Genomic DNA, 72,089 nt, shown 5'->3' on the forward strand with positions numbered 1-72,089 from the left:
ATGGGGTAGAGAGAGGACCGGTTCACACAGCTAACGCAGCCTGCCGGCTGTAGGCTTCCACAGCCTTTCCTCCCCGCCTGGACCCACGGTTTCCAGGCTGGGGCCTTTTTTTGTGGAACAGATATTCTCAAACTCCGCTTGGACTACACTAAGGATTACTCATTGTGTTCTGAGGGATTTTAGGATACCTATTGAAGCCTGAAAAATATATCCCTCCGGTGTTTGGGATAAGAGAAAAGAAAAAACTAACTTCGGTGTGATTCTTCTTGACCATTTTCGGTTTCTGTTTAGTGGAGTTCATAAATGGATTACAAGATGCATGCCAAGTCAAACGATTTGCTGGATTTTCAAAAACTGGACGCCCTTCTGGAAAAAATTGCACATTCAGTCTCTGTGAAAAGGTAATGTTATCTAGCGAAGTTGACTCTCCTACAAAGATGTCAGACATTTAACTGAGTCACTAAAGATTTTACAACCATACATACGAAATATAATCGGTTTAAATTCATGGTTTAAAAACTGGCATGGTTAAATAAAAAACAGTCTTGGGTAACGGCTCTTAGGACTATCATGTGGTTGGCCAGCACAACAATCCAGTTTAGAATTGTTGTGTTGAGAATAGTATTGTTATCCAGATTTCAGCCAGAAGCCATGAACCTACCACCTGGTGTGAGAGGGGGGTGTGGAGGAAGGGTTAGTTCAGAGGAAGAAGGGGGTTGTGTGTATGGCAGTAAAAATGTCTCCGGATTCTTGGTAGGGTTTGGCTTACTCATCCCAACCAGCTGGAAGTTAAACCTGAAAGGGCTGGCATGATTCCTGCCTTTTCCTGTTCATGGTGTGTCTGACTCATTGTTAGTCTATTTGAGTCACTTGTGCTCATGCACTGACTCAGGAAGTGCTTATAATCAATACTAGAGGAAAGTATTGAGATATGCAACATTGTGATGAACACCCATAAGACAGATGTAAACAAAGCTGTCCAGATCGTTCTGTGTGTAACTGCCATGTGTCTATAAACACTGAAGTCACACAGGCCATGGGTGGTTGCTATTGAATTGGCTAGCTTCCAAAAGTAGGAATCATCGAGAATAAAATACAGTACACTTGCCAAGATGTGTGGTGTGTTACCATAGAAATGTGTTTTTCTTGAAGCCAAGTTTCAGAGGTACTCATAAGGAAGCAACAGACCGATAGCACAAGGTGGAGAAAGGTAGAATAGTAATCCATGTTACATACCTAAAATGCCATGGATATTATTGGTGTATAGTTATTATTACTTTGCCAGTACTCAGCCTGACACTGTACAATTTTGAGAAATGTTTAGAGCTTGTTATGCTGCGGTGTTCATCACCTTAATACTGTTTATTATTTCTCTACAGTTGTGTATAATGGCACTTTTTTGTGCAGCTGACATATTTAGATTGAATTATAACATTACTGGTATTACTATTACGAGGCTAATTGTAATAGATTGGTACTCGGTATATGCAATATTGATTTTGAATGGAGAAAGAAAGACATTTCACTGTGACATCCTTAATTAGGTATGCAGATTTTAAGCTTAACCTTTTCCTAACAAATCATCAGATGAGTTGAATGATGAATAAACACATTAAAAGCTTTCATAAATACATCCATGTATTGCCTTCATTAAAGCTTTTTTTTTTTTACACAGTTGCTTATAGCAGCACAATATTTAAATGATCAATGGGATTAACGTGGTCTTATTTTGGTTATAAAACGCATCGTATTTAATATTCCTGCTCCGGTTTTGTAGTTTAAGGTCCTTTAGTGCAGTTTCTTTTTATCTTTCACGTGCCCCTTATTTCTTTTGTACATAAGTTAGAAGACTCCAGACTGACAATACACTGCAAAGCAAAAACGGCACCTTTTACCTTTTGTCATATGGAGGCCTTGTGCCCTCATCGGAGGTTCCGATCACACTTTGTTATACTAACTGATTTCCAAGAGATGCATGACAAGTATTGCACCAACCTGACACAATGAATCCTAGATCACTCATATTCCTAATGGGGATCAATCCGTCAACATTTAACATGGTCTAGGGCTTGTCTTATATTTCATTTTTGTACATCTCCTTCATCTTTGTTATTCGGGAGGGTTAATAGCCTGTATTCATCTCATTGGTGTACATCAAGATAAAGTGTCCATTATTTACATTCAAAAGCATTAGAGCGTAGAAGTGTTGATGGTGGTTTTATGAAAGAGAAAAAGGCCAGTGAATAAGAGTGTTGTTGTACGCTTTGTCACTGTGGTCGTATTAATTATTTAGTCTTTTACTTTCAGGCAAAGCACAGGCCATCATTCTGACACTTAGTAAGGACCTCAGGTGGAATCTGCAGGCCTACATTTTTGTCTGAAATCGCCCCCAATCTCCCCCTACATGAATGATTAATAGTTTACTTTCATTGGGAATGCAGACATCTTGCTGCCCATGTTTTTCCTCCCCTTTCCAAGTGGGACAGTCACTATGAGGCTGTACACAGGACCAGGTTTCCTGGTGAGAAATGTGAATCCCCCACCCCGGTATTCAGAGCCACTTCCTCCCCAGAAAACATTCCACAGCCGTCTACAGTGATGTATGTCCAGGTCAAAGATCAACGGCTATTCCAGAGCTGAAAGCGATGTAGTACTTGCTGCAACAGGAAGTGGACCCTTTGATTGACCCCTGTTGGGGGCTTCTGTAGACTTGATTAGTCGTGCATGCCAACATTGGTCTTACATGAGGAAAGCAGGTATTTGAGAGCTGTTTACACAAATGTAACATATAGATTAGATGAATGTGATGCCACTTTTGACATCAACTTTACTCGGTAAAAAAAAATTAAACAGAAATTCTCTTACATAACGTGCAAAACTTGGTGGTAGTAGTAGTTTAATCTGAATGGAAGTGGAGATCTAACTATGTACGTAATATATATTCTTTTTAAATATAGTTAATTTACCTTGTATGTGACAAATTCTTCTGTAATGTTGACTTTTAAAGAATGTTCTTGACTCCACAGCCTTAGTTTCTGTGCCCACTCGCCAATGTAGTGCGTTCTTGTTTTGAAGTTGCCTGCTTGTTGTCTTGCATTTACCTTGAATTTCTATCTATTTCTGAAACAATAAGGCTAATTAATAGTTGATTGACAGAATATTATACGGTTTTCTGACAATTTATAGACTAAACAATTAGGGCTGCAACTAACGATTATTTTAATAATCGATTAATCGGTTGATTATTTTTTCGATGAATCGGATAAAAAAAATGTTTTTATCAAAAAAGCATTCATTTCCAACCCTTTATTCAAAAACAGAAGTGACAGTGCAAAACATCTTCAGAAAGTGCACAAACAGGTTGCTCCTTGAACATCCCTGAGCTGTTAATTAAAACAACAAAATGGACTAAAACAAAGTTTTAAAATTAACAAGTTTGAGCAACATGAAGACGCTGATTGGTCAAGACTCGACTTGTCAAAGATCTTCTATTTTTGAGATCACAACCTCAGCTTTTCTCGTGTCTCACTCCGATCTCAGAAACGCTGGCCGGCCAGTTGCTCTGCTCCGCTCTTTTTTTTCTTCTCCGCGACTTATTGCCCGGCGTAATAATCGCGCGACACAACGAATCGATAATGAAATTCGTTGCCAACACTTTTGAGAATCGATTTTTAGCGATTCGTTGTTGCAGCCCTATAAACAATTAATAAATACAGACAAATTAGTTCCTCCATAAAAATAAAAAATAGTTGCAGCTGTAAATATATTTGGACTAGGGATGATTTAATGTAATTTAAAAGTTGCTTTAGTTGGCAATAAGTGTTACTTATAAACTCAAAGGGAACAAGAACAGGCTCAGCAGGTTCCCTTTGCCAATTGTATTTTAACAGTCGTGTTGATGTCGGATGTTTCTGGCTTGACGTGCAAATGGCACATCACAAACAAAACCACTGCATTGAAATAATTTGGCATAATCCTCAATCTTTCTTGAGACACAGAAGAAATTGTTCAAAGAAATGTTTGGCTCTGGAGTTTGTTCCTAACAATGAGGCTTGTTCCTCTCCAGGATTGTTTGGGTGAAAGCGATTAAATTACATTTATGCCTGCAATAGACTCTCCTTACATAACATTGCGACATGATGCAAGAGGCTATTTTTTGACAAACTGCAGTAACTACATTTGAGAGAAAAGAATAGGCTGTAAACCTACTGTATTGGTGGAATGTTTTTTGACTCCAGCATTTAGAAATCACCAGCAAAATCTAGCTGAAAGGTAAAGGGTCAACTTCCTGTTGCCTCTACGTCTGTCTGTGATCACCTGTTTTGTGTTTCAATGAGATAACAAAACAATACCTGTGCTTTCATTCAGATTGAGACAGTAATCAGTATGACTTAGTAGAAAACGTGAATGAAAACCTTTCGTGTATCATCATAATGATCTCTAAAGAGCAAAGAGAGAATTAAAGGTATTTCCTTTCAGAATTTTTCAAAGCTGGTATTTGTTACATGAACATAGGCTCAAGTTGGCCAAGTGCCATCATTAAGAATTTATCATTGTAGCAACATGTTGCAAGTTGATTGAAGTGTGTAAGCTGATACCCGTCTCTATTTTCATGAAGGGCAATGCAGGATCGTCTTGTACCTCCAATATCTTTTACAAATAGACTTTCTGTGCGTGGAAGTGAAACAAAACATGTGTGCAACATGAACATGCAGATCATAAACTTGATGAGTGGACAATTTGGATCAGAGCTTTCATGTGTTGCCGGTACATGCGTGTGACAGAGAATATGTTGGAGTACAAGAACAAGATAGATTGCAGGCAGGTCTGACAAATTGGAAAGATGGAGTCATTTGAGAGTATTGCCTCTTTAGGAATATAGGTTCCTGAACTACAGATACTGAAATCATACAGTGGGTGTCATTCATGCTCCCTCATTTATTGCATCTGTTTCTAGAAGTGTGTTCACACTTGTCGTTGTCGCAGTGTTGTAATGTTAATGATTGCTGCTGTGAGTGTGCTTATCACTCGTGTTAATGAGCTGTTAAGGACCATCTGGCAGTTTGTGTACGACGACGAGACTTCACTCAATGCAGCACTGGAGGCCAGCTGTACCAGGCTCGTATTGCGGCAACCTTTCTGGACCCTTTCCTTGTGGAAGACTTCCTATAGGGGCAACTCATGATGACCTGCTAATGGTGTATGTGTGTCTGTCTGGTGTCCCGAGCCATCTGTGCTGTACCGGCCTGTGTTGATGGTAAATGCTGTCTCACTTCAGATCAGTTGCTTTTTCTGTGTTACCAATATGATTTGGTTCACTTGCACAAAGCCAGCACTGTTTGGGCAGAACAAATATTTTGTCTAATTATTATCTTGTCCTTCTTGTCCTTAAGAGTCCTTCCGGCACTCTTATTAAAATTGTCCCTCATTGTATGGGTTACTTGCCTAAATGTTGTCTTTCTAGTTTGTTGAGTTCAATTGATTTTGCTTTGTCTTAGACTAAACAGAATTGCTCTTGTCTCCTTAATGTTCACCCAGGACAGTTGGTTTGGCCTTTTGTCACATTTAAAACATTGCTATCAAAAACTGCTACTGAAGAGTACAAAACCCCTCTCAACGAAGTGTGAAAGATTTTGAATGACTAGAATCTAGAACACGCATTTGGAATTCTCTTTTAGAAAGAAATGGTCCTGCAAATGAAACGTGCGTCAAGTTGGAAAGATGTTTTGAGTTATGCGCCTTCTCTGTAACTGTTATCATGTCTTTCACAACTAGTGATCAGTTGTCACAGACCTGACAATAAAGGCTGGTGGAAATATATCAAGCGGAAATGAATGTAGCTGACGCTGTTAAGTTAGAGGCAATATCGCGAACACCTGTGGAATCCAATGCAATAATGCCTTGTCAGAGAGGTATTGATTAGGCTCAGGTAACCTTTTCCCTGAACAACACACTTGTTGACCAATACCAGGTAGCAGACATAAGAGGACTTGCAACATACCGTTACATTTACTAGCTTGCTGACCAGAGTTAAGCAAATCTCACTCAAAATAAGTTTGCCCTTCTCTCTACAGGCTGTTCTTTTGTGCCTGTTCTACCAACAGTCACAACCCAACCATGTGATGGTACAGATTTTGTTTATTTGTCAGCTGATTGAAAGCATGTACTGTGACTCGGCCTATCACGATTTTCTGAAAGTCGTTGGTGGCACTTGAAGTTGTTAGACTGGTTATTAGGCTGCTTAGTCTAAATAATGAAACTCTTTGTAAAGCCAATTCAACCAACTTTTAAATATAATAAAAAAATATTACAGAATTTTCTCAGCTTTAAAGTTTTGCACATTGGGCCTAGATACGTTCTGTGCTTATTTCTTTGTGAGGTTTTTCTTGCTTACAGCCACAAACGTTCCATCTGTGTTAACATTTTTTTTCTTTTTCCTTCTTTTCTTTCTTCTTATGTGTCATTCAACATATTGGTCAGTTAGTCAGATTCTCCACTGTGTTTGAGTGCCTCAGGGGGGCCAAGGCAGCGATCATGTGGTGTACAAACGGCTTCCTTCTCAGAAAGTGACTTGTCGAGAATGAGATTAGTCACAGATCTATCCTGTGGTCTGTGTATATATTCTTAAGGCCCTTTTGTGGGGGTGGGTTTAGGTATGCAAGACTGGGGGTCCGACTTGGTTCAAATAGAGGCTTGAATACCTTATGATCAGTGATTTGTCCCAGAACATGTTCCCCAGTCTATTTTTAGTTTTCACGATTATGATTTGGCCTTGTTGTCTTACCATTGTGTATGTCTTGAATAAGATGTCCCTGACTGCCTTGGAGAGGACATTATGTTGGCCTGAGCGTAGTGGAACACATGGTCCCCCAGCTGCCAGATGACGGCAATTCCCCCTCACCCTCCACCCCTGTCCACCCACATCCCTAAACACTCCCAGGTCCTTAGACAGTGTAGGAAGACAAAGATCTACTGAAATCACAAGCACACACGCAAGAGCCAAACCTCTGAGCTCTTCTGAATACAGTGAATCACATTTGTAAATTAATTAATTTCAGTAGAAGGATGTCAATTTTGACATCTTAAGTCATAACTAAAGGCTGCTGGTTGTAACCTTTAGTTGGGCGTTCAGTGCTTGTATAGAGTTGTATACTAAGTAGAAATTAAATGATGATGAGGACTTTCATTTTGAATTGTCTTGATAATGTCTGGGTGATACTATTAAGATTTTATTTGGCAACCATTGCATTAAAAATGTGTAATTTTCCATGGCTTGTAATGTGTCACTGTCAAAAAAAGCATATTCAAAAGTGTAAATCCACTTCTGAGTATGAACACTTTTGAATATGCTTTTTTTTAAATTATCAGGTCCTTAAAGTTGTAAAATGCGGAAGATTGCTGGATGATCCGGGTAATTTTGTACTAGTCAAATGTTTTTGTTTTATGCGCCACTGAGCAACTTTCATAGGAATGAATGGGGTGCCACCTTTAACACTCTAAACATCCATTGGTGCTACCCAATACAGCTGCTGCTCCAATGGAGGGAAAAAACGAAATAGTCAATGTTGAATAATAAAACGTAAAGGACTAGTATGCCACTGCCTTTTACAAGGCAATTACAATAAGCTAGATATCAGAGGTCTACTTAACAACACACCGATTAATGATTAAAATAACATTTTGCTAATGACTGCGCTACAAACAAAATAAAGGTACATCTTATTGAAGGCTGTTTAAAAAGATGCTAATGACTGTATGCTTTTTTCTTTTGTTTTTTTCATTCTCCAGAGAGTCCAGCGAGGAGTGCAATGGGATCAGTGGTGCTCTGTCAGTGGAGTCTGTGCCGGGGCCAAGACTGAACTGGTGTCCTGCCAACACCACTACCCCTGCCCCTGCAGCTCCAGCTCTGGGGCCGGAGCCCAACCCTGTTAGAATGGGGGACGGCCTGGATGCAGCACAGATGTCGGGCAGCAGCAGCAGCCAGGGGCAGGCCCAGCAAATGGGCAATCCTCCAGCCCCAGAGTACATCAATCCCAACAGGCCAAAGCGCCAGACCAATCAGCTGCAGTACCTGCTTAAGGTGGTGGTGAAGGGCCTGTGGAAGCACCAGTTTGCCTGGCCCTTTCACATACCAGTGGATGCGATCAAACTTAACCTGCCTGTGAGTGCGAGCTTTGTCCCTTTGTGTGTATGATGGCACATACCTCAAAACTGTAACACATTAGGCTGTACATCAACATGTTTCTTGCAGGTTGAACTGCGATGATTAATGGTTATTGCTGAGTGCAAAGTAGACCCCTCTACTTTTTTGTATGTATATACAGGATTGTTTGAGACATTAGGCTAATTTTCCTCATTTTAGAGAAAGCTAAATGGTACCATTTATTCTTTTAAATGTAATAACAACTTTCACACACATTGTACACTGTATCTTTCATTTCACTATTGCTGAGTTGAGTAGAGAATATGTTTTGCTTATTGATGAACAAAGGACAGTGTGCCTGTAGAGAATGTCACATAGTTTCTTACTTGCAGTGTTAACCTACAGCTATGCAACTTTTTCAGGACTACTACACAATAATCAAAATTCCCATGGACATGGGAACAATCAAGAGAAGGCTTGAGAACAGTTACTACTGGAATGCCCAAGAATGTATCCAAGACTTCAACACGATGTTTACCAACTGCTACATATACAACAAGGTAACATAGTTGAAGACATTGTTAACATAAAGTTCCAAAGATTCTGATATCCCTCTATTTTTGCTAAGAGTATTTGTCTCCCCCTGCAGCCCGGAGATGACATTGTCTTAATGGCTGAGTCTCTAGAGAAGGTTTTCCTCCAACGGGTCACTGAAATGCCTGAGGAAGAAACCGAGATTGTTGTCATGACAGGGAAGGGCCGTGGTCGTGGCCGAAGAGAAGGAGGTATGTGATTTACCGCTTTACACCATGTTTGGCTATCAACTCATTTTCTTTGGGCTGACTTCTGTGAGACATAATATTTATCCACGTGTCTTGTTCCCTCATCAAGGTCTGAACTTGAAACCAGGGCCCATCATTGATTCATCGTCCACGACTCCTCAAACACGTGGTCTGTCAAATCTCTCAGTAGCACCGCTAACCAGAGGACCAGTGCAGGGCCCGCCTTCACTACCTCCCCAGCCTTTGATGCAGGCCCTGCCGTCCCACGTGCCCCCAATGTTACCCAGTCATGCGCCGCAGCTTGGACCTCCCTACTCCCTGGGCCAATCAGACTGTGCACCTCAAGTTCCCATCCTGACTTCTGTGCCTCCCCCTGCTCAGACATCCCTTCCCCCAGCATCCATCCAGAGCACTGCCCCCATGCTGCAGAACTCTATAACCATGACCAAAGTGAGTTGGATTGACACAGGGAAATATGCTTGGGCAGGTGGGCACATTTCTTTTAAATGCTTGGGAGCATTCGACATGTTTAATTCTAATCTCTCTTTTGTGTGCTCTTTTGCACCCTTTCTTTGTCTCTTTCTATTAACCTCTATCTAGCAAAGAAAGAGCCAGAAAAGGAAAGCTGACACTACAACACCCACAGCGAATGACCAACTGAGTGAGTCTTCACCAGCAGAGTCCAAATCTGGGAAGACACTACCCAGGCGAGAGAGTGCCCGGCCTACAAAACTGATAAAGAAGGATGCACCAGACTCCCAGCATCACATAGGCATGGTGATGGGACTAAGTGGACCAAGTGGAGGTCATAGCCCAAAACCACAGGATCAGCTGGGTTACTGTGCTAGTCTTGTTAGGGATATGTGGTCCAAGAAGCATGCTGGTTACGCCTGGCCATTTTATAATCCTGTTGATGTGGCTGCACTGGGACTACACGATTATCACGATATCATCAAATATCCAATGGACCTCACCAGCATCAAGGTGTGTTAAAGATGTTGTATTTTTACAGCGATACCACAATATTTTGAATAGACAGGGTTTGTGGCATGGCAGGTGATATATATCCTCGATGTGTTTAATAGGCAAAGCTGGAGAACAGGCAGTACCGGGAACCCCAGGAGTTTGCTGCTGACGTACGATTAATGTTTTCCAACTGCTACAAATACAATCCACCAGACCACGAGGTGGTAGCTATGGCTCGCAAGCTACAGGTAAATACAGTTTAACATGCAGGTATTGTTGCGTGTGTGTGTGCGTGTCTGTGTGTATGTTTACGTGTGTGTGTGTATATGTTTAATAATCAATATCATACTGTTTGCAATCCATGTTTTATCAATCATTAATCACTACATTATGCTTGCAATGTATGGTACTGAGGTAGAGAAAGCTAAGCAACAATTAAATTATGTCACACTTTTTGTTTTTATTTGCAAGAAGAAGAGAAAAAAGATTATTTTTGCTTGTATATAGTTGTATGCAAGTTGTATTACTCTCAAAAGTCAATGTACGCTTTACTTTCATAACGTTCATATCTTTTAATTTTATAGGATGTCTTTGAGATGCGCTTTGCCAAGATGCCAGATGAACCTGAGATCAAGCCTCTAGTTTCTGCCCCAGCTCTTACTCTTCACCATCCTGCCCCTGTTAAGCCCCAGCCTCCTTTGGCCCACGTTGCCTCATCTACAGACAGCTCCAGTGATTCGTCCTCTGAGTCTGAGTCGTCAACAGATGACTCTGAAGAGGAAAGAGCCCAGAGGTTGGCAGAGCTCCAGGATCAGGTCAGTGACTAGAGTAGATTCAAGATGGCAGCAAATGTATTGTCCAATTCTTGTTACAATTTTGTTGAGAACTGGTCTCTTCTCTTGATACAGTTAAAGGCTGTCCATGAGCAGTTGGCGGCCTTGTCCCAACCACAAGCCAGCAAACCAAAGAGAAAGGAGAAGGAGAAGGAGAAGAAGGAGAAAGAGAAAGAGAAGGAGAAGAAAAAAGAAAAGCATAAGAAGAAAGGAGGCCTGTCTGCTCTTGTAGATGAGATCCAGGATGCTATGCCTCTTCCGCAGCTCTCTAAGAAGACAAAGACTAGTCACAGTAATAACAAAGATGTTGTAACCAAGAAGAAACCTAGGTTGGTATTCAACTTGTAGAAACTGTATCCATGTCATGATGTCAGTTAGAGCACCTCCTTGATATTAGATATTTCTTTAACCATCAGCTTGGCATTGCACAATTCCATTTTGCCCTTAATCAATTCCTTTTTTATAATTTCACTGTGTAATTGCATTCACGGTTGAGGCTAAATTATCATGCATCAATTATGATGTGTCATCTAAGGACACAGAACGTTATTTTCCTGTAATTAGACATAATCCTTAAAAAGGTGATCGTGGTAGTACAAGAATATGATTGATTGGTATCTTGACTCAGTGTTATGTATGTCGAGAGATTCTGAGTCTTACGATGCAGAATGTTCTATAGTTGGTAGGGGATCTTTGTTGTATATTCTTCACCCGTAGTTGTTAAGATATGTTTGTTTTTAGTTGTAAAGCTTTTGAGCTGTGTTTCTAAAGAGTTGCTGTATAGGTACAGGCTAGTCAGTGTTACATATTGCTAAATTACACATTTGTGTTTTGCCTCTAGTAAAAAGGAAGGTATGAAAAGCAATCATCCCTCCAACCTGCTGCCTGTTCCCGGCCTTGAAGACGACATGGGGGCCGCTGCTGGGTCATCGGCAACAGGGGAAAAGTGCAGGCCTATGACGTACGAGGAGAAGAGACAGCTAAGCTTGGACATCAACAAACTTCCTGGTGACAAGCTTGGCCGTGTCGTGCATATCATTCAGTCCAGAGAGCCCTCACTCAAAAACTCAAATCCTGATGAGATTGAGATTGACTTTGAGACGCTAAAACCCTCCACTCTGCGCGAGCTGGAGAGATATGTCTCGTCCTGCCTCCGCAAGAAGAAAAAGGTTCAAGGTAAGTCACATTAGAAAGCCAGAAAGGGTGGTTGATCACCTGAGTCTGTGGTTTCTAGTTTATTATGTTATGCCTCATTGAAAATCCATGAACACATAGTTGTTGGTTTGCAGTTGAGAAGCCTGTGGAGTCCATGGCTACCTCCAAAAAGACTGGATCCTCTTCAGAGAGCAGTGGCTCGAGCACAGACAGCGAAGCTGAGGGGACAGGTGACTTACTGCAAATATGGCCATTCAAATGCCCACAATCAAAAGTGAAATGCCTAATCTTAATTTAATTTTGTTTTTTTTCAGGAATAATAAAGCATCAGAAGAAGAAGGGCCAGTCTGTGAAGGATGGGAAAAGAACCCATCCTCATGTACACATTCAGAGTGGCCCTGCTCACATTGGGCTTCATTCCCAAATTGCAGGCCTTCAGTCTAGCATTCAGATGATGAAGCAGCAGCCTCAGCCACCATCTGCAGGCTTCATTGCTCCCCCTGTAGCTGCTTTGGAGTCTTCCCAGTTACTGGAGACTAGCTTTGACTCTCTGCCGCCTTTCGGCCAGCCCCTCATGCATCTAACCCACCACACAGGCAACACCTCGCCCGCACCTCCACACCTCAACGCTCATTCTTCTGGGCCAGTGTCCCCTGAAACCCACCCCTTCCTCAACCAACATCCTGTCCTCACATCTCCAGGTAAGGGTGTATGCACGCTGCTTCACTTATGACAATACTAATCAGTACTTGGATTTTGTGTGCATAAGTAACTGCAATACCTCCAAGAATATTTATCTTACAAAGTCAACCAGACACACCATATGTACATACATAGTGAAATTAATATTAAATAAAACACTTAAAATCAGTGGTTCTCAACTGGTCTGGCTCCGGGACCCACCCAAATCGAGGACATTTTTCAACTTCTCAAATTTATTTAATGAAAAGATGGTGCAGTTTGAACCTGAGATAGTACAGAATATGTATGCAAACACAAAAACAAGTTTAATGATTAACTAAAACAACCAGCTTGTGGCAATGATAGAGAGGGAACTATTCCCTTTTACACTCAATTAGCTGCATATTAATTTAATTATCCTCAAAACCCAGAGTCTCCCCCATATCTGGATGGTTTGACCCAACCTGGCACACGCTGCTGAAAACATGGAGGGACAAGTGCAAAACAAGTTGAAACCTTAGCTAGCAAAAAAACGACACTCCGCTGCATGAAAAAAGTCCCTTCAAAATAAAACCACAGGAGGAAAAAAGGCAGATTTTCACTCATTCTTTCAGTATTTTCAGGAATTCCTGTGATCAGATCCCAAAACATATCTATATAAAATGCATGTACACATTTTGAAAATATAACTGCTATTTTCTTTTTTATAAACATGTCAAACATCACAAGCACAAAAATGTATCGTATTCATTATGTCTTATGTCTCTGCTTCCTTTCCTGAAACTGTGCAACCTTAGCTTTGCACATCTCCATGCCTCAGCAGCCTTCTCGACCCAGTCACAAGGCAGCGCCTCTTCACCCCAAACCCCCTCAGCAGCAACCAGCAGCACCTCCTCCTCTGCAGCAGCAGCAGCAGCCAGCCCTGCAACAGCAGCAGCAGCAGCAGCAGCTCCAACCCCAGTCAGCAGCAGCAGCAGCACCACCTCCTCCTCCACCACCACCACAACCACAGCACCAGCTTCCCTCTCAGATCCTCCACCCTTCTCAGCCCCTGCATCAACGACCCTTGTCCCCTCCAACACTCACACCCCAGGGCTTGCTGTCTTCCCAGCCTCCCCAGATGCTGCTGGAGGATGATGAAGAGCCAGGGTCTACAACGCCTATGAACCAAGTACAATTATACCTGCAGCAGTTCCAGCAAGCCCGTCAGCCCCCGCAGTCCATGCAGTCGCTCCAGGCGCAGGCTCGTCAGCAGCAGCAGCAGCAACAGCAGCAGCAGCAACAGCAGCAGCAGCAGCAACAGCAGCAGCAACAACAACAACAGCAGCAGCAGCAGCAGCAGCAGCAGCAACAACAACAGCAGCTGCTGCTACAACAGCAGCAACAACAACAACAACAGCAACAACAACAACAACCAGGACAGATCTCTCTCCTGCAGTCTGTCCAGGGACAATCTCAACTATCCTCTCAGACCACACTGCCTCCTCCCCAGCTCCCTTTGCAGACCCCTCAGCCAGCCCCATCACATCAGGCCCCGGTCCAACAGATGCCGATACACCAGGCCCGCCACATGCAGCATTCTCAGCCTCAGCAACAGCAGCCCCAACAGCAACAACTGAATTACCAGCAGGGTTCAGGACTAGCTGGTCAGTCCCAGGGATCCCAACACAAGGTATCCATGCCCACCAACAAAGCACAGCAGATCATCCAACAGCAGCAGCCCTCCCCTCGCCCGACCAAGGCTGACCCCTACAACGCGGGTTAGTTTGAGAAGATGAGACACAAACTAATTGTCTGATTGTTGAAGCAAAAATTGTTTCTGTACAAATGCATTATGTTGGCTGAAGTTGTGTGCTATTCCCCATCTGTTGACAGGTCACATGAGGGACAACCCATCCCCTCTCATGATGCATTCCCCACAACTTCCCCAGTATCCACCTGTCTCTCACCAGTCCCCACCTCACATCATGCAGCCCAAAAAGGTGAGAAACCCTTTTCAGAAACCGTTTCAGGGCTAACATTATCTCCACATGCCTGTGTCTGACTTTGACTCTATTTGCTTGTCATGCAGCAGAGGGGCACTGGGAGTCACGGCGTTCTAAAGGAGGAAAAACTTGCTCCATCACCGGTGATGAGAGGAGAGCCATTTAACCCTGCCATGAGACCAGACCATCATAAACATCCCGATAACAAGCCTTCTCAACCAGGCCACGGCCAACAGAGTGAGTCCCAAGACTTCTTGTATTTTCTCTAACATTCTGCTGTTAAAATGCCAGAAAGAAGAAGCTACACAAGATATTGAGACTGTGTGTCATTGTGTTGAGCAGATGTGAAGTCCATGGACAGCTTGCGACCTGTCATCCGCTCCTCCGAATCCAGTGGACTGCCCTCCTCTCTGCAAGATAAGGATAAGTTCAAGCAGGAGTCCAAGGTGCCCATTGCCCCCAAAAAGGTACAAGTAGGGGAAATAGTCACTTAAAAAAGGATCTTTCAGTTAATAATGTATGAACTTTATGGTCTTGCATTTTGCAAGATTGTTGATCATCATTGCTAATTAATGTTTTCTCAGGATGTGAAACTGAAGAATATGGGCTCATGGGCCAGCCTGGCACAAAAGTCCACATCTACACCCTCATCTGCCGTGAAGTCATCTAGTGACAGTTTTGAGCAGTTCCGTCGTGCTGCCCGGGAGAAAGAGGAGAGGGAGAAAGCTCTGAAGGCCCAAGCTGAGCAGGTGGAAAAAGACAGACAACGCAGAGAGCAGGACAAACTACGGTAAGCTTGTCCAGAAGAAGAACAGTGATCAAATATGCATAAGGACGATATAGTGGAGGAGTTACACCTGTCTTAAAGTTGTTTATTTGCTCCACAAATCTAAATATGAGCGATTATTAAAGAATGTTGAACAGTCTATGTAGGTTTAAAAATATTTTAAAACAAGAACGGCAAGACTTTATGTAGTTTGAAAATGTTATGTTATCATTTAAACATGCGCCATCATGAGTCATTAGGCAAATGTGATGCATTATGCCCTCTAGTAACAATATTGTAGGACCACCACAGCCACTGAGAATTGAGTGTAACTAAGGACTGCAGTTAGGCTTGTTTTGGATGTTAACGTTCAAACCAGAAAAGATTATCATCAATTATATCCATCGGTTGGTGCATAGAGAGTACTTATGGGCATCTACTCTTGTTCAAACCATCAAATGTTTGCAGTGCAGTTGTACTTTAATACCCCGCTTAATCTGAATCTGACGGACAAATCTTAGGACACTGATAATACCAATATTGTAATCATTGAACCCCGCAGTAATAGACGTCATGTACAGTACCTTTTTTTTTTAAAGCTGAGGCTTAAAAAATAGAAGATTATAAAATGAATAAGCGAGTTTTCAAGGTTCAAGGTATTTTATTTGGCCATTTGTGCCTAGACCAACAGTCCAGACGCTCTCCGAGTTAACAGTTTTGGAAGAAGAAGAAATACAAATAAGAAAAACACACTATACAGGAAAGAGACAAAATATAATTTATGAGAACACTATACAAAATATAAAATATGAAAAACCTGAGACAAAATATAAAATATAAAAACACTGAGACAAAATATAAAATATGAGAATACTATACAAAATATGAAAACACTGTACGAAATATGAAGACACTGTATATGTGCAAATGTGGTCGTATATACAAGGAGGTTATTAGTGTGACACATCTGGGATGAAACCAAATGTGAACCCTCCTCCCCAATGTGAAAAGTATTTGGTTTCACCTGGTGTGAACTATTGGCCTGAATGTTTTCCAGAGGTCGAGATGAAGAGGACATCATGGAGCCGAGCAGAAGGGTGCATGAGGAGCCACGCAGGCGTCAGGAGCAGCAACACATTCAAGCTTCTTCGCAGCAACAGCAGCAGCAACAGCAACAGCAACAACAACAACAGCAGCAGCAGCAGCAGCAGCAACAACAGCAGCAGCAACAACAACAACAACAGCAACAACAACAGCAGCAGGAGCCCCAGCCAGCTGCCGTTCAGCAGCCTCCTCAACCCCCAACACCGCCTCAGCCTGCCGCACAGAACCCACTCGACCAACAGAGGGAGCTAGCACGCCGCCGAGAGCAGGAAAGAAGGAGGCGAGAAGCGGTGAGTTGATTGTCATTACCACTCTTTAAAGCCTTGGTTATACAGACACACTCATGGGCTGCTGTGATTTGATATAGTCCGCTTGCAGGATAGATCACTATGCTACCAAATTGTAGCCAAACATTTTACCATCAAACTACACTTGTGCCATTTGGTACTTTAGTGTACAATAATTTAAAAAAAGGCCAGTAGTCTTCTTTTTTTTCTCTATCTCTCTCTTCATACATCTAAGTAATGCATAAGAAGTATAGCAGAGTGAATGGAGAGGCATGGAATAATGGTTTCTTCTCTTACCAATAATCTCTCTATCAGTACAAAATGATCAGTTTAATTAATTGTCAGTTTACCACGTTTAATAGCTTATAATGTCAGTAATGCCACACTGTAGACCCAAATCATTATTATTTCACCTGTCCCATGTTCTAAGATATGTCTGCTTGCTTGTGAGATGATATTGTCTTAAAAATCCAAACTTTATGTCTGTTTCTCTACTGCATGTATGCAAGTGATGTACTGTAATACGTATTTCCAGTGTTTCCCATTGATTACTGTGGCCGATGATAATCTAATTTGCAGTGCCAAAATGTCATAATGACCGAACATTTTTTATTATTATTTGAAATCGATATTGATCCTGCCGGGGCCTGTCTGCTATCTCTGTGAGCTTCGGTACGCAGAAGTGAAAGCATCTTATAATAATAAATTCATCACTGGATTATAATTATTGATGCATTATTTTATTTAAAACTTTAAAATGTTGCAGCTGGTAATGATAGTTAACTATTTTATAATGATATGCTACTAAATAATACTTTTATTAGTTTATATTTTGTATTAAGAATCTTAATCTGCAAAGTAGCCCTTAGCTAATACTTCTTCTTAGATCTAGCCTATTAATTTAGCTCTCAAAGTGCACCCGATCAAATTTTCCTTGAGCGTAGCTAAATTATTTTAAAATTTGTGACATCCTCACAATAAAAAGTCTATGGGCTGAGCAGGAACAGTGAATTATCAAAGAAGTATACCATAGCTGAAAAGCTCAAAGTGAACTCTCACAGAAGATGTAACAAATTAGAATTGTATTCACATTTCTAGCTGTAGGAGCAACTTCCCAGAGGTTTGAAGATGCACTCGGAAATAATGAACGTAATGGAAATGCTAAGTTGTTCTTTTCTCTCTCCAGATGGCGGCGACTATTGACATGAATTTCCAAAGTGACTTAATGGCTATCTTTGAGGAGAACCTGTTTTGAGGAAAGGAGCATCAGAAACATAACTGCAAAAAAAAAGAAAGAAAAAAAAAAAAAAGAGAAGAGAACGTAACTTCCTCTGGAGAGAGATTTGCCGACCGCGCACCACAGAGGAACACTAACTGTACGTAGACGTGTGACGGGCCCTCGGGTGGAGGACAAACGCTGGACGGGCGCTCGCAGGTCGCTTTGTCCCTGTGAACTGAACACACACAACTAATGGGGATCGTCTCACTGTTTTGGATGTCATATCCGAGGAATTTGGCATTGTCTGCCTGATATATCTAACAGGAGAAAGAGGACCCCGATTGGCACAGTTGCCTTTGCCACTTGCTTTTTACAGCGTGTGTGTGGCCACAACAACGAATTGCAAGAGTAAGGACATCCCAATAACTATGAAAATGCTCTGATAATGTACTGACGGACTGTGCAGAGGTGTTTTGAAACTGCCAGATATCTGAGGTGGTGAAGAAGACTGGTCTTTTATGTTCTGTTTTGTTTTGATTGTTGTAAGTGAACAAATGAAAGGGTCGGGGCGGGGGGGGGGGGCAACTTCCATACTGTAAATCATGTATATTTCTCAGCAGAGAAGGTACAGTTTGCCTTACACCGCTTTCCTAAACAGACCATTATGTTCTGCGGCCTGCACACATGGACAAACAATAACATTTACAAGTAGGAGCAGCGCAGACCTTTTTTCATCATCTAGTATCTACTGTAAAGAAGTATTTTCTTATCTTACAATAACTGTTTATTTTGGATCTTTCTTTTTTTTTTTTCTCTTTCGATCTTTAAATCTTCACACATCCCTCTCCGCCACCTCTGTCTATGCCAAACAACTCACTATATTTTATGCTAAATGACTTGTCCTAAATCATGGTAGGTAGCTAGTGACAAAAAAAAAAAACCTGAATATATGCATTATCATAGTTCCAGTAAGTATTTATCACATAGAATCAGTTGACGTTTTCATTCTGCTGTGTTTTTCTTTCACAACTACAACATTAACTTGTTTGCAGACGAGGGGAAAGGTCCGGCCGTTTCTGAGCTTTACTTGGAATATGATTTTACTACAAGTGTCGCACCATTCTTTGTATTACACTTTGAGACATAATGTTGGAAATGTTGATATCATTGGCCTGTTCACAACAGTCACACTACCGGATCAGCTAAGAAACAAATAGATGTGGACCCGCTTGCTGTTCCCTCCGTGTGCACTCTGATACCTTCAAGTTTTGATCACATTTCAACGGGCAGCGTGCTGAAGGCAGGAAGTGGACAACCAGGGGAATGAGAACACGTAACAGCTTTCTGGAGCTGTCACTTGTATTAGGTTTCGTAAAAAACAAACGCATAGCTGAAGGGACTGGAAGGAGCTCCCAGGTAGTTTTTTTTTGCATCAAATTTTGTTCAAATTCACTGTCAACAATACACAATAACAAAAACAAAACAAAAGTTTAGAAACGGAAATCTCTGAAATAACAGTTTTGATTTATCTTTGTTCTTGTTCGATAATAGTTGATGTGCGTTATGATTCTTGTTCTTGACATTGCTTGGACCGGGGATGGGTTGAAGTCTGACTGCGTCTCGTCCTCTTCACTCGTCTCTGTTATGGTGTTTTTTTTCTCCAGTGCCTGTATTGTATTGCAATTCTCGTTGGCTTATATTACACTTCGAGGGGGTTTAGAAAAGGGGCCAGGTCAGGATTGGGTGGTGTAATATTTGAACGGGGAGGGAGATTTTTTGAAAGAGTTTGTGTAAAAAAATAAAAATTAAAAAAAGGTAAAGACAGCGTTTTATATTTTACCCGTTGTCAATATTCGGGTTTTAAATTTAGTTTTAGCCGGACTTCTGAGTGTACACATCTGAAAAACTACTTTCTAATTTTGTTCCATCAGCAGATTTTAGGTAGATGTGTTTCAGCGTTGCCACACTAGGGTTTGAGTCTGGTCTGTGAGTGTGACTGTGTAAATTTGGACGGCTGTGTGACTGTATGTGTTTTGTTATTGTTAATTTTTTTTGTTAGTGTGTGGTGCAGGAGGCATTTTCTCCGATGCAGATAAGCATTCTATTGATGAGAATAAACAGATGAACCGTACTTCAGGAGAACTTGTTTCAGTGCTTAAGTCACCTTTTTAATTTCTATGAAGTCCACCATATATGAAATATAGAATTTTTATTGTTAGACTGGTTTTGAAAGGATTAAAAAAATAATAATTCATTCCTTTTTAGCCTTTTTCTTTTCTTTTCTTTTTCACAAAAACTGTTCATGTGCCATGAGTTCTACAGAGAATGTGCTGACCCGCAGCTCAGCCCAGAGTTTGCTTTATTCAGGTATTTTATTTTGTGTTACATTTGTTCTGTTTTGGGGGTTTTGTTCAAACATTTTCCTCGACTTATTGTTTGGTATGTGAGTGATCTATCGAGGTCTCTGATTCAGTCTGTTATGATCATTGAATAAACTCATCTCTTTTATAGAAAATAAAAAAATATACTAAATTCAGGGTTTTTTTAATTTTATTTTTGTGAAAATGCCTCTTGGACCCGGTAGCTCACCCGCTGTCATTCAGCAGCATTCAAGACGGACCTTCATTGTCATGCTTTTAAGTCTGAAACAACATTGCTACATACACATTTATATGAAAGCAAGCTATACTATGACATTTTATGAGATACTATAGTATTAATTCTTAAGACGTACATTCTTTTTTATACATTGTTGTACATTTTTTAAGACATACAAAACATTTTCTTAAATACATCCTATTCTTTTAGATTTCATAACCTTTTTACTACATACTATGTAGTAAGTACTACAGTACTTTGTTGTAGTACTTTACGTCAGACTAATGTTTATTTCTTAATAAAGATAAAAGTACAAGTGAGCTTCTCTCAGTTAAGGAAGATCATGATGTGGGACCAATAGCCCTGTCCTCAGTTTTACAGGAACAGCAAATTACCTCTATTAATATATTGTTTATATATATATATATATATATATATATATATGTATGTATATATATATATATATATATATATACACTACCGTTCAAAAGTTTGGGGTCACCCGGACACATTTTCAGTTTCTTCGCAATTTTTCGCATGGAATAGCCTTCATTTCTAAGAACAGACTGGCGAGATTCACATGAAAGTTCTCTTTTTCTGGTCATTTTGAGAGTATAATGGAACCCACACATGTGATGCTATGCATAGGAAGGCCAGTTGCATAGCTTCTCTAATCAGCATAATTGATGTTGCACATCAAATTAAACATAAGAACCTGGGCTACAATAATTAGTCAGCCATTTAAACACAACTCAAACACCAACTAAAATAATTATTAAAATATCATAATCATAATTTTGTCATGAGTCAGCCCACTCGGCATGTTTCCGGAACTAGTAACCCGTAGCTCAGTGCTATCAGATAAAAACTGATAGCAAAAAGCAAGACAATTCCACACAGATTCCAAATATATTCACCAAATCCATCTGCTCCAAAGCATCACCGAGATATGAACCAAAGAACACAGCAACATGAATTGCCTGATCGCTTTACAGTCAGCAAATGCTACCTACCTTTGTTGATTAGAAGAAAAACACATTTTCCCCGGTAAATCCACACTGATATAAGTGTATTGAACACCATAAGTAATATACAAGTGAAATATAAGGTTTGGTACATGAGAAAATGAAAATGGCACAGATGGTGCCCAAATGTGCCCAAATGCAAATTTTTGAGACCTCGCCTGAATTCTGTCTGTACTAAACCCTCTCTAACTTTGTTCTGATTCACTTTTTAAAATTAAAACTTTGCAGAGAGACTGTTTGTGATATGATTTGGGAGAGCTTTAGACCTTACTGCTGCATCATTTCAAAGAGATAAGCATCCTGAAAGTGTTTTTTTTTTAATAGGCGGACCGGAAACTTCTATTTTTGCTTTGTTTCAATCTTTATTTACTCTTAACCAGGAACATATATACTAATATTTACACATCTGAACAAAAGCTTGCAAGGGTTGCCTTTGTTATAACACCGAATTATTAAAATAGCCCTTGTGGTTGCAGAGATGCACCCATTTTAGTTTGGGTATGTTAATTCGAGCAAAATCCTAAAAAAATACCTTGGTTTTTAACCAGACGTTTCCACCTAGAATAGTCATTTACCACATTAACAATGTATAGTGTATTTCTGATGATCTTCATTGAAAAAAAACAGTGCTTTTCTTTGAAAAATAACGACATTTCTAAGTGACCCCAAATGTTTGAATGGTAGTGTAATGGCACTCTCCCATATATATATATATATATATATATATATATATATATATATATATATATATATATAAAATCAGCATTAAGTGTAGGAATATGACTTATCTAAATATAAATGCACGGATATAGACAGCTAAAAACAGGCAACAACACCGAACAAGCATTTGATTACTAAACCATGTGACATCTTCGAGTAGCTGTGCTCTCCATGTTTCAGTCTTATATAATAACTCATATAGTCAACTCCGACCACAGTGCTATATCATTCTTTAGATCAGTGGTGACTCACCGAACCCCAAGGGTCACTCTCAGGGGTTCGGCAGGGGTCAAGACACACACAGTATAGCCCGGTTCACACTAGCAATGTCGGGCCGCAAAACACAATTTTTCTTCTTTTCATCACATTGATTTGCAGTAAATATTATATATATATATATACACAAGTACCAGCTGCAGTGTTACTGTACAAGTACAAGCTGCAGCATTACTGTACAAAGGGTTCGGTGAATGCACTGATGAAGCTTGCAGGGTTCAGTACCTCGAATAAGGTTAAGAACCACTGCTTTAGATAAAGTTTCTACATTATGACGATGTGATTTTGTCAGAGGGGCGAAGACACTGACAACAGAGTTGGAACAGAACAGGTAGATGTTGAATGAGTATGATAGTGCAGTGATGATGGTGCACTGATAATATAGTAATGAAGGCAAAAATGGGACTCACAGATAAGAATAAACCAACTGTCATTATTTATTGCCTCGTGATTAACACATGCTCACTCTTCCATGTAGGAATGTTTGGTTCTAAAATGACACAAATATAACAAGTATACAGGAAGTATATAACTAGGTTGCAAATTAACCATGAACATTAAATATCAGAGAAAATAAACAGCATTAAATACGTCTGTATCAATAACCTAGATCAGAGACACAGGTAAATGTAACTAAATGTATGGTTTAAATACACTTATACTACCATCTACTGGTAGAAAGGGTAAACACCTGTACTCTGCGTTCACTCGAGAAACAGTCCAATACCGTGGAAAAATATATGAGTGCTAACAACAACAACTATGCACACAAAAATGACTTTAATTAAACTATATTATTTGACTACAATCCTTATATTGCCTTGGCTTTTATTTTGACAGACTCGTACATCCGGGTCACCTGCCTCGATTTGCGTCTGTCTTGAAAAGAAAAAAACAAAAGAAGGATTTGCAAAAAATTAAATTGGCTTGTTATTTGAGTTCGGTTCACTCGTATTTTCGTTTTTGGATTCAGACGAAAACAACCAAAGTCCGGTTGTGCTTTTCCGTCGAAAAACACATTTCTTTATTTTCGTTTTTTCGACTAAACTATAAAACAAACTATCAGAACGTACATGGACCCACCTGGAGGTAAACAAGACATTTACAGAAGTAATAATTGGTTATAGGAATGCATTACATTGCTCATATATATTGTTTGGTGACAGCATACTAGATACCAACCTATTTAATGTAACGCGATGTAATGTAGTTATTCACGGTCACCACAAGAGGGCAGCAGATGCTCGTGAGTCTAGACGTGTGCATGAGAACAGTGTAAGTTGTAAACATATACAACTAGCATCAAGGCATACACTACTATTTGTTATGTCATACCGTACTATGACTTTTGTAATTACTTTTCGTATACTACAACTTTTGTATGACATTTTTTATGGAATAATATTCTCTGCCATTTTTTGTGGCATACTATACTATGGTATTTTATACTATCGTAATTGTCAGTGTATTTTCTTGACGTGCTATACTATGGCTTTCAATTGATATTTAACATTTTAGACACTACTATTTATGACTGATGATTTATGTGTTGGAAACTAATGTCATGTTGAAGCTCCTCACTGTGACCACAGTAATTAAAAAGGGCAGTAAATACACATATTCCACCAGCCCAAAAACAGACAATAAAACGATATCAACTTTTCCGGCAAATACCTTTAAAATAAAAGTACCAAAAGACACCTGTCCAACGCTGCATAATGTTCCGTACTTTCAGATGATATAATATTTGCACTGTGTTGACTATAATTCTACTTACTGATTCCTCAAAAAAACAACTATTCGCGTTTATTTGCACTGATCTCTCAGTGTGTGTTATGTTCTGTTGCCTTTTGTACGCTCTTCCTTAAAACAAATCACTAAGAGAGAAACCCACTGCGAATATTGTTTTTTCCGATATTTCAGGCTGCACTTGAGGGCAGCACGGCTACCTGTCTGTCGGGTGCAGCTGATCTGAGTGAGAATAATTCAGAGAGGCGTCGACTTCGATCGGAAGTCACCCGAGACAGAAGCTCAAAGACTTCGTGTTTCATCAAACTCTGCTTCCATGTCGGGGCTGTCTGGATGGAGGCGACTCTGAACACGGCGGTAGGTTTCACCTCATTGTTTTGTTCTGTGGAAAGTCTAAACAAACACTCACCGTTTAAAGATGAGATATATCCAGTTTGAACACAAAGTTTTGTAAATATGTCTCTTTATTGTTTAGATGTTGTTGCCCCAGAATGAAGAGTAAACCTGTGTTAAATTGATGGAGCATCGACTGCTCATCACATATTACTCCACCAAATGGTTTCAGCTGTTCAAAGTCTGAGGGTTTGCTAGTTTCATTTCTTTTATTGGAAACTGAATCGGCCACGTTTAAATGTTGCACAGTTGGAGCAAAAGCAATTTGAAGATCACAATTGGATCCCTGTGAAATTGTGCATTTCTTTACATTTACATTATTTTTTATAGATTAAACAATTGATAAAGAGTTAATTCACCTCCAATTCTTTTTGTTCATCTTTACAGTAGCACATATGTCTTTTGAAATAAAGTGTGTATGCTGCTATTGGTGATTATCTGTGTCCTGATCATACTGAAAACCATATATAATATATCAAGTTATCTGTCGACAGCGAGTGACTCAACGTCCACAGTTAAGTATAATAATGTCTTTCCAATATCGAAAAATATATTTACTATAACACTCAATGTATAATTTGTGAAATAAGAGGATTAAACTGTTATGATTAAATTGCACATGGTGAATATTGAAAGTGTACTGAATGGAAAGCCTTTACTGCATAAATACAGTCTTATACATTACCTGTTGTTGCACCTCTTAGGCTACAAACCCTCACATGTCAGCGTTGTGTGTGCAGGTATGGCCACGGAGAGCAGTGCGTGGAGTACCTGCGACTACAGCCACAACGTCACCTTCTTCTACAACTGGGTGGGCAAGAAGATCAGCGTAGCGTGGACGACGCAGGACTTTGTGGTGATCGGGCTGGGCTTGACGGTATGTCTCATCGTGGTCTTGGCCAACCTGCTGGTGATGGCGGCCATCTTTATGAACCACCGCTTCCACTTCCCCATCTACTACCTCCTGGGCAACATGGCTGCAGCAGACCTGTTCGCGGGCATCGCCTACGCGAACCTGATGTTGCACACGGGCCCGTGGACCAGCACGCTCTCCAAGGAGCAGTGGTACATCCGTGGGGCTTTGATCGACATCAGCCTGACGGCCTCCGTGGGCAACCTGCTGGCTGTCGCCGTGGAGCGCCACCAGACCATCATCACCATGCAGCTGCACAGCAAGATGACCAAACGGCGCGTGGTGCTGCTGATCGTCTGCATCTGGGCCGTGAGCATCATCATGGGCCTGGTGCCCTCCACGTTTTGGAACTGCGAGTGTGATCTGAACGACTGCTCCACCGTCGCTCCGCTCTACAGCCGCCGCTTCCTCGTCTTCTGGGCCGTTCTCAACCTGCTCACTTTCTTCGTCATGGTGGCCATGTACACTCGCATCTTCGTGTATGTGAGGTACCAGACGGGCCACACGTCTCTTCACAGCACGGAGATGCGGCACAGGCAGACTGTCGTCAACCTGATGAAGACCATCTCCATGGTTCTGGGTGAGAAGCTGGTTTGTGTGCGAGCAGCCACTGCTGGATGTTAGTTGTGGGTCAAAGGTCAAGTTTGTATGGTTAAAATTAACCGTCTCGCTCTGAAAATACACATCTGGACTGTTTCTACAAAAGATTAGGGAGCTTTTATTTATCGTTTCAGTTTCTCTCCTAATGTTCTACAATTTCTCAGAAAGTATGAATGTTTAATGGCTTTAACCTTCATTCACCTTCCTGCCTACTGTGGGAATTATGTATTTTGAAGGTATCAATACTAAATGTGCTCAAGAGATGTTGCGTATTCGGCTGCATGATAGACAACCTCCCATTTCTCCTTAAACCAGTTTTGCAGCTCTAGCCTGGTTTGTTTGTCAAACCTTATCTGATAACCACATTCTTTTTGATTGTTGAGATTCATCAAAATCGCATTTCTCGTCATAATCCTCCTCTGGGCTCATTTCCTGGAGGCAAATATCTTTTTAACTGGCAGTTAACCTTAAAATTAAGCAATCAAAGTCCCAGTATGACCTAACAGCTGCACTTTGAGACAATTGGTGTCATATTACATTTCTGTGTCTGTGGAAGATTTGAGTTTATTGTTGTTGACTCTTTCCTCCCCTCATTACCCGCCCACACATCTGCAGGCGCCTTCGTAATCTGCTGGATGCCCGGCCTCGTGACGCTCCTGCTGGACGGGCTGCTGGGTAAAGCCGGCCACGCCAACGCCTTTGAGAAGTTCTGCTTGGCGATAGCGGAATGCAACTCTCTGGTCAACCCCATCATCTACTCCCTGAGAGACGACGAGATGCGGAGGACGTTCAGGTGGATCTTGTGCTGCTTGTGTCGGCGAGGTGCCGACCAGCAGAGGAAGCCGTCGCCGGTCGAGCTCAACGCCCCACGGCCCGAGGTAAAGCTGCTCTCCAGCCTGCGACTGTAAACCCCCAAAGCGCTTAAAAACCGGCTCAACTCCATGTTTGTCCGTTTAACACAACAGGCCCAAATTCTCTCTTTCGTTTCGCCCTCTCAATGAGTCATGCAGGCGTTCACCTCCCGCACCAACGAACAAGCTGATTTAAATCAAACATATCAGGTTTCTTGTACCGGACGCAAGTTAGAACAAGTAAATTCCTCAGTTTCGTGACTACTTTTCTCGTAAAAGTGTCTGAAGGGTCAAACTGAGTCAAACTGAATATCCTAGAAATGGATAACATATTTTTCCTTTTGTCCTGTAACGCTGAGTAGGTTTTTTGTCTACAGGAAACTCTTGGCTGTGTCCAGAAGTTAGACGATCCGGCCGTCTGTATGGAAACAAACCATAAAGAAGACAGCTGGACAATGCCGGGGGTATGATGGCCTTCAAAATAAACAATCTTAACCTTTACTGTCCTCTAACCAGCACACGTTGTATACAATTAATTGATTCTTTGCATTTGTGAATTGAATGATAAAAAAATATATAAAGACGCATCACTTGAAAATGATTTGTTAGACAAATGCTTCCATCTCGATCAGTTCCTACGTCTGACAGACTCACATTAATCATCAGATGGTGCAATCTCTCCTTTTATTACGTTTGACTATCACAAGAGCATTTGTGACAAATTATAAAATGAAACACTGCTAAAATCTGAAATCAAATACTGAGAAGAAAAGAAAAAAAAGAAAAATCACACTAAATCATTTTATTATTTTTCTAATAAGAACACTACAATTTGTCATATTCTTCCTTTTTGTTTTACTCTTTCTAGAACAATTCTAAAGTTGAGGTATAAAAGGAGTTCATACAGACTCACAAGTCTGAAAACAGTGGGGGTTATATACAAGAGAAATGGAAAGACAGAGGTAGAGAGAGGGGTAAATACAAGGGAAAGAGGCGAGATACAAATATACTAATAAAAACAAATCTAAAAGGTTTCAGAAACCATTTGGTGCTGTAGAAGTAATTCAGTCAAATGTAAAAGTAAGTTCTGTTTTATATTTGCAGATCAGTTGCAAAAATCCAGGCGTTAGTCTTGAATGTTTTTGCTGTATGTATTTTCAACGTGAGTGTGGAGCGACAACCTGTAGAGCAGACGCTTTATTGTGACGGTCTGCCTCTCTTCCTGCTTCAGCGTGTCGCAAGAATTAGAAAATACATTGAATTAAGTTGCCAATTAGTATCTAGTCAAATTCCTCACACAAAATTCAGTATTAACTTCCTCTCAGTTGTATGCAAAAGTACTACTGGCATATTTTCATAATATTCCAGATTCATAAATCAGACTAGAATACATTTTAGCTTCTGGGATTAACATCTGGATATTTAGTTTAGTTTTAGCCACTGTCTATCCAACAATTTCAAAACTCATTTTGCCACTCCAACAGAAGGTAATGATCTCCAGCAATATTTTCAACATATATAAAAAATTAAAAAAAGATTTACAAGCACAAATGGGTGAATATTTGGGAAAGTGTGGAAAAGGTAGAAACTGAAGGGAAGGAGGTCCATAAATCGACATGGCAAAATACACCAAATAATGTTCATCGGAGAACCTCAATTGATACAATTGTCTTTCCACAGCACCAAATGTTACACCTGTAAACCCTACATTGCCACCCGGTTATGTAACAAAAGACCTAAATAATATTCAAAATTGATAGTTATCGTGAATCCTGTGACACAAAGGCCAAAATAAAACTGGCATCTCAACCAAAAACATCAAAGTTTATAAAAGAAGAAAAAATACTGAAACATTACACAAACTGTACAGTGACATCCATTACAACAGGTAGAAAAAGGAGGGGGCATGATAATTTGGTGTGGCGATAACGTTATTCATAAGATACAGTCGTATGAACGGCGATGAGTAACAAAACCAGTAATTAGATGTGGGATATCACGTGACCAGCTTATAAGATCAAGTTTTGATCTGTAACATATGGTAAGTCTCGACTGACACTTAAATCTTCATAAGGCTTTTACCTTACTATCAAAATGCTTTGTTATTCACATAACTGTTAATGTATAAAAAAGTTCCAAAGAATTAAAATCCCCCAAAAAATGTAGCAGGTTTGTCTCAAACACCAGTTAAGAGTTCACTACACCAGTGTTGCCTCTTTTTTGGAAACAGAGGAGAGAGAAGCCCTTGCCCAATCGGCCGTAGCACTAAAAACTAAGTATTTGTGGTTTTACCAGACTGTGTTAGAGGAGCATACCTTCTATGCTCACAATCAAATTACAGGTGCGATATGACAGTCCTCACATGGCCCGCCCTCCCTCCAATGACACCCCACAGCAAACCCCCCCCCCCCAAAAAAATCAAATCAACTTGAGGCATGACAACACCACACAGAGAGACACAGATACAAATATAATTCCCTCCTCTCCTCAAACTGAAAAGGTGGCCGTGCACCAACTTTAGAGAGACACAGAGTAGCATTATTACATTGCTGAACGTGGCATTTTTGGTTTTGGTACAACAGAAGGTTGGAGTGTGTTGCCTCGGGCTCACAAGCTTAAATGTTTTCAAGATGGGGAGATCTCAGCGGAGCCCCAACTGGTGTGTCACTGGCTGGTGGAAGCACCCCAGTCTCTATAATGCTTACAAAGGTGAGAGGGCACCAGCCGGTTTGACTAAGACATCCCAAGAACACTGTACACACGCCCACACAGAGACACACACATCATAGCAATACATGATGCACTTTTTCCTTTTTGGTCTGACTGTAATTATACCCTTTTATTATTTACTTTTTTGTTAATAAAAACGAAGCTAAAAACTTGAAAAGTTAAATGAAAACAATAATATCACGCCTAGAAGTCCTACATGCATGGAAGACAGTCACTTTTTCTAAATTCATGTCACGTTTGTCCCAATAACACATCAATGCCCCACAATCTTTCCACCTTTCTCCTAACGTCATTTAGATGCTTTATTGAGCTCATTTTTGGTGGCGGCTGGTGCATTCTTGGTGAAACAGCATTAGAAAATAGCCTACAATCAAATAAACTAGTGGACAAAAAGCAAGAAGTAAAGTCTACAAGCCGTCTACCAACACCCCCTATTGGTTAGCAACAAAAAGGGCTATTAGTTACATCCACTCAACCAAAGATATTCTCCTCTCTGCCCTTTCCTCCTCTCACCAGCCCTATTATCACCTGCCCGTCCTAGTTTAGAACAGTGATCCCCTTCACTACCCTTTCACAGGTAGAGACACCCATAACAAGGATGCTAACTGTTGTGCTCGACACGTCTTTCATGTCAGCGCACCATGAAAACGACTGAAAAGTTGCGGTGTGTGTTATGGAAGCGGGGTGCACATCTCAATTATTCACTTTGTTTAGATCAACAGAATGAAACATCGAGCTATAAAGGACTCGAGGATACGTCAGTGTCTTGTGTTGAGTTGGCAGAGGGTGATCTCGGGGGAACAGATGTTGACAACTACTCGGGCAGCACTTTGGTAAGAGCAAGGTGAGCAGATCTCCCTGGTGATCCGTATCTACAGTTTGGCTGTCAAACGCCAAGGCTTCAAGAGATACAGGCAATCACACACAGTTTTCCAAAGCAAAGGGTCGAGTGCAGAGGTCAACGGCACATGGACAAGCAGTGTGAGTACTGTGTGAAGTTAACGTGCATATACACAATGTACAGACATCTTGATCATCTACACAGCTGGGTCAGTGGTTTTCAAAAAGTCCTTGATAGTAAAGATGTTTTCTATCTGTCTCAGCATCAGGAAGCTCCATCCCTCTTAATTCTGAGTTAAGGAGCTTCTAGCATTGAAATGGAGCTGTGGGGTGGAGGGAGAACTCCTCCTAAATACTGTTCGGCTGTCCTGTGTTCCAGCACAGTGTGTTTATGAAATGCGAGCACAGCCGTGTGTGGCTGTCCAGTTGAGAGACGAGGAAATAGAGAAAAATGAAGACAGAGGATGGCGGTCGGAGCAGACCACGGTGGGATTGAAGTGATGTCAGGGAGAGCCACAGAATCAGTTGGAGGTGTCGGAGTGGAGGCTGCCAGGAGGACCGGGAGGAGAGGTGACCGAGGGGGGGTTGGTGGTGTCCTGCCAGCTGTTAGCCTGCAAACAGTCAGGGAGGAGAGTATGCTGCATGAAGGAGTTTCATAATGAGTTGTCTAAATCAGCTTTATTTGTGCTTACAAGCTAAATGATGCAGCTTCAAGATAGCGTACTGGCGAGGGCCCTATGATTTTTAGTGATGCGGAAAACAGAAGGAATCACGGAATTTAGTGATGAAAATGACATTGGCGTTGGCTCGGCGCTCGCTGTTCAATGACGCGAGCCGAGAGGCTCGGCGACGCCTCATCGAGCAGCTGAATGTCTGACCGTCGGTGAGCTGCGGCCAAGGAGAGCGAGGGGTCGCTTGTTAGTCCGGAATTCGACACCAACAGCTGAATTTAGAGCACTTTATTTTATAAAAGGATGGAATGATTTGTTAATCGTATTGAATCACTTTCTTTGATAAAAAATAAATCTAATTCATTGATATTCAATACATTTTCAATTTATTTTCTGAATTGTTGGAATTTTATTCATCCACAAAATGTGCCCGAATTGTAAACCACAGAATTTGGGATATTTACTGGTTGCAGACAAAATTACTATGAATTCTTCAGTCGGTTACATAACGACGTTACCGGTACTCAAAGAAGAGTATGTATAAACGGTACCAGAGAATGTATAAATATCTTTATTCTCTCTCAGGAGAAATCTAGCTGGGCTAATCTTTTTTCTATAAATCCTCTTCCCTAATTACAGAAAGTGGGTTTCTAGTTTTCTTGACGCTCAAGAAATTGTTTTACTGGAGAAAACCGGCTTTAACCCGGTTACACAAGTGCATACAAAACGGTTTTCTTAACCCCAAGTTATAAATTATAAAAATTGAAGTCTCCAGCAAAATGCAGCTATTGGTTTATTGTCACATCCCAGAAAGCATTGATTCGGTGATTGGCAAGTTTAAGTCGCTGAAAGGTTAAGGTCAAAACTTTCCTAAAACTGCTTTAATAGTATAACTATAACCAAGAATGTTGTCCAACAGTGTTTCAATGACATTATTTCAATGTGCATTTGGAATCTTCTTCTGAACAATGTTTTGAACAATTGCTATGTGGAACAAAGATATAAAAAAAATAAGGAATTCCAAGCAAACTGAGTAGAGCATATTTTGTCAAGTATCCTGGTGACTAAATGCAAACCAATTCATCACTTGGAGCCTTTAGTTGGTACTCACATCCAGGCAATGAGGGTTGTAGAGGCCACTACCCGACAGCTCCTCATAGCCGCCCGTCAGGTGTGTAGCACGGTGCAGGGTATCCACCTGTCAGACAAAACGCACACAAACACATTTCAACATAGTTAGTTTTTTTTCCAACTTAACCACAGGCTGGACAGAAGGATGATGGTGTCCACAAACCTCTGCTGTGTGCATCAGAGCCGGTCTGTATTACCGACTGCTCTGCTACTTGTGACCTTGTTTTAATTAAGTCAATGAGATCACTAAACATTGTGGCTCACCTTCATGACTCCTTTAAACCACCGCTGCTCTAAGACTGCAACTGAAGCCAAACGCCAGTCTTACACTTTGTTATTTTTAATCTGTTATCACATTTCTACAAGGTGCTAAACCTTAAAAACAAACAAAGTAAACAGCAGAAGTGTGTGGACTCCTCCAGAACAACAACATTAGAGGACATTTCCTCTTGGTCTACATTAGGAGGTAAACAAATGGAGAAATAGGATTGAGGAATGTGTGGAAAGGGCAGGAAAACAAAGACTGAAAAGACAGGTGGCTGTTGGAAGTGCAGGACAAACTAGAGGTAGAGAAACTGATCAGAGGGGGTTGCTGGTTCAATCCGCAGATATTCCAGTTCTATGTTGACAACTACAAGAGTCTTTAAGGAAGGCTCTGTGCTTTCTCTAGAAAAACATGGGTAGGAACTCTGAACAATGGACCTACAGAGGGATATGCAACAACAAACTGACATCATTCCTCTTGAGTGAAGCCATACGCCCCTCAGGGCTGACTGTGCAGAGCAACGAAGGGTCAGCTTGAGTGTTGTTTTCTTTTGTTGGGGAGGAGTGGATGGGGCCAAAGGTAAAGTCAGGACGGGGTCTGAGGTCGAGGTCAAAAGGAGCTACACTAAGGGTAGGTATCCAGGGATTCTGGGTAGGTGGGTTAACGGCATTGAGGTCAACTCTACAGCTGTCCTCAGTGCATACCTGCGGCTGTAGAGAGGGGGCGATGTTGAGACCCTCCCCGTTGAGGGAACGCAGGCTGAGGTAGGCGTCGCCTGTGTGGGACAAACTGTATGACCCCGGTGACCCTGCAGGCAATATATATAGCCAATATCCAGTCAGCTCAACCACAGTGTTATAGGGGGTCAAAAGAGCAACACTGGTCATGGACATCAACTGAAAGACGTACATTTTAATAACCAGCTTCAATATGCGGGTCAATGTTCTCAGCCAGCGTATGCTGAATTTATAATTTTACAAGCCTTGGCTTCAGCTGCACACAACTGCTTAAATGTGTGCCAGCTGGAACAAAAAAACTAAACCAAGAGGTGGTTGTAATTCCAAATACATTTTACAGCTGCAAAAAAATAATTGTTAAGTGTAAATGTGGTTTCTTTGGCGAAGCTGTCCTTCTCTGTGGATCACAGTTTGTGGTTTTGATCAAGGAAAACTGAATGGCACACATTTAAGTTTCCAAGAGTTGGTGGTTTTGTTCACCCTTGTTGGCTCAAATCCAGACAGGGCTGGGCATTAGTGGATGACATGAGGGGTTTCACCTTGTGGACGGATGAAGGCTCCAGTAAACTTAAAGCAAACGGCTGCTCAGAACACACAACAGCGACAGAAAGCTCCTTTCCGGCAGTCTGATTCATTGCTCATGTTGTTGTCTGCTTTATACACATTTTAATCCCTTTCCACGTCAAAAAATTATTGTTGGAAGCCGGAATGTTTACAACAGAAAAAACGTTGTGACATTCAGATAACATGGTTGGTCTTCATTGGCTTTAATGCTTTGTATAATCAATGTACAAAGTCTCATCTATAATTAATTTAATTTTCTGGTACAAATTTACATAGATATATCCATTGCACTCATCTGCTTATCAGTGACGACTGTGATATGTCCTCTTACTAGCTTAATGCTTTAATTTTCTTCTCATTCAAAAGAAACATCCTTTGGTCGATGCAGCAGCAATGCCATCGTCTTGTTTGTGGATCTCAGTTGGCAACTAAAATAGAAATGGTGCATTTCTGAGACCATCCAGTCCCTTGTGCCTTCACTTCTTATTATAAAATGCTTTGAGTTTAGTCATTCTTAAAAAGGCTTTAACAACTGGGCTGTCCAAAGTGGTCCCCATTTATCTCGAATCCACTGACGCCACATAAAGGGGAAGATTAAATTAATTAAAACATCTGAATGATCACCTACCGAGTCAATTCAGGTTCCTCAGCAAATAGGGGTTATTATACTAGAACTTAGTGACGCGTGTTGAAAAATTGTATAAACTAAGAAAATGTACAACATGGATGCAAAGATTGAGGTAACACATGAAAAGCAAAAGCAAGTCAAATAATTAATTGATTTGGAGAAAGAAAATTAAGCAGACATCAGGTGAGTCGCTCCAACTGACACTCATCATCAGTATCTCAACAGTTCATATCAAAGTGTTTGAAAATATGTTAGAAAAGCATCTGACACACAAAACGGCACAAGAGGAATGCAAATCACAGCTGCCCACACTGCACACCCGTCAGCTGTCTGGTCGAACGAACTGTTCTACATACCTTTGACATGATAGAACACCAAAGGCGCAACAAACAACTTGAAGAATTAAACATTACAGACTTTTTACTGATGGGGATGAAGATCTGGAAAAGAATTTGTCTAGGAAATGATACAATCTAATGCTTTCTCTGATTATAAAAGGAATTGAATTGTGTTGATTTTGGTGATAGCGCTTCGGAGCATCAGAGTCCCTAAATAAAGGGTCTACCTCGATTAGTTCTGGTTCTGGTTCTCCCATGCCTCCACAATACTGCATATTATTGTCCACATTTATCTCTTTGTTATATTCAAAATCCTTTATTTGATGCCACGATTGAGACAAAGCTGGCTGCCAAAATGTAAAAGTGGGCCCTCCCCTGAACAGCTGGCTTGCTGCAGCAGTACAGAATGAGTAAAGATTGTGTCCTGAATTTTTTAACCAGTGATTTCATGCAAAATGAAAAAGGGGAAATTCACATGACTGAAGAGTAGGGATGGGTATCGTTTGGGTTTTTTCCGATACCGGTGCTAAACCAATAGTTTTAAAACGATACCGGTGCCTAAATGGTGCCTGAACCGATACTTTTTTATTGCCAAGGAAATTCCTTTTCTTAAAATGTAACAATATATTAACTGTTTAAAGTATACTTTACATATAAATAAATACACGCAACACACTTGTCTTCAAACTACAGCTTCAAACCTTCAAACTATAAACAATATATATTTAAAAAAAGAACAGACACAAGCATCAGGTGGCCTGATGGGATCGTGTGCAACAGAACTCAGACACTGTTGGATTTTACAAACTGCTGCTTTACTGGACTACACGTCATCATTAATATCAACTTGAGAGATTTGTTCCAGCAAGCCGAGGACGGACGTTCAAAAGCTCGTGCTCGTGTCTCCAGGGATCTCTGTGTGCGCGCACTGTGAGTGTTGTGTGAGCGCTGGAAGCCCCGCCCCCTCGAGCCCCGCTCTGCATGCAGGCGGACAACAGAGTGGAGTAGTGAGCTCTGATCCGCGCTATTTTAATAGTATAGATACATCAAAATCCTATCGTTTTTAACGTGCGGGTACCGCGCTACCTTTTTAGTATCTATATACCGAGCAACATTACAGAGTAGTGTAAAAAAAAAAAAAGTATTTAAATCGGCTCAGGCACCGGAAGAAAGCACCAAAATCTGCGTTGCTTTTCGGTCCGGTAGGTACCGGACGTGTTGGAACCAGTGCCATATTGGCGCCGGTTCTCGGTACCCAACCCTACTGAAGAGTGGGCAGTGGGCTGAGAGCTCATTTGCATTATACAGTGTGGGACTTTCTTTGAACAATCAAGTCCTTGATACAGCCCTATCAATGAGCTTCAGTTGTGTGAAAGAATGAAAGTGTATGTAGATTAAATGAAGCCTGTTAATGAAAAGTGGCAAGGTTTGTTGGAGCATGTGGTACCTGAGTTTGGTGTTGCTGGAGAGTTAGCCTGGCTAGCCTGCGCAGACACATTGGCAGCATCCACCGCCGTTTTAACCGCGTAGAGGTTCGCTTCCTCCTGGAACTTACCGATGTTCTTCTTGTAGCGTATTCTCTTGTTGCCAAACCAATTAGAGACCTGAGGGACAGATGGGTGTCAGATATGCAAATTCAGGGTTTATTTTGCATTCATTTAGCTGCTGTAGCCCCCTCTGCTAAAACTGTTAAACATGGATGATTAATTACCTATCTTTACAGTTCTGCTTTTTAGCTTTAAAAAAAAAAAAGTTTTACTTGCAACACTTTTTTTTTTCTAGGGACATAGTAACCCCAGCTTCCCCAAAAACAGTTACAATGTCCTTAAGTCAAATAGCCCTGGGTAATATGGGTGTTAGCAATTCACCTGAGACACAGTGATCGCACACTTCTTGGCCAGTTCCTCCTTAGCTTCCTCACTCGGGTAAGGGTTAGACAGGTGGGAGTAGAAATACTCGTTCAGCACCTCTGTGGCTTGCTTGTTGAAGTTGCGCCTCTTACGTCTGTCACACAGAAGAAATAATTAAAAACATGCTTCAATTGTGGAGTCTTACACAATGTCAACATGCTCAGATCACTTCCACAGACCGACAGACATACCTGGCATCAAGGAAACGTGAGCGCAGAATCATGACGGCCTCGCAGGTGCTCTGTTTGAGTTGCATCTGAATGGAGCTGAACTTGCGGTGGATGATGGCCACCATGCGCTCAATCTCCTTGGGAGAGATGGGCCGTGTGCGAGACTGCTCTCTCAGCAGGTTCATTACATGGTTGGTGAACTCACTGCAGGCCTGGACCGAGGTGAGAGAGAGTGTGAGAGAGAGAGAAAGGAGGGGTTGAACACGACTGTAAAAAGATAGCCCGAGCACAGAGTCTGTCTCGTGCCATGACATCGTTCTGATGATAACATGCCTCGGCTGTCTGACTTGTCTGACTCCTGTCAATGCTCCTTCATCTTTTCTGAGAAAAATAAGAGCAATATCACGACACTCTCTGCGAGTTGGTCGTAGCACTGGAACCATAAAACACAGTGTACAGTGGTGGTTCTCAAACCCACGCCAGTGAAACACCAGGAATTCACGACCTGGAGCCATAAAGGATCAAGAGTGTGATAAATCTTGGCTGTACACAAAAAGCCAAGAATGCCGACTTGATTTGTGACAATGTTTGTCCATGTGGTCGTGGAAAGAACATAATCGCAATGTTTGTTCCTACAAATTATAAATGTATTCTGTCTGATAAAATGTATCAGTCAAAATACATGTTCATGCTTTATACCTTCACACCTTATTTAGGCAATTATAAGTTTAGCACACTGTAAAAGGGCTTATTAATGCACAATGAAGAAGAGACAAGATACTCATTCGAACTAAAGCCGTTTTCACAGATGAAAAGTCGAAGTAACCTGGTATAACCTTTGTTTGTTTGTATGAATGATACCTGCAGACTCTCAGCCGCCTGAAGCATGACGTGGTTGCCAATCCCTTCACAAATGTGCATTCCAAACAACACTACAGCACCTGATAATAGTAATTAAAATACCTCCAAACATGTAAACAGTCTTGTTGAATTGTTGGAATACAATCCTTGAGGACAAATTCTAACAAACCCAACAGTTTACTATATATTTAATTTAACACAAGCTGGTTTGTTACCAGACTAACAAACCCAGGTACACAGGAAATACGTTTCTCTCTCTAACTAACTGACCTCAATACAACATGTAAATAATGGCTAACGGTATTCGTTAGGTCTGCTCTGCACACACCTGCTCGTACTTCTCCAGCTCAGAGTGATAGATCTGGCGGATCTGGGCGAGCTTGGCTCTGTAGTCAGAGTGTTCAATACTGCTGTCGGTCGGTGAGCCCCCTGCTGCCGCTGCAGCTGCAGCCGCTGCAGCCGATCCTCCACCCTTCTCTGGTCCTGACACACCCTCCGCTAGAAGCATGTTGTCCAACCGCATGATCTGGGGATCTGGGGGGTCCTCCTCCTGCACACCTCGTATACTCAGCACTGGACAGAAGAAGAAAGAAAGTACAGGAGTTAAGCACGTAAGTAATTAAGTAAGTAGGGCTGCAACAACGCATCGATAAAATCGATAAAAATCGATTATCAAAAGTGTTGGCAACGAATTTCATTATCGATTCGTTGTGTCGCGCGATTATTACGCCGGGCAATAAGTCACGGAGAAGAAAAAAAAAAAGAGCAGAGCAACTGGCCGGCCAGCGTTTCTGAGATCGGAGTGAGACACGAGAAAAGCTGAGGTTGTGATCTCAAAAATAGAAGCTCTTTGACAAGTCGAGTCTTGGCCAATCAGCGTCTTCATGTTCCTCAAACTTGTTTTTAATGGAAGCTAGTCAGCTTGCTATCGCGTTAGCTAACGTGTTTGGTTGTGTATTGTCGCTAAAGTTACGTTATGTTCCATTACAGTTCAGTCTTGCTTGTAAAAAAACGTAACGTGATGAAACATGCCGTCACCCCCCGGTCTGGTTCAGTTCACGCTGTCACTCGTTAACGTTAAACCGGCACACCGGAGGATCTGGCTGCAGGTTTTTTTTTTTTTTTTTTACTCAAAGTAGAATGAAGCAAATCACGTAGTTGGGCTTAGCCAACAACGTGACGTCGTGGTCATAAGAGACCCAGAATGAAAGAGTTTAAGGAAGAGGACGCTCTATATGGAGCAGTACAGCTTCCCACTGTCCCAGTATTTCATACATATTGATAACGCAGGGTATGTAAATGCAGCCTCTGGAGGGATCAATTACAGTAAAAAGGGCTCACATTTGGCAGATGTAAAGCATACATGTATGTTTTTAGTGTTAGTCCATTTTGTTGTTTTAATTAACAGCTCAGGGATGTTCAAGGAGCAACCTGTTTGTGCACTTTCTGAAGATGTTTTGCACTGTCACTTCTGTTTTCGAATAAAGGGTTGGAAATGAACGCTTTTTTGATAAAAACATTTTTTTATCCGATTCATCGATTAATCGAAAAAATAATCAACCAATTAATCGATTATTAAAATAATCGTTAGTTGCAGCCCTATAAGTAATTTACCTGTCGTGTTTTTGTTACAGTCCGCACTTTCTAAGACTGAGCAAACCTGTTGGTTAAAAAGTTGTTTTGAAACCGACAGACCACACATTTCCCTTCAAGGAGAAGGCTAATTCTGTGGGTTCTAGAGGTGCATAGGAAGACACTTTATCACTGCTAAAATTCAAAGAAGTGCAGCCCTGTCAAAACCCAGTCAGGTCTCTCCCCTGAGTCATTGCTATGGGTGCCTGGCTGAATTCTCAATGAGCCTGAACTTCTCTAAATCAACAGCAGAGGGCAGTGTGGTCCCTCTGTGGCAGGCTGCCAAAGATAAGGGCATGAGGCATGGGACCAGTAATGGGAGTGCATGTGCTGTCACTATGAGCCCCAGTGGCCATAAGTATAGTTATCAGTTGCTGCTCTCCACCACTGCATTATACCAGGACCTCTGTCAGCCTGCAGCCATGCTCTCATCTCTCTCCCTCTCCCTCTCTTTCTCACATACACACACTTACAGATACCAACCACTCTGTTACTGAAAACTTTAGTCCAGACACCCATCTTTTCTTCAGAGCCTAAAGCTGTTAAAATAGTTTGCCCCGTTTGCTTCTCAATAATTCAACTTCGGAAAGCAAGAGTAGAAACTTGGCATCATAATTCCATATCTTGGGCATACTCTGTACTAAAAGTCAATTTATTTTGTAAATCGTATTAATGATATGAAACATCTGGTTCTTCCAGAACCAAAACACAAATAAAAAAATAATTGTAGAGGCTGTTACTTTTATTGCATATATTTACGAGGAGCTTTTTTATTGATAATTACATGATTACATATTAGAGCTCTATGATTGGCTGATTAATCAATTAGCCATCGATAGAAATTAAACATGTTTGACAAACTATTTTGGTAATTGTTTTTATAAAAAAATGCTTAACTGATTTCTTTAAGAGGTTTCAGAGCACTGTTGGTCTGACAAATCATTTTAAGACGTCTCCTTGTTGTGATATTCCTTTGCATGGTTTTTATTTTGTATTTTAAACAACAAACACAAAACAAACAAATTGATTCATCTAAAATAAATAAGTGCAAAATTAGTTAATTAATTGAATTATTCTTTGTAGCCCTACAACACATGCCAACAAAAATAATGTCACTAGGATTTTACTGCCAAATGTACAAAAGGAAGTAAATTGTCAAAAGTGAAAACTTGATGAATGTGAATGCAAATAAACATAATAGTGTGTCGACATGCATGTTGCTCTTGTAACTGGAGACTTCATTAAGGAGCTAAAAGCCAATTTAAACAGCGCTGAAACCAGACAGGATTCTGAAGGAGACAGACACTAACAATATGGATGACAAGATTAATCCCAGTGGAAACTGGGTTAGGCGTTCGTCCTCCTTAAGGATTACGCTAGTTAGTCAAAGCTCATCATCAAAGGTCAAGGGGTGCATGAACTCACTCATTCATAGCTTTGCTTGTTAACAGAACTTTTACAATCTTATGATTCTTTACGTTGTTGTAAAAGTTCTCCCGGAGAATCACGCTGGGGGGGAAAAAGAAAGTTTGCAGCCAAGGAGCAGTCAGAGCTAACAAATGAGTAGAGCCGTACTATAGCACAAACAGATGTGAAAGAAACAGGGACAAAAACAGCTTTGCTTAAAGTTTCCAAGTGCTATGGAGCAGATTAGTTTTTGCTTTTTCAAACTTCATTTGATAAATGAGTCTGTTCCACCATTTAAGGCCCCTCATAGCAAAATGTCCAACTTTTCCTCCCCTTTTTTCTTGTTCCTTCTTGCCTTTTCCTTTCCCTCCGCTTAGGTCTCCTCGCTCTCCGAGGCACATTCCTGCTCTGCTGCTCCCCCCATCTCAGGGCTCAGGAATGCAGCAGACCCAGCCGCCTGAACTAATGACCCTGATTTCGCCCATCTCTTTCCCTCCTATTTTACTTTCCTTTCAGTCATTCACAAGCAATCTCTGCACTTCCTAAACAGATAAACTATAGCCAATTCATTGATTAACGACCAGAGGTATTTGTTGTGTACCTGTTGAGTCTACATGACTATTTGGGTATTTTGACAACACTCTGATGGCGGTTAAAGTTGTGCGTGTACTGACAAAATGTAGGCCAACTCTGATGGTCGTAAAGTGCAGGGTTGATCTCTACTGTACTCACTGAGAAGTACAAGTGACCTTCAGTGAAGAGGGCAACTGTGGCTCTTGAAGCTTCTCACCTCTCCCTCCTCCCCGTTGCCCCCGCTCCTCATTATGGCCCCCAGCTGTAGCCTAATGCCCCTACATTCCCCTAATTACTCCAATTAAGCTGTGATTACCCACAATTGCACTCATGCACAGTCTAGTGGCCTAGTGGTATCATAGCAGCTGTTGAGATAAGTTAAGATGCTGCACAGAAAAAGAACATGTGACATGGGTGCAGGAAGAAATAAAAATAAGAGTCCAGGCATCGTCCACTCACAAACCAACCATGACACTCCTGAAGAATACAAAGAATACTACAAATCTACAGGTCTGAGAGCTGGCTGGCTGATTTGCAAAACTAAGCAACGTTTCTTTTTGATCAACTCACTCCTGACATCGCCGCTGGGCTGGTTCGGTTACTGGGAGACTAAAACCCAGACTGCTGCAAGTAATGATACTTAAATCTGCTCTTTTTTCCTCTCTCTTAAATAAGAAGACAGCTTAAGGCCCACAGCCTACATCCACAGCTCTTAGAAATCACACTATTATGCACACGCTACCACCCTAGCTGGGCTGTGTGGCATTGAGAGACGGAGCGAGCAACACATACTATGAAATATTCAGGGTATCCAGCTGGGCTTTCACTGCATACATAATCATTCTCATTTCTGCACAGCCAATGTGGAAACGGTGGGCTGTGCAGACATAACGCACAATATATGAAGTGGTGCAGGTAAGGGTGAACAACCTCACCAATAGTGTGGTGCTGTACATTAACTGTAATGCCTTCCACACATAGGGATAGATAAGACTTAAACGCAGTCAGTATATCATTGCTCAGTTCACAACACAAGCTTTATCCTTGTCTGTCTTTTCCCTCGCTAGCATCCCCTTTTTCACTCTCTCCCCCCCAACACACATCCCCTCCCCCCTCTCCCTTTCAGCGCACCCCCACCATCCTCCCCCAGTGCCCCCCCTCCCTCTGTTCTCCATTTCAGTCGAGTTCTCCATGTGAGCCGCAATCCCTCATGCTGTCAGCCCCCCCCTCTCTCCCTCTCTCTGTAGACAGACAGGATTAGCATTTTAATTGCATCAGCTCCCTTGGGTATTCTCAGCCTTTCACTGAGAGAGAGAGAGAGAGAGAGAGAGAGAGAGAGAGAGAGAGAGAGAGAGAAAGAAAAAGGTAAAGAGAGAGGGTAGAAGGAGAACCAAGGAGAATTGAAAAAAGGAGTCACAGGAGAAGATATGTGTGTGAGAGAGGAAGAGACAGAGAGAGGAGAGAAAGAGAGAGAGCGAGAGAGAGGCTACAGAAATATACAGAATCCAGAGTACAGACGTGCCAGAGAGCAAGCGAGCCAGAAAGAGTGAAAAGATAGGACTGTGAAAACATCAGTTTTTCCTTTCATTACATACAGAGTATTCAGATAAAGAGAATGGGCCATAGAAAGATGAATTTTACAATGAAAATATGCTACATGAATATGCAAATTCCCCTCACAAAAACAAATCTCAACCGCAGCTCTGGAGGTGTGATAGGTAAAAAACCCTGTATGGGGATTAAAATGGTTTGCAGGATACAAAACAGTGAAGGCAATACAAATGTGCCAGGGAAAATAAAAACTGGGGCCAATCTGCCTGTATTACACTACGCTTTTCAGATTTTCACCCTTAAAAACAAAAAGGGTGAAACAAGGGAAGAATTCCTGTACCAAGCATGACCTTGTCGTTTAAACCCAACAAGGTTGAATTTGGTTTCCAGGTTGAATGAAACAGCTCTAGACTATGATTGTTTTACCTGAAAAGCTACAACAAGGAACTTCCATTTTCTGTTGACTTTGGCAGTCCCTGTGGACAAAAGTGGTAGTGTTTTAGAGCGCCAGAGTCCGTTTAGAAAACCTCTCATGCTACTGACAGTTTGCTACGCTCAGTCCTGGTACTCCCGTGCCTCTCTTCCCTCCAGCGGGCCCGGCTATACGGCCTGGGCCTACAGCAGCGTAGTGTCGATTTTGGGACACTGCTGCTTGCACAGCGTCCCTCCTCCCACCGGAACTTCTGACTAAAGGCGGCATCGGAGCCGGGTCTGGGTCTGTCAGCAGTGCACTGGTCGCTGTCGGTGGATCTGAAGGAGTATCTGGTGAACCTGCATCATCGATGATGGGCACTGACATCAACTAAATTGAAATAAATCGCTAATCTTGTCCTGATGGTCTAGTTTACTTACCTAGGTCATAAAGTATTAAATTTTACAACCATTTTTAAGTTCCTCACAGTAACTTTTAAGTGGAAGTTAGAACAGCATGATTATGGCTAAAATTATATTAAAAATTATGTTGTATTCATTTTGAGATCACAATTACTGATCACAATTTTTCATATATTTTTTTAAATGATCATATTTATAATTACAACGTAATTTAGTTCCTTTGCCAAAAATCTTGGTATTAGTATTTTTAATAACATACTATAAGCTGCTTAAAGCCAACGTTAGTGTTAAGAAGTTAAACGAGTCATAATTCTTGCTCAAATACTCAAATATCCATTTATCTAGCTGTGAAAATATCTTTCAAACTACTGTGTATATTCACGTTTCTTGCCAAAAAAGCCTAGGCGCTCTGTTATAAGCAGGATTGTTCTAGGGAGAGACCCCATGCGGTCAGCAGATGAGCCACTCACTGCAATTACTCTGAGCAGCATGCATGGGAATTAATTATATTATAACAAGTGTCTGATTAAGTTAGTGGCTCCAAATATTTTATGGTTGTTCCTCTGCAGCTTATTTTGGACTTGACGGTTGTGCAAAATTACGAGCATTTTGCCTTCTTCACTCCTGCTAAAGATTTTCCACACCAACGACATGTGTGTGGCTGTGGTATTACCGTTTGTGCAAATGTGTATGAACATGGGAAAAAAAATAAAAATAAATCACAGTGCATCTCCTAGAAGCAAAAATATAAACAACATTGGGGCAATTTTTGTTTAACCAAAAATGTAATTAACAATGCACTGCTTTAACTTTCAAGTTGTGCTACATTCTTGCTCATTAACAAATTGTTGCATTAAAATAAGATTTAAATTCTTTTCTAAGGGGCAGCCGCAACATTCAAGTATGTATCTCTCAGGCTGCGGCTGCAGTTGTAGCGGGATGGCTGATCCCCAAAATTGAGACCAAACAGCTCAATAGCCCCCTGGTGGCTGTTAGTTTAGGAAGCGCTTGATTTGATATGCAGTGGTGTTTTTCATAAGCGGAACACTATTTTACACATCAATACCACAGTTGGTCATGTTCATTAATTGCTGGAAACCAAAATCGTGATCGAGACCAATATTTGATTAATTGTGCAGCCCTAGTGGAAGTGTGACTAAACGCTAACGTGACCAGACCTATCCTGTTTTTCCAAATTGTAACGTTGCATCAGTTTGACCTTTTGACCTTTGAATCCATGCAGTGAAATCTAAACTTCAAATTCATAATGGTCAATTAGTCACCCAGTAAAGTATGTAAATGTAAAATCACATGTGCTGATATTACGACTAGCAGTCTTTAGCAATCAGAGTAGGAACCTTGATGCCGATGGCACTTTCTTTACAAAATCACATGTTGTAACAATCAATTAACGTCAACGTTCCCCAACAAGTTCCTCTGTGCAGAGTAATTTGATTTATCGTGCCATTTCGGAAGAATATAGGTTGCTCAAAAAAGAGGCCTGGTGAATTATATCGTGCCTTAGGCGAGTTGTAGAATATGGCGTTTGGGCATTTTGCCAAATGGATATTTGGTATAGCTAAATTAAACTGTATATTTCACATTAAAAAGTGTGTACCCCATTCTTCTAAAATGGCGCTTTTGTGGAGTACAGTCTACTTAATGAGCCTGATCCATATGTCCATTGCTAGTTTAAGCAGCTCACGCTAATCAGCATCTGTTTGGTAGAGTCCTGTTGCACGCAGCCCCCCACTCTGACACACACACACACACACACACACACACACACACACACACACACACACCTTGGGCAAACACAACACTTCAGTCCAACACATCATTAATCAGCCCTTAATTAACTAAAGAGAGCGACTTGGACACTCGAGCGATGACTACGTGTACCCCCCTTGAATGGTCATAAACAAATACACCGTCACACAAACAAAAACACACAAACACTAATGAGGGATGGATTGGATCAATTTAAGTTGTCACTTCATCTGCACAAATAGAAGGCATTAAAGGCTCTACAATTAATTTCCCTGTGTCTATAATTTATATGAATAGTCAAATTGTTTTTAATATTCATTCCAATAGTTCTTGGCAGGCCAATAGTTAAAGTAGGACGAAATACTAATTTAATCAGCAATTCAAAGATATATTTAAGTTTAGAAATACTGGCAATGCTCAAATAAATACATAGTCTGCAATCAAATTCAAATAATTTGCCACCGTCACAAGCAGTACATTGGTGCACATGTAATTATAATCTGCGCATATTACATTCCTCCAAAAAGTTATTCTATTTTTCACATGGTGGTTCCAGGTTGATTTACTTCAAAAATACAAATCCCACTTTTTTTCAAACATAATGTGAAAACAGAAATCATATGTGAACCTCACTCTTATACAAAAACAATTAAGAGTTAAGTTAAATCTCCTAAAATGAGACTGATGGTAAACTTATTTTTTTGTGCTTTTGCGTGGGTAAAACATTGGGCTTCAGTCCCTTAAATGTGGACAAGACAACAAACATCCAGATAGCAAGGACAGTATTAAACAGACCTTGAGCTGCAGAGAGAATACTGGCATTTGCCAAAAGTAAAACAAAAACGTGATTCAATTTGGAGGCAATCGGCAGGTGGACAAGTAACTGACCACACATTGATGTTGTTTTTTTTGTTTTTTTAGGCGACTAGGGAATAGAAGATCTTTGTCAAGATTTTTTTTTTGTGTGTGTAATATATATATATATATATATATATATATATATATATATATATATATATATATATATATATATATATATATATATATATATATATATATATATATATATATATATGAGACACAGAAGTGCCTTAACAAATGGTGCTTAAAGGTTAATGAAACACTGTTGAGCACCAGTAACTACATCACCAACATGGTATTCCCAGTCTAGTACACTTCTGCACGCAGAGAAAAAAGAAGAGACAAGGAAGTAGGAATTTGAAATGTCACAGGAGGAAGAGGAGGATGACGAAGAGCACCTAGGCAGGAGGCTTGTTAAAGCACTGCTAGGATCTTCCCCCAGTCAACTCTCATCAGGCCAGCTGCCTCCTGTGCTCATTAGCACAGACTCTTAAGGAGCTCCTAAAGACTTTGTGAAAAATGAACGCTCATTTGAGAGGTCGTTAATTTGCACTGTTATGCAAATTAGGTGGCAATTAAGCGATAGATCAGAAGAGCAGTGCCCATTTATAACAAGTGAACAAGCATTATGACAAAGTCAGATGGTGCCAGAGAGAGCCGAGGCTACATGGTTAATCTGCACAGGTCCGATGTACCGGTTTAGTAAGGAATAAAATCACTGTGTCTACAGTATGTCTGCTGGTCAGGATAACACTTTACCAGTGGTTTTACAGGAGGGTTTCTTAATTTGCTCAGCTAACCTTTGCACACATAAATAAGTACACACATTACAAACTGATGGAAACAAACTAATTATCCTCCCAGAATAAGGATTTATTCTGGATTAGCAAACTACAACATCAATCCATCCATCGATGCTGATGAAGAGTGCCACAGGCTTAGCGGCAGCATGGGCTTCCCATTTTCTGTAGTAACCCAATGCACGCTGCTAATCCCCCACCCGTACTAGCCATCTCGCCCCTGCATTTATGACATGGTGTGAAATATACAAACATACTGTCTGGGACAGCAATGTGCACTACTGCAGAGGGGTGGAAGGCTCCCATCAATTGTAATTAATCCTTAATTAATCAGGATTAGGAGCTAGGCTCTGGCACTCTCCCACCCCACCGCCACCAAACTAATGCAATCCAGCTGAGACCACATTTACATATCTTTAATTAAAGAGATGCCTTCTTCTTTAAAGAGCAAAGCCTAAAAGCAATGTTTGAGGCATAGACATGCTCAGAGGGAGAGCAGATGAGATGAAGCGGTAGGAGTCCACCCCGTGGGTGATCCTTGACCGATACTGATGGGTCACTCAATATTTCCTGGTTTCTTGTTGATAGGCATAAATTCATGGAAATGTGTGGATCCAAAATAAGCAGAAAGTGTGCAGAACATGTGCCTTGCTTATCGTGTCACTCCAGCCAATAACATTTCAGCCATGTCTGTCACAAGTATGCCCATTTCCTGAGAGTCGCTAAATTCTATTTGTTGGCATTTTTAATTCACTAAGTAACCATTCTTCCAATAAAATATGGCACAAATAACACTCAAATGGCAGCAAATGCTTTATCATTGATGACCCACTCCTCTTCCAATAAACGCTAACCCCACTGTTCTGCCATCAAGGAGTATATGTTCTTAGTAAATTAGACAAGACAGAAAAAATTCTAGCGTGGGCATTTGTGCTTATATAACCATGCAATTCATTAACACAATGCTTGTCAACTATTAAAGATTTTTTTTTACTCAGTCGTTCATATCCAGTTACTCTGATCCCTGTGAAATACTGAGTGACAGCACAGCCAAATCATTTGGTGAATCAGGGCCAAAATTATGTTGCAGCAGTCTTGAAGGTGAACAATTCCACTGAGCTTTCCCCATCCTACAAACACTCCAGACAGCAGTTTCCCTTGTAAATATACAGAGGTTCAGTTCCTACAGGAATTATACCACATGGGGAAATCAGTTGGCCCACACACCATTAGGCCTACGCTGAAGGTTGGGGTGCGCTGCCTCCCCACTTTGGGCTGGGTGGTGGGTGGTGGTGGTGTGTCTGTCAGGGCCAGGGGTCTGTGTGATATTAGCCGTCTGCCAATCTGGCTTGGGGAATGGACACCGAGTAATTACTCCTGCTCTTACTGCCTCATCAATCTCCCTGTATCGCTCCTGCAACCCCCCCAACACACACTATCTTTTTTCGTTCTCTTCTGCAAAGAGGTCGGGGGAAAGAAAAAAACAATTGAGTGGCAGGACACCAGAAAAACAACAGAGAACCCTGAAAAGCCAATAAAATAATCCAGCACCACTGCACAGTGAGCGTAGATATACAACCAACTCTTTAAAATAGAATAGCAGAGGATTTAACCAAAAGAAAAGTTGGTGTGGCGATACAAAGGTGGATGACCCATTCTCGTTTTGAACCCAAGAGATAGTAAAACTGATAATGAGGTTTGGTAGCTTCACATTGGTCACATTTAATACCACAAGCTATTTTTCATCTTGTTACGGCTTTTGGCTTAAAAAGGCAACGTATGCTTTCCCTCATAAAAATATAATAAGACTTCCCACAGGTTCCTAACAACTCATAAAATGTTATGGCTCTGTTCCAAATTGGGCTCTTTGAAAACTAATAATAATTAAGTTGCTTTAATGAGGCATGTGATTCACTAGTAGACTTCATGTACTGTAGTCTGTGGGATACAAACATCTAAATCAATCGTGATGCTGAAGAGGTTTTTCCCACCAAAGATTGAGTGCTTCCAACAAGATAACACTGGTGTGTGATGTTTTGTTGTCGACTTTCATGCTAAAATAAAAGACACAAATTTGAATTAGATTTCTAAAGGTTCTAGAAACATTGTTTGTTTTGGCTGTGAATTAACACATGACAAATATGTGCGACTTTTAATGGTGTTTTGTTTTTTTGTTTTTACAAATACAATCATGCTGTAATTCAATTAACATGCAATTGGGACCATTTTGTTGTTGAAATGGTATTTAGACAACCGGAGTGCTGTGAATGCCAAGGTGGGGCAATGACTATATTACATGGTTTTGAACAACATTACGACCCCAAATTAACTGATTTAACATGTGTTGTTTAATAGTTTGGTTACTCTCTGAAAGGGTTTTGTGCTAATTTATAGACTGAGGATGCAAGGATCCATTCAGATAAACCTTTCACTACAAAACAAGGGGCTGCTTGGTGTGTTTGTGCTACAGATACATTAACAACTACTTTGAAGGCGTATTAACTGCCAAGAAGCTGCATTGTGGTGTATATACTCATTTGAGGATTATACAACTCTGGACAGTCAACACAGCAGCCATATTTGTTCTTCATCAACGTCTTATTCATATTAATTCAACTAATTGTATTTGTAATCATTGACAAGACATCATGACTAAACAGAGGCTGCTTTTATAATAAATGTAACCAGAAATAGCCCTGAAAAACATAAACCAGAGAGAGAGAGAGAGAGTTCATGGAGTAGGCTTAATTTCACCATTCATCCATCTTGTCAAAACATTAATAGGATGTGATGATGGGTTGTCAGCAAGCCACTTTGCCAACATACTAGCCAACGCTGCTGGTTCTGCTGGCAGGTATCGACTGAGATTTTGGTGCTTGTATGCGTTTAGAAAAATAAGACATTTCCATCCAACATAGGTAAATAGTATAAATTCAGGCAATGAATGTGATCCAAAACACCTCTGACATTTGTCAAAGAGCGCAGTGAGGGCTTGTGGGAGAGGCAGACAGCAGAAACCCAGGGCCCCAGACACATTGTTAGGACACCTCACAGAGCAATCAAGTGGCTCAAGTCAACATCACGCTGGCTACTGGCCATCAGGATTTACTTGTTGTTAAATCCTCACTGTTGCTCCAAAAGGTGCTCGCTAGTTTGCCGCCATTTCTATTCAGCCATCTAGTAGCATTATCGCAGAGTTGTTTATCAGACAGCTTATCAAGATGAGTGGCAAGTGTTGGGGGTGTGAACTTGTCCAAGTGAGGGGGAGGAGAGTAAGAGACTCCAAGCTAAAACAAAAACAAGAAAACTGTAAAGCTTTAATTCCGCTTGGGGAAAAAAAAAAAAAAAAACTATTTTTTTATTTCAAATCTGTCCAAAAATAAACAACTGGGAATGTTCAGGCTTGAAAGGGAAGGACTTGAGCAAGGTGACAGAACAGAGTGAGTGACAGATTCACTGTTGTCACGTGTAAAGCACAAGGAATGCATAAAAGTACCCAAACATACCCAAACTTAATGAAAAACTTCTGAGAGTAACTGCAGTGGCTTGTGAGAGATTTTGGCATAAGCTGTCCCATTGCACCAAGAGCTATTTTTACAGCAAATACCCATGAGAGCGAGGGAGAACAGAACTGAGTTGAAGCAAAGCCACTGGCTCTCAACTTTGATCATTTCCCGTCTTTTTCCAAGTGCTTTAATTTATTTTCTGGAGTGTATCTTTAATAAAGTATTAACAAGAATCAAATTTCACGCAGATGGAGGTCATGTCTAACATGAGAGCTCAGGACAACGCAGGCACTGTTGTAAAATGGGGGGTGTTTTGGAGGATGGTGGGGGGGGGCACTGGCATTTGCGCAGAACATTTCCTTTACAATGAAAACAATCTAACCAACTGCAGCACTCAGAGGAATTCACCTCCCATCCCCCACAACCCACCTCCCCTCCTCCTCCTCCACCACCACCACCATTACATTACCATATCAAAGCCCCGAGTTCAGAGCAAGTCTTCTCTTTCAAGAATGGGAGCGAGGCAGAGGGAGGGAAGGAGGGGGAGAGGACAAGACCGAGGCAGTAAGAGTAGACCCAAGACCGAGTTTGCTTTTATCCTTTTTCGGTGTGTGTGCGCGCATCTGTGTGCAAGAGAGACACAGTGTGTATATGGGTGTGCCGACACAAGTGCATGTTTGTTAGTGAAAGAAGACTGCAGGAAATCTGTGGAGATACTAGAGGACTACTGATTGGGTCTTCCACAAGCTGCACTGAGGAGAAGTCAATTCACATTCCGGAGGCACATAATGGGGCCTGCAGGGGGTCTGATGGAGTAGCAGAGAAATGCCAAAGCAGGTACACAGTGCAGTCAGGAGGGCACTACGTGGCAGATGGCCAGCAGAGTACAGGCACAGCCAAAGATCTCTATATCTCATGGTGGGCTTATTCACGTCAAGCATGACTCTTTTGTTAACCTATCTCTATGCCTGGTCTGTTTTTTTCTTCTTCTGCTCAGATTACTGTAAAAGTACTCACAGCCACTCTCTAGTTTGCTGGGAGGACTAAATGTGAAAATCAAAGTGAATGGCATTAGGGTAAATAAGACCACTGGTTGCCTGGGAAACAGTGTACCCTGCCCCACTCACTCAAGCCTAGCCTTTACTTTTGTCCAATCGCTGGAGAGCAATAATACATTATTGACAAAGGGCCACAACAAGGCAGCAGTGCAGCATTTTCAAATTGTATTTGAACAAGATAGGTTTGCTGTTAGAAGATACACAAGGCCACTGAAAGAGGGAAGAGCACAACGGAGAGAGACTGGCAGAGGGAGAGGATTTAAAAAAGCAACCCATTTACACTACCATAACCATCAATCTGCCATCCATCCCGGGCCTGCGCGCCTTTGAACCACACTAGAATCTGTCAGACAGCTGACTTGAATAGCTAACAAGATGAGAATAAGAAGCGTGTTAACGTTGAATCATTTTATGAGTAAGAGCACATCTGAGATGCTTACATAGGCAATAATTTCCATCAGATCATGTGCATTAGAATTTCAGCATTATTTGCTAAGACAATGTTAGAATAGTCTTAGCATGTTGTGTTCGGATGAAGATACTGCATTGATATGTATATCAATGTATTCCCAATACACAATAACCCAACACTGTGTCGTGTAGTTGTTTTAATAGTGTGGGAGAAAAAAAAAAGTCTTTGAACTGAAATAGCAGAACAGTTTGACTGTAAAGCAATAACCCCTGTGGAGTTTTTCATATCTGCCTGCTGTCAACTAGCTGTGCATGAACCTTCTTTTGGGATCAGGTTTGATTTTTTTCTTCTAATAATTTGGATATGATACTTTGTGGTAGTGGCAGCAGGAGGCCTTATTACCTTATTATTAATATAGTAACTATTGCTGTGTAATACAACAAACTGTAACACCCTGTTGGCTGCACCACTCACACACGTCACAGAAATGCAAAGTATATTTCTGCATTCAGGTACTCCAACAAAAATTGCAATCTGATAAAGAAGAGTGTAAACTTCGGGTGGTCAGCATGTTCTGCAGCAAATTCTGCTGTCAGACTCAAATTTCAAACGGCAATAATCCACTAAAATTTGTTTCAGCTGGTCAGTGAGAAGTCTGGTCAGCAGCCAAAATAGGTTTATAGGTTAGGTTTCTATACTTACTAGGCCAAAACTAAAAATGATCTTGGACCAAAGCATACACAATACATACCGCTAAATCAGTTCTATAACATATACAATCAATATTCAAACAATATAGTTCTCTGCAAGGCTGTTCAAAAAGTAGCTTGGTGTCAGGTAGACTGGAACAAAGGCACACTGCATCTCAACATTGGGTTACAACCTGTGCAGAGTGGAACACAAGAAGAGAACGAGTGAAGTCGAAACTCACCCGTCTTTTCTTTGATCTCACAGAGAACACTGAAGAGGGCTGGCTTCATTCTGTGACAGTTCAGGGCATGCTTCCTGTAAGAGAGAAGAGGGAATAAGAGAGGGAGAGAGCGAGGAGGATTACGATAAACAGACCTCCATCTCAAGTCATTCCATGTCCTCCCCCATAAAAACAGGTAGAGGAGCTGTATGTATTATGCATACAGCATTTCAACAGTGCAACCACGGCAGGACATAGCCATGTTGTTTAAATGCATTCTCAATGGTCAAATGCCATTGTCAGTGCAGAAGCATCCCTGATACGTCAATCTGAACTACCAAGAGTAATGTTGTCATGTGGATGCTTTGCACTGGAGGACAGGTAATGATGCCAAACCTCAAGGTCATCATTACTGAGCACCAGATTTCAGAGTTAATACACAGTAATCTTATTTCTACCTCTTACAGGAAGACCTGTTCCATTAAAGTAGATGGTGAGTTGATAGAACGGATTAGGATTAAGTTTCAATTTTAATTTAATGAGAAACATTCTCTTTAATGTCAAACAGGCTAACAGCAATAAACAAAGCAGAGAGGGCAAAACTTCTACAGTTCACCATAACCAACTAAATGTCCTGCTAATTCTTCTACAGTATGTCCTTCTACAGTATGCATCCACAAACCTATACAGCTTACTTGTGTATTACAACTTGTAAAACTGTAATACTGTAACAAAGCCTGGTTCCTAAATGACACTATAGTCTCTATCGTTAATTATATTCACAGTGCACACCGATTAGATCAGAGAAGTGCCGAGTACACATTGAACTACGTTTTAAAAGATATGTTTTTCACATTTAAAAACTTATGAAAGGCACACGTAACAAAAACACGTCACTAAGCATGCAATACAAGCATGCTACACCCATGTAGCTCATAATGTTACTTTGATGTTGTGCTCGTCAGAGAGGTGTTGTTTAACTTGTGTGATCATTTTGCAGTGCTGTAGAAATATTACGTTATCTTGTAAAATGTTTCTGTTATTTTGTGTTCCCCATTCATTTTTAATGAATACTTCTGTAGATGGAGACAATAAGCATATTGATGTGATTTACAAATCACAACAGACATCATGTATTGCAAATAAGTGACAAAAACTTAAATATGTAATTGGAAAAGTGAAATTATTTAAGTATAAAAACAAAACAAGCATGAGGCCTCCATTTCTGATGAGCATGAATTGGGAAATATGAAACAAGAAAAACCTGAGGATCACAATGAAATAAATATTTATTTTCCAAATAACATCACTAAGAATAAATTGAAAACAACCACAGATGAACATGATTTGGCTATGCCTGACCTCAACACCAATTCCAGTTGTGAATGTCTACTCCAGTATTAATGAGGGGACTATGGGGACTAGCAAATAGTGCTCCTACTGTATGCCATGTAAGAATGCCTTTCTGTTAGACTATTTTGTGAGGCAGTATGATGTAAAGAGTTATGTGTCTAGCTTTAAATGTGTCATTTTGTCCACCAATTGTGTCACTGCTGGATTGAGTTGGGGGAGGGCTGCCTTCAGCATGGAGGGTATGAGCAGGAGGGGGAGAAGGAGGTGCTCATGCGGTCCTGTACTGACCTGTGCTGGAAGTTGAGTGGCAGGCCACCCCCTGCCATGCCCCCCCCTGCTCTCCCTCCCTCTGTGGGGTCGTCTGATCCACCCCAATGCGCCGGCGATTCCTCTGGCCAGCATCTGAACATATGGCGACAGGGTGAGAGGATGAGGGTGGATGGTGCGCAGGAAGTGTACTCTGCAACACCAAGTTCTTGCGCTGCCCTGACCACTCCCCATCCCAACACACTGCCACCCTGCACGGCAAGGACGTCATGCTCACACGTGAGCCACACAACTTGTAGACCATGACCGAGGAAAAGATGTAATGCGTGGGTGACAAACTTGATCAGAGTTAAGTATGATGTTGATGAAGAGTGTACATGTTAGGTCATTCTAACTGCTCTGCTATACATTATGAAAACTATTTGTAACAACAGGCCACATGCAGTCCTGGAGTCTGGTTGTGTTTGGTGCTTTTACCTGAGGTAAACCTGAGAAATAAATTAGCGTACAGCCTAACAATTCCACACTTAGTGCAAGCTAGTCCATCAGCTCAAGCTAAAAGCAAACCGCTCAGAAAATGAATATTTATTATCAAAATGCCTTCAATGATTATATACAAACTATGCACATGACAATAGCGAAGATTTGCACTGTACATGCCACAAAATTTGCATCCAACTGCCAGTAGGCTGCATTCTTTTTAGTATTAATCCTGCACATATATGAGGACATGCTCCGAGTGGGAGTTTGAATCAATACAAGCATACAACAAGGACACCTCTGGCACCTCCGAAGCAACCACACCTTTAATTAGTTTTTCCAGAATGCCTTGTTAACGTCTAATAATAGGCCTGATGTGATTTCCTGCACTACAATTGGCCCGTTAACTTCAAATAATTGAAATTTACATTATTTGTTGGACCATGGACTAACATTGCATCAATGGTCTTCACAAGCCATTAAGGATATTTAAGAAAAAAAATTTAAAAAAATAAGACTGAGAGAAGACAGAAAATAATAGACTGCAATAAATATTTCAAAGGAAAATTATTTGCTTGGGTCAATGAAATAAGGCCTGGTTAAGCCCTCAAACTTGTACTGAAGAAAAGGTAATATCCCAGTGTTCATAAGCTGCTGGTATAGCATCATCCCTCCCCCTCACCACCATCTCATTAATAGAAACTCGATTTGCGGACAGCTGCACTCGCGTACACATTATAGGAGAATTGATTGCACCCAGCACACAATGAAAAGGATGAACACCAGGGAGGGAGGGAGTGAAAGAGGAGTGAATTAATTAAGAGAACCAGGTGGTCAAATGTTGGGTGGAAAATCACTAGCTAATGACACATCACACTGTGGCCACAGTCTCGCAGTGGACGGTTGTCTATTGTTGAAACACTGTGGCTTCATCTCAAACTGCCCCCATGCTCCTTGAGCCACATGGCAAATGAGTGCTGGTCAGTCGCTCACTGCAATGCATATATACACTCCTCAAAATAAAGATACTAAAAGACATCTAGCACAAACATTAAGTGACGAGTCATATGAATGAATGACTGCTGTCATCACAGACAGCTCTGGGCTGATACATGGGGCAATTGAGTAATCGTTAATGTATCAGCTCATTTGCATATCAATGACTAATGTTATCGACACTCATTTGATGCAGAGCGTCATTTCAGATACACGTTGTTATAATTAGGCAAAGCTAATTTGCCATAGTCTGACTTGTAATTTGTTAAAGCTTTTGCGATGTGACCAAAAATACCTATTTTCACTCACATAGCTGGAGCAACTTAAAAACATGCACCATCTCAGAAAGCATTTAAGTGCTTTGTTGACGTAATTCTTTGTAGTCACACCAACTAATTGGTGTGAAAGGAAAATTTGCGTCACTAACAGGATATCGTCCTATGAGTGAATGGAAAAAAACTCATGAAATATGCAGGCTTTGTTTTCTTTATGCAGGGTTTAATGAAAGCCTTGATAATACTACCGATGTGGCCTGAAACTACTACTTTTCTTATCAATGATCCATGCATGCAAACACAGCTTTCATGTTAAACAAGTGATTATGCACATTCTACACGGCAAACATTGGCATAGACTCGATAGGAAATTCAAACTTTTTAATTTAACCCTTCATTGTTAAAACCAATTATGATTTTTCAATTCCCTTTTTCAAACAAGTGAGCATGTTTACAAAACTACAGCACACAATAAAGCACGATTTGAAGTAACAAAGAACCACCTTCCAAACTACAACTGCACTGTAATGTGGATGGTTCAAGTTATGCTGTATCTAACGTTAAGTACTGGTTTAGCAACGGATTGCAACGCAACGAGAAGTTGCATTAATGTTGCAGTTACGCATTACCTTAATTAACGGGAAGCTTTCACAGAAAAGCTTGACCCACGAAGCAAAAAACAAGACACATACAACGCACTTTAGCTTAGCTATCATGTGTGGAAAATGGCTCTTCGTCTGTCTTACCTGGCCTGTGCTTCGTCCAGGCTTTCGTCGGTGATGGCCATTATTTGCTGTAAGATATCCCCTATGTCTTGTTGAGGTTGACCGAGGGACTGCTGTTTCCTGACCGAGTCTGGGTCACCGACATCGGCTTGTGCTAGTCCACCGAGTCCGGTGAGACCAGTCATCATCCTGGTCTGGTCATCCATACTTTCAAAGAAAACTCGTCCGTTTTCCTCAGTCGAAGAATACACACAAATAGCTAGCCTGTTAGCTAGCCAGCAAAGTATTTTCTACGACAAAACCATACAACACTTCTTACCGTAACCGACAACGACGACTAAAAAAAAAACTATTAAGGGTCGTTGTCCTAAAACAGATCACGCTTTACAGTCGCTCGTGTTTTCGCCCCCCTCACGTCAATAAACGCGGCCAGGCTACCGTCGGCTAACCACCGAGTGAAGAGCAGCTAGGTTAGTAGCCGTAGCCCAGCAGAGAGGCAGCAGGGACACACATGCACAGACTGTGGGAGCTCGCCAACAGCGCCTCGCACATTTTTAGAAATGTAAAAAAAAAAAAAAAAAAATACCAAAAACGGAGAAAAATAAATATATAGCATCAGACGGGAACACTCTTGACTTAAAAAATAAACTCGCCCAATTCATAAAAAAAAAAAGAAATGTGACATGAATTCAGCGACTAAGCGTTCGGACCTTGTGGCTCCAATCAGAAATCTCCTACCAAAAACAGACTACGCTTTGGGTTTGCCATTGTTGTTGGTGTCGCGCGAGGATGTGGGACGTTCTTCTGGGCTGCGCGAGCAGAGTGCGTCGCGTTGACCATTGAACTCACAGCGCCATAGAGCGCGAGCTTGCGGGTGGGTTAATCGATAAGACTACATACAATAGAGACGCGACTAATATAGATATATTCATATATTAGCTGGTCCAGTGCATCACATATACAGTTTGTAACACAGACCCTACAACTGTTTTATTCCTCCAGGTGACAAGATGTTCCTCGTGTACGACCATTGCAAATGGGTAGCCCCTTACGTCATCAGCATTGCTTGCTGTTATAATTGGTTCAAACCATTTCCCTGATTAATATATGGTGATACCACGTACGTAACAATAGGCTTTTCTAAACAAAACTTTTAAATGAATGCTGGTTGACGTTTAAAATGGGATGGTGTGCTAATTGAGCTCATCACAAGCTGTGCACACAGCTGTAAACATTATAAAACGAGTATAATAACCAGGATGTCTCTGTCATTGCACATGTTTTAAAGATGTGTTTGAGAAAGTGCAGAGGTGTGTAAATTCAACTAGCCCAAACATCATATCCACTCACAATTGTGTTGAATAGAGGAAAATAAAAAAAAGACTATTGGAACTTATTTGTTTGTGTCATTACATAAGTTGTGCCTAAAAGTAAATTCACTGATGTCTGCTTGTGTGGGCAAACTGTGGTAATTACAAGAGCAACATTAAATCTCAAAGCAAAACAGTCCAACCTAATAATATCATTGTGTCCTAAACCCCCAATGAATGAAACATCCCATCAGTTTTCAGTATGAAAATGTTGACAGCACAGATTGAAAACAAGTGTCCTTGTTTTTTGCAAACTGGGCAATTCTGCTGTAGTTTATCACTCAGATCGGAGAGACAGCTTTCCAAGACGAATGGCTGGCTGAATGGATGTGGAGGAGAGCTGCAGCAGCCTTGCTGTACTGAGAAGAGATGATGGGTGTGCATGAGGGAGTAGGACCAACTGGCAGTGGTTTATGCTGACTCTCCACACATCCATCTACTACAATCTGTAGCTAATCAATCTAAAGTTAGAGACAACACGAATAGAGAATACAGCAAACCTAAACAGTAATTGTTGTTTGCATGTGCATAGAATATGCTACGAGTCACAATTCACGGTTTATGCAAGCAGTGGATATTAAACCCATAAAATGTTAAACCTACAACACCTAAACCTCCAATCATATAAACATTGGGCAGTTAAGTAGAAAAATAAAAATGTCTTATATATATATAATAGCAAAAAGAACCCTCCTTTTATTTCTTACTAATAATAGTCTATACAAACAAGGAACCTGGTCACACCCAAGGCACCTTTATCCAAATATGCACCGCATCCAAATCAAACACAAATAACTTCAAACATGCCATTTACTTGGGTCATTGAGGATACTTAAAGTGACATTTTATCATACAGTTGAAAGTGAGGAGCTGCATGGGGTTATCACCTAACCACAAAGTCAGGGGCTTTGTTAACTTCTTAATACCTTTTATTGTTGGTGATCCATTTAAGGATCATTTCTGTGAAACTTCTATTCATTTAAATGCTAAAGCTGCCCTCCTCTCACCCCACAAGCATCAAGCCTCATTTTCATCTAAATAAGAATCGATCTTTCCTGCTGTGCACCATCCTCCCTCACTCACAACTCTCACGGTCACAACCCCACTTGTCTTCTCTGTGCATGTCCCTGTGCTCTCTACTCAGTCCCTTGAATACAACCACAAGGAAAATTCACAATACTCCATGTTGGAGACCTTAACTGCAAAGCACAGGAAGTATATTTATTGTTGGCAATGGGCAAGAAGGGTATTCTTCTTGCTGCAATCGCCAGATAAACAATAAGTGTGAACATTAATTAGTGAATAGGTCCAAGAGATAGGAGTGATAACGAACAAAGCTTTGACTGACTGGTACAATGTCAAAGCTTCGTTCTGCATCAGTGACCCAGCCAAATGCAAGAGATGGGGGTGAGTCACTATGGGGGAGGGGCCTCCTCCTGAATGGTCAGGGGACACCAATGAAGTGAAATAGATGCAGCACCAAAAGAGTGCTGAAGATGAGCATGTAAAAAAGACTGTATAAATAAACTGGACTATCGGCAAACTATAGAGCATAACAATCCTTCTGTATTTAACAATCTTTAAAGTTAATTATTTCCTGTTGTACATGCCAATTTAAATTGAAAAATGGCAGATTCTCACAGGTTTAATACTTTTTTGAAAATAACACCATTTATATCATCATGGCTCAGCTACTCTTTGCATTGTCACTTTTGAGGATATTTATAAAATAGTAGTAATCAGACCACTTACAGGTCACTACATCCAATGAAAAACACTACAAAATGACCTTTTGTACATATACCGCCGTATGTATAGTGTTTTCATATTTTTTCTCTTTCTTGTTAGTGTTTTTATTTTATTTTCTCCAAAACGGTTGACTCAGAGAGCCCTGCATAAAAAAATCGAATGTGTCTTGACTGTTGGTCTAGGGGCACAAATGGCAAAATAAAAACCTTGGACCGTGACTTCATATTTAAAACATCTTTTAAAGACAAAATCTAGAAAGGTAATTATATAGAAATATGTCAGTATACTTTATGAATAATAACCTTGTTTTGCAGGTGGTTGGCAAAGTTTTCTGCAACATTGTGAGTTCCCTTATCCCCAACAGCTGGCAATCTGGTCATAACAGTTTCAGGTTGTATAGGTAGGAATACACTTAATTAAGGACAAACAGAAAAATCCACTCTGGCCATCGCCAAGCTTCTCATAATATTGTATATTCAGCTACTGCCACCTGCTGGCCAAACACATGGATTACCTGAACTAGATCTTTTACGAGTCCGGCTTTAGATGGAGTTGTTTTATTTGAAACAGAAAATATGCAATTAGAGCTTACTATATCCAAAAAAAGGGGACAAAAAAAGACTAAGCAAGAAATGATATGTCCCCAATACACATAACAGCAAAATTACCAGAATATATGAGTATCATAAACAAGTTACAAAGAGTATTGTTCATTCGATGATTGTTTGTTTGCTTGCTTGCTTCCTGCCAGAGTGACTATGTCGTTGTAGAGGATAAAGGTGCTATGAGGTTTCTGATGAGGTCAGGTGAAAGATCCTGGAATTCTGCCTCTGCCGCTGTTAGAAAAAATATAACCAGATTAAATGTTAAATTGCCATATATTTGTTTATTCTATGTAATTATTCCAAAGAAAAAATGAAAGGCAAATAAAGTCGTTACCCAATCGGCCACTAGTCTCTTTCACCAATCGCTGTGACTGCTCCTTGATGGACAGAAGCTCGCTAACCATCTTACTCTGAGTGTCCATCTACACACAAAAAAAGGTAGAACTGATTACACAACATGTTAAAATACAAATAATACAGTACAGCTGTTAATTGTTTTTCAACAGGTCTGATGCCTTCCTATTTGAAGGGTAGTCAGTGTACTCAAAGACCTTAAAAATAAAACTGTACTAACTATTGATACGTTAACGATAAAAAAGTAAAAGGAGGATCAAATTAAGTTAATTTCCCACATACAATAATGGCCATAGTGTGAATCATGGGCTGTTGTCTACAGAGGAGACCGTGGTAGTCAGGTTTCCTCTGTATAAAATGGTACTGTGAGGACTGGGCCACAGATGTAGAGTCTAGTGATACGCCTCCTTTCTGGCCCTCCTCCAGTTTCCTGCAACAAAATAAGAGCACATGATTGAAACACAACTGAGAGGATCATATTGACAGACTATTAATAAAGTATTCCTCCATGACAGTACACATGTTCACCTTTCCAATTCCTCTGCTTTACTCCGGTGTTTGTTCAACAGTGCCTCCCAAGAATCACTTTCAGCCTGGAGCCTAAAACACAACACAGGCTGGTAAACTAAAGAACCTCATGTAGATCACACCATCAGTGTTTTTAAGTTAAAACGTATGATTTGCATGAATACTTTGGATGCGTTATCATGATATAAGGAACAACTTGCCTATTAATGGCGTTTTGGACCTTTTCCATGGCTTTTTGCACTACAGGATCAATTGAACTGAAAGAAAACAATATAGGCATAAACCAGTATAAGAACAAAACAATATATACAATGCCTGCAGAGTATTGAATATATTAAACATCTACAATACCTGGCTGCTGTAGCAGGGTGTTGATGATCCCTTGGTTCATCACGTATGCTTTTGGTCTGACAACCCCACTCGCTCTGCATGTGCTCAACTGCACCAAGGAAGACAGAGAACATAGATGAGGAAATAATTTGAACCTAATATTTCTATGACAGCCATTCAGTTAAAATAAAGAGCTCCATGAAAAATGTACCAAATGCAGCAGTGCAAGCACTTACCTTGTTTGTGAAAAGACTCGAGTGAGGTGTTCGGGACTGACTGCAGCGAACTTTGAGTTCTTTCTATTGCCAGCTAGAGACAAAGCAGAGCTGATTAGAGAGTCATTCATTTTGGTTCATGAGTACTTCATAAGGGCATCTAACGTCCAGTAAGTACTTGTGAATAAAACCATAACATCGGATATGTCTAAGTTGTGAATATAAAATTAAGTAAATCTCAATTTGTTTTCTCATGACACAGCTTTGAATACAATGCAAACACACTAGTTATTACTTGCAATCCAATACGTGTTTTTTTTTTCATGTTTCAGTGATTCAGTAACAGGGGGTAGGGCCAGTTATTTGTTAAACAACAATTTGCTAGTTTAGTAAAAAAAGATATTCATCTCAAACAGTCAATAGCAGAAAGATGAAAAGTCACCTTTTGTACCTGCTCATTCAATGTTTCACATTTGGTCACAACTAATTTAACCCTAAACGTATGACCCCTCACCTTCATTGAAGCCTCCATCAATTTTTCAAGCCTCTCCTGCTGTGATAAGGATGCACTTATGCTCCGGCACAAAACTGCAATAGACACATAACTAGGGACTTATATTGCAAAACAAGCAGCAACAACAAGACAGAACCCAATGATGATTATATGGTACAAGAAAAGCAGCCATCTCACCCTGATACGGGTTGGGAAGGGCAGGCAGAGAGCGTCGGGTTATGGTGGCTCTCCTCCAGGATTTCCTCCGTGCAGTGGGGTCGACAGCGGGGCTTGAAGGTCGCTCCTTGTCTTCAGTCTGCATTTCTAGTTTGTCTGTTTCTGACTGTTTTCCTTCCACTGCATCTGCAGTCTGTGTGCTGCTCGATGGGATGGCGATACGAGGAGATTTGTTTGGGGGCGGCGTGCTGGGGCTCGTTGAGGAGCATCTTTTCGATGTCTGCTTGATACATTGAAGAAAGATGACATATTGCACGAATAGTTCTTGTGTATAGCATTCGTTCGTTAGTTAGCTAGCTAGCTGGCTTAAAATGTCAATTCAAATCTCTTACCTCATTCTGGGAAACGTTAACGTCATCAGCAACACAGACAGTTCCGCAACTGCGAAAACATTTTGTGAATTTAAAAGCCAACGTTGACGCAACGCTACATGAATCAAATATCCGTGAAATGCTCTCAATTTTGAGTAAATGAAGTCACTTTACTAGAGTGATTGGCTGATGCGTTAGTAGCTGTTCAGGATTACTTAACGCTAGGTTAATAACTTGCTTTGGGAAAAATCAAAACTCACGCGGAATTAAAGCGTCACTTCATTTACTCAATACACTTAATTGTATTCGGTTGTCGCAAAGGCAAAATAAAGTAAGGATACAAACCCTAGTACAGCGTCTGGATGTTTTTCCGCCATTTTTTCTTTCAAATAGTTTTTCTCCACAGCGCGCCCAACAAGCCAAATCCCTCTGACCTGAAGCATCATGGGAAATGTAGTGCGATTGTAAAATCACTAAAACATGTTATAAAGCTTAAGAGAAACAATTGTGCTGGAAATGTGAATAAAACAACTAGCAATTGTGTTTATGCTTTCTGGAAAACAAATGAAAGAAACCCTCCATGAGCTGTTTTCTTTAGGCTCGTTCGAGATAAGCCAGTTCTGCGCAGAATCGATCGGCGGCGATCGGCGCGCAATGCATGCTGGTTAGATTTGTGTCCGACTTGGTCCCGACTTGCTCTGACGTCATGCACACGTGTTCAACGATACTCTCACGAGACCAAGCCGGCTGTCGATTTCAGAGTCAGTCGCCACAGTTGCTCTCAAACGACTGCTTGGCCCAGTGCATGATGGGAAACGCCTGGCTCTCGCCACATCAGAAAGAGCTGATTGGCTCTTAGATCTGACAGCAAACACCGCGTGTTGTAGAAAATCCTTATTTTATGTGTAGTTGTAATACTTAACCCTCGATTATTGACTATTCGTCTCATGTTTAATCTAAAAACACATCTTGTGTGGTTGATAATACAAAATCGTATTTTCATAACACATATCTAAACCAATAGTAATGTATTTCACAGGCAGACATACAAATACCAAAGGATGCAGCTACACAGTCATTTCTACATAAATATGTATATTTATAAACACATATAATAAATCCAAACGTGATCTGTAAACTACAAGTAAACAAAAGTTCGGAACTAACAGGAAGTTATTTTTTCCGTGACTTCCTGTGTATACTTTGAAAGCAGCTGACAGCTGACAACTGTCCGACCTGATTGCAGTTTTTTGTCAACGCCTCCTGCTGCGGCCGCCTGCTCTCGTCTGGATTCCAGGCGAGGCGCAGCTCTAACGAACGAGCCTTTTGTTTAGGTCAGGGGTCTCAAACTCAATTTCTTTTTACATTCATAACATATTTTCGTCATAAAAAAGGCAACCAGCAGTTTCTATACATTTTTATAATAGTTTTTAACAGTGCAAATATATTTTCTTTTTTTAAATAACTTATTTAACTGCACCGAACCAACAAATGCAATACATTTGTACTTTATTCTATTTCTTGCTAGACACCTGGCAGCGCTTTTGCTCACACAGCTGAGCCACATTGACCCTGTTCCAGGTCACAGTGGAAGTACAGTACGTGAAGTACAGCTTCACGATGGGCATCACTAAGCCTGGACCTGTACTTGCATTTATTAAAATTCATAGTCGAGAACGGTTTCTCACAGATATATGCTTCCAAAAAGGTACATTACCCGACTGATCACTTTTGTCAGCTCAGAGAAGGATGGAGGCAATTCTCTCAGAAATGGTCCAGTCATGACTGGTTTAGCTTTTAGATCACTGTTGCAAGTCCATAAATTCTATTTGCAACAGACTCGGGACTGAGAAATGACTTCATACTACAAATGTGGGGTGGGGTGTATGCACATAAAAACACATATTAAAACATTAATATTACAACAGTTTTTGTTTTCAAACAAAATATTTACTATATATTTGAGTCAAAATATGTTCTATAGAAAAACAAACTATTTACAATGTTTACACAATGTGCATGTTTCAGTACGAAGAACAGTTTTCAGACCAAGAACAACATATGTACTCTGTATCTATGTGTGTACTATGTACACTGCAAGTTTTTATTTTCTCAGGTAGTAGTGTGTTGTCTGTCTGAATAAAAACCAGTGTATTTTTGCAGCGTTTGTGTTCATTGGGTAGTTTCACACAAAATGTCGACTGACACCTGAATCAACAAATCACAGTGAAAGGTGGAGCTCGACACAGACGCCTCAGGCTGTGAGCTCCTATGAGAGGCGCGTATGATCACACAGAGGAGTGGGGCGGAACCTCCAGACTTTGGTGCATCTAGCAGGGTCTGAATCTTTTTTCACGGAGCTATTAATAGAAACGTCCAGTAACTGTTATCTTACGGGCCGCGCAGGCCGCACTAACACAAAACTTTGATGTCAAGTAGGGTGCCACAAAATATCGGCTCGCGGGCCGCAAGTTTAAGACCCCTGGTTTAGGTCATATGTCTTTACAAAAGCTACAGGGCATTTGTATAGCAGCATGAGCAGCTTATCATTATATACATAGACACACAAACGTTTCATTTGAAGATTTTATTAATTAAAGATTGTAAAGTGGAAAATACTATGAGTAGGAATATTATTTATGATATATTTAAAAGACAATAGTTCATTGAGGAAACCGCAATGCAGGCTGCAATTGCAGTTTATATATGTGGCCTTGGAGAACTCCATTAATCAACTTCTGAAACCCCCAAGATCAAGTTTTGACCTACTAGTTCAAAGGGGCAATCCTGCCCCCAATCCTCTTTGTAGACATTGGTTGGACGTCTGATATCTAGCTGAAGAGTTAATCAGTTGGTTCTTCAGAGTTCTGGTGCATTGGCCTCCAGAGTTTAAGACCGTGTGCTCAACAGCTTTAGCCTCCTTTGTGACATTTTCCAACCGTTGGCTATTTGCTTTAGTTTTTGTAATATATCTGCTGAGTGTTGAACTCCACCTAAAATAGCCTTTTCTCTCAGTACTTGTCATTCATGGGGCCTCCCCTTATCCAGTTGTAACTTATCAACGCTCACCCAAACTTTTCAGGGAACCACACATGTATGTTGATACATTACTTTAGTTTTTATCATTTTGCTTTCTGTGCTTACTCTGTACATCTCCTGATCTCCAAATTGTGGCTCCAGCATTCCTCTGAGAAACATCTTACAGTAATCTTTAAATCCATTTTGGGCATTTCATGACCTCTGAATGTGATGTTTACGTAGGTGGACAATATATATACTGACGAAGCTCTCGTCCATGATGAACCACGCCTCCCACCCCATGCAGGAAACTCTAACAGCTCTGCACAGCTCCTTTAGTCACCGGCTGATTCATCCCCGGTGTCTGAGGGAGAGGTACCGCAAGTCTTTTCTTCCCGCTGCGGTCAGGCTGCACAACCAGCTGAGCTCCCAGTAGACAACTTTGACAATTGAACACTTTGAACTGAACTTGGTCACTTTATTATTCACCTGGTGCAATATTACGTGCAATACGTTTAAGTACTTTTTTATATATACTTTTCTATTCAGTCTGTATATTAATATTCTTCTCTACTGTTTATTTATATTTATATTACTTGTTTTATTTTATTATTCTTTTATTCACTTGTGAGCAATGCTGCTGTAATCCTGTAATTTCCCCACTGCGGGACTAATAAAGGATTATTTTATTTTACTAATCCATTTTGGTGTTTAACAAAGCCTTTTTTTTATTACTTTTTTGTCAGTCACTTTGTGCATATACTCCAGTTCATTGTATCCTACTGAAATCAGGCATGAAAACGGGTCAGGGGTGAAAAAGGTGAGAAGGATATTACCCCTCTAGGGGCATGCTCCCCCGTAAGAGAATTTTTAATATTCCATATTTTAAAGCATCAATCTGATGCATTTTGAGATGCTTTTTTTGCCAACCTGGGGAGAGCTGGAGAAACTTAACTTCAGCCTTGAGTCAAAAATTATTATGGCCTCCTTACTAAGTATTATACAAGCCATTTCATGCCAGCCTGTCACTGGGTCTAACATTTACAGACTGTAAATGTTAGACCCAGTGACAGACTGGCATGAAATGGATGAACACATGTATGAACACATTTCAAATGTGTTCATAGTCACCATTAAGCATTCTACATGTACCCATGTGGGGGATAATAAATGCAACGATGTGCAATAGTTACAAATAAAATAAATTAATAAAAATATTCTGAAATATAATAATGTAACTTTTAAATTAAAGGAAAAAAAAAGGTTTAACTGTTTCAGAGATATATGAGGTTGTTGAAAACAATGTTCATTGACTTGACACTGGCACTTTTAGCCAAGCATAAATCTTCCCATTTTCCATTTTTAACTGCAAATTTACTTTGATACATCAGCCTTTAAACTGTATGTATATTTTTGTTAAACATTTTCTAAATTCAAGATTGTGTTCAACAAATCATGAGGAGTGCAGTGATGCATGTGTTGTATTATATTACGAAAAGGAATAATAGAATAATTTACTTTTTGGATTTCAGGGCCCTTTAACAGCTCCACAGTGCTTGAATGCTTGGTACAGTTGGTGATTTACAATGCATGGATTGGATTTGTTTAAGATGCTCTAGTTTGTTCATCAAACAAAAGTTTAAGTAGATTTATATCAAAGATAAATAGCAAACAGTTATCTACGGCTGATCTCTAAGACCAGCATGTTTGTTAGTTAAGATCAGTTGGTAAGTTAACACAAAGTTCACCAGCTTTTCTTCATGTTTCATGAGATGGCATGTTTGTGTCATCTGCCCAATGACGAACTTACACATTAGAAATGTCTTTCTTTGTGCAGTTAAACTATACTCTCATACCTTGATTATTCTTTACTTACCTACTTTTGGGAACAGGATTGTTCATGACCAGATGGACATGCTCATCCTGTCCATGTGCCGACACATCAGTACTTGACAAAACACTTGGCAGACTTCATAATTTGTATCTGTAAGTCTTTATAAGTCTGTTAGAGATGTTTTTCACTTTTTACAAAATCAAGGAGAGGAATCAAAAAACTCAAAAACACTTGTGCAATTCTCTCGGAGAATGCCCTTCCTGTGTTCCTTTATGTTTCACTCTGGCTGGCACCCAGTCTCGCACTCCACTCAATACTGCTGTCTTCATGGCCTTGTGTAGCAGCAGGGAGGGACAGATGAGGAAAGAGAGAGAAATGTAAAAAAAAAAAAAAAAAAAAAAAGGTTATGAATAAAACGGAGAGAGAATTGAAGAAGAACTGATGAAAATGCAGAAGCGCAGATGGTTAAGGAGGGGCAGAGCAGGGCGAGGGATACACAGAGTGTACAGTACTGCACGCCATGACTGTCTCAGCTGTCTTGTTTAAGTCACAACAGCTTTAATTCTCCTCCTCCTCCAAAGGCTTCTCTCCCTTTACAGTTTGCTTGGTAAGGGCAGCGGTTACTTTTGGCACTGAGTTCAAGAAGGCAGCCTGAGAGTTCCTTTGCCCAGCAGGAACTGCAAGACACGATCCACAAGCAGAGCGGCGACAAAGTCCACAACCAGAACCTGGGCAATGATGTATTTGAACTGCAAGGAAGTAAACAGGAAACAGGTTACCTCATGGAGTACATCCTCATTACAAGGTGATTTCAACAAAACAATTCATGGTAAAATGATGTCAGCTCACCTCAGTTGGAATATCTACAAGAGCAAACTGTTCGTTGAATTCTGGTGAGGAACCAGTTAGAAGTCCCACAATCGCTAAACCCGACAGAGCGATACTCCATAGTAGGGGTCGATTCTCGGTGAGGGACTCCATGAAGGGGTGACCCTTTTGGACACAACAAGACATGCTGTGAGTTTATATATATATATATATATATATATATATATATATATATATATATATATATATATATATATATATATATATGTATATAAAAAGAACGCAGAGACAACAAACACTCATGGTATTAAGAATAAGTACCTTGTAGTTAATGGCAAAGGTGGCCATCTGCATGGCCATGGACATTATATACACGGTGCTGTTAATGAGACTGGGTTCAAACTCTTTATATAGATCTGCAAACCGCTCCGCTCTGCAAAAGAGAAAGGAAAAGTTAATTGTTACTATAATGTATTGATGTAAGGTTATTAATGTCAATATTTAACTTGTGAAGCAGAACTGCCGTTTATTTTCTCTCTCTTTCTGTCTGACAGTGATTTACCTGGGTGGACTTCTGCTTTGTGCCTCTTTGTAAAGATACACCAGACTACAGAAGTGAACAGCAAACTGTAGCAGCACAGTCAACACAGTATAAAGGTTGAAGATGTTTGGTAAAGGCCGCTCTCGAGACAACGTTTTCAGTGGCTGTGTAAACAGAGGAACAGTAGACGTGTCATTGTAGAAGATAAACATTCAGTAAAGATTCCCTTGGTAGGAGAACAATCAATCAAAAGCAACACATTCTCATAAATTCTCACCTTTGATCTAGAGATGAAGAGGAAGCATCCGGCCAACAGCAGGCCCTGCAGGGTCGCCTGGAAATCGCTGAACTTAACCCCCTCGAGGTAGAGTACAGACTGGCTGTAGGCCAGCACCAGGGCATTGAGAGCGAGGATCTTGAACATCTGGAGCGTTGTCACCAGAGTGCAACGGCCTTGCTTTATTACATGGCAGACTGGGGGTGGGGGAGTAAAAGAGTTCAGAGGTGGGGAGCAGCTTCATGTTCAGATCTTTGTCAACTGTGTCACTAGCTGAAATCATAAACATGTGTTACTCACTGCACTGTATGGAGGAGAGTTTTGAGGTGAAGGGTGCAGCGATGGAGGCATCACCCAGTTTCACTACTTGTACCTGATCCTCTTCAAGTTCCCGTAAGACTTGATTGATCCTCTCCTGTTTGAGAATAAACTCTGATGTTTAGTCACTATAACTCTATTATTTCAACGAATGGCACATTTTTTCTTGTTTTTGAGCTGATTTTATTAACATTGGAAACTGGGGAGGAGGCTAACATGGGACTGCAGATTAGTATGATGCATTTGTTTTAGTCACTGAAAGTCAGTGGAAAACTATTCCTATAATAATTAGTAAGTAGGCCCTTCTTGAAGATACACACCTTTTGTGCTGCGAGCTGCTCTTCTCTCTGGGTCATCGCTCTCTGCCTGGCTGCCCTAGAGGTCAGTTTGCCTCCTGAACTGACAGGTGGTAAAGGTCTGGGTTCTATGGGCGCCTCCTTTTCTCTCCCCCGTTTCTTTCTTTCAGGCATGCGCTCAGGAGCGTTGGCTAACAGAGCAACACCTGAGGGAAAAGATCATCACTACGTGTTGGGGTCATACATAGGAACACATCCTTTCAGTCTTGGTGGTTCATAAATCTTACCTATGTGGGCATGTTTGAGGGCTCCAACGTCATTTGTGCCATCACCACACATTAGTGTCACATAACCCAGCCCCTTTAGACTTGTGATGACAAATTCCTGAAACAAAACAGGAACTTATTATAGCTAATAGCTTCCATACGACACCTAAAGTTCACCCTTAAGATATTTTTTATATTGTTGCATTCAGTAACATCAATCTGTCATACTCAAAATACTGATTCCCTATATTTCCCAAAATGCCTTTCAATAACCCCTAAAGAAATTCCCATGAGTTTGTTCCAACTATCTGCCAAAATGAGTGATGTTCCCTTGTTCAAATACATGTCTTTTGCAGTTGTTTAGTAGACTACTGAGACTACCATGATGAATATCACTGTGTCATTAGTGAACAAAGAAGCCTTTGTTCTTTGATTAAAACTTCACCATCTGACATTGACTATTGATGTTAGAGATAGCTAAACATTGTACACTATACAACTCCATTGTAGCTGTGATTTATAAACTTCAACACAATGTCTTGTTGTATGTATGTTGTTTTTTGGGACCTACCTTCTGTTTAGGACTGACTCGAGCAAACACTTGTATGTGAGGCAAGAGGGCGTGGAGAAGCGGGAGGTCACAGGTCAGTTTGGCTAGACCCTCCCCTGTTACACACAAGTCAAACTCACTGACAAATGAGGGAACAGCGGAGCAAGGGGGCAGTGGTACATGCACACTGCCATCAATGGACTCCCACTGCCACTCAGCTGGAAAACAAAATGACATCAGGGGTAAGTGATTCTGTACTTTGGATGTCCTTGGTCACAACACCAACTGTGAATATATTACTACAAGAATATTTATGTCCTTTAGCGACAACCTTTATGACCGTTTTCCAATGACAAACTTGAGTAATGCATATCATTCTGTAAAGTGATGACTTGTCTTACCCTGACCAGGGCTTGGCTGTAATACAAGTGTGTGTTCTTTCTGAATGAAGTGGAGCTCTCTTGCTACATGGCAGGCCGTTAGAGGGTTGTCGCCCGTGATCATCACCACCTGAAAGCAAAGGGAGAGGATTTATCTCTCTTTAAACCATGCTGTTTGAGTTTGTATGCACAATTGTGTCTTGTCAGCATATTTACATGATGAGATGCCTCCTGGATCTCTCTGATGACTGCCTTGCTGTCACTCTTGAGGGGGCAGGACACAACCAT

General features: G+C 40.8%; 5 protein-coding genes across 7 annotated transcripts in view; 2 read left to right on the forward strand and 3 right to left on the reverse strand.

The window, feature by feature from the left end:
• Positions 1-303: 303 nt before the first annotated feature.
• Positions 304-18,053, forward strand: brd4 (bromodomain containing 4; the record flags this gene model as incomplete). The annotated part of the gene is made up of 19 exons (XM_079232691.1): positions 304-401; positions 7,789-8,161; positions 8,566-8,703; positions 8,793-8,928; positions 9,035-9,375; positions 9,526-9,909; positions 10,011-10,139; positions 10,476-10,706; positions 10,800-11,053; positions 11,566-11,900; positions 12,014-12,109; positions 12,194-12,580; positions 13,358-14,320; positions 14,436-14,542; positions 14,632-14,782; positions 14,888-15,012; positions 15,130-15,335; positions 16,369-16,705; positions 17,889-18,053. The coding sequence occupies 19 exons, from the start codon at positions 304-306 to the stop codon at positions 17,955-17,957; spliced, it is 4,860 nt and encodes a 1,619-aa protein (XP_079088817.1). The 3' UTR covers positions 17,958-18,053.
• A 7,371-nt stretch (positions 18,054-25,424) lies between these two features.
• On the forward strand, positions 25,425-27,563 carry lpar2a (lysophosphatidic acid receptor 2a; the record flags this gene model as incomplete). The annotated part of the gene is made up of 3 exons (XM_079233656.1): positions 25,425-26,175; positions 26,811-27,073; positions 27,424-27,563. The coding sequence occupies 3 exons, from the start codon at positions 25,425-25,427 to the stop codon at positions 27,514-27,516; spliced, it is 1,107 nt and encodes a 368-aa protein (XP_079089782.1). The 3' UTR covers positions 27,517-27,563.
• A 3,574-nt stretch (positions 27,564-31,137) lies between these two features.
• Positions 31,138-57,507, reverse strand: pbx4 (pre-B-cell leukemia transcription factor 4; the record flags this gene model as incomplete). Of its 3 annotated transcripts, none has more annotated exons than XM_079233314.1 (9): positions 31,138-31,227; positions 32,399-32,485; positions 33,388-33,458; positions 36,398-36,554; positions 36,819-36,954; positions 37,052-37,242; positions 38,220-38,464; positions 53,227-53,300; positions 57,323-57,507. In XM_079233314.1, 9 exons carry the CDS (start codon positions 57,505-57,507, stop codon positions 31,138-31,140), a joined length of 1,236 nt encoding a protein of 411 aa, XP_079089440.1. The 3 variants fall into 3 exon arrangements, with proteins under 3 accessions (XP_079089440.1, XP_079089439.1, XP_079089441.1); XM_079233313.1 differs by having other exon boundaries at positions 33,388-33,491; XM_079233315.1 differs by lacking the exons at positions 31,138-31,227; positions 33,388-33,458 and having other exon boundaries at positions 32,442-32,485.
• Positions 57,508-60,982: 3,475 nt separating this feature from the next.
• On the reverse strand, positions 60,983-63,867 carry dsn1 (DSN1 component of MIS12 kinetochore complex). Its single transcript, XM_079233359.1, has 11 exons — positions 63,839-63,867; positions 63,515-63,563; positions 63,144-63,402; positions 62,967-63,040; positions 62,474-62,546; positions 62,259-62,346; positions 62,108-62,164; positions 61,908-61,979; positions 61,662-61,809; positions 61,360-61,447; positions 60,983-61,256 (listed from the first exon to the last, which is right to left on the reverse strand). The coding sequence occupies exons 3-11, from the start codon at positions 63,265-63,267 to the stop codon at positions 61,177-61,179; spliced, it is 804 nt and encodes a 267-aa protein (XP_079089485.1). The 5' UTR covers positions 63,268-63,402; positions 63,515-63,563; positions 63,839-63,867; the 3' UTR covers positions 60,983-61,176.
• A 4,633-nt stretch (positions 63,868-68,500) lies between these two features.
• atp13a1 (ATPase 13A1) overlaps positions 68,501-72,089 on the reverse strand; it is a gene marked incomplete at its 5' end in the record, with an annotated part of 8,303 nt that continues 4,714 nt past the window's right edge. Inside the window, 11 exons of the mRNA XM_079232845.1 lie at positions 68,501-69,094; positions 69,195-69,338; positions 69,495-69,606; positions 69,736-69,878; positions 69,992-70,188; positions 70,292-70,406; positions 70,630-70,811; positions 70,893-70,989; positions 71,443-71,639; positions 71,823-71,931; positions 72,018-72,089. The exon at positions 72,018-72,089 is cut by the window's right edge and continues 54 nt beyond it. Of these exons, the coding sequence (XP_079088971.1) occupies positions 68,984-69,094; positions 69,195-69,338; positions 69,495-69,606; positions 69,736-69,878; positions 69,992-70,188; positions 70,292-70,406; positions 70,630-70,811; positions 70,893-70,989; positions 71,443-71,639; positions 71,823-71,931; positions 72,018-72,089 (1,479 nt within the window). The 3' untranslated portion in view covers positions 68,501-68,983. The remainder of the gene's footprint in view (positions 69,095-69,194; positions 69,339-69,494; positions 69,607-69,735; positions 69,879-69,991; positions 70,189-70,291; positions 70,407-70,629; positions 70,812-70,892; positions 70,990-71,442; positions 71,640-71,822; positions 71,932-72,017) is intronic.

This window comes from Taurulus bubalis (genome assembly GCF_910589615.1).
Source record: "Taurulus bubalis genome assembly, chromosome: 17".
NCBI classification, from domain to species: Eukaryota; Metazoa; Chordata; class Actinopteri; order Perciformes; family Cottidae; genus Taurulus; species Taurulus bubalis.

Excerpts from the sequence above, each read along its gene's own strand:
- dsn1 (XM_079233359.1), bottom strand. The coding sequence starts at position 63,267 with ATGCAGACTGAAGACAAGGAGCGACCTTCAAGCCCCGCTGTCGACCCC. Across the intron at positions 62,165-62,258 it reads CACCCTGCTACAGCAGCCAG|TTCAATTGATCCTGTAGTGC; the intron begins GTATTGTAGATG and ends GTTTTCTTTCAG. Across the intron at positions 61,810-61,907 it reads AAAGCAGAGGAATTGGAAAG|GAAACTGGAGGAGGGCCAGA; the intron begins GTGAACATGTGT and ends ATTTTGTTGCAG.